Genomic DNA, 70,092 nt, shown 5'->3' on the forward strand with positions numbered 1-70,092 from the left:
ACAAAATCAACATCCAGAAATCGATAGCATTTCATATCCCAATAATGAACACTCAGAAAGAGAAACTAAAACACAATCCCATTTACCATTGCAACAAATAAATTAAGATACCTAGGAATAAACTTACCCAAGGAGCTAAAAGATCTGTTCTCATAAAACTACAGGACATTGAAAAAAGAAATAGAGGAAAATATAAAAAAGTGGAAGCATATACCAAATTCATGAATTGGAAGAATCAACATCATTGAAACGTCCTTACTACTCAAAGCAATCTACAGATTCAATGCAATCCCTATTAAAATACCAATGGCATATTTTACCGTTCTAGAACAAATATCCCAGAAGTTTATATGTAATCAAAAAGACCCCAAATAGTCACAGTAATCTTGAAAAAGAAGAACAAAGTTGTAGGGATAGCAATACCAGATATTAGGTTATACTACAAAGCCATTGTAATCAAAACAGCCTAGTATTGGCACAAGAACAGGCATATAGATCAATGGAACAAAACAGAATTCAGAAATTGATCCAAGACATTATGCTCAATTAATATTTGGCAAAGGAGGCAAAAGCATATAATGAAGTAAAGACAGTCTCTTCAATAAATGGTGTTAGGAAAATTGGACAGGTACATGCAAAAAATGAAACTAGACCACATACAAGAAAAAACCTCAAAATGGATAAGAGACTTACATGTAAGTTGTGAAACCATAAAAATCCTAGAAGAAAATGTAGGCAGCAAAATTTCAGACATTACACGTAGCAGCATTTTCACCAATACATTGCCTTGGGCAAGAGAAACAAAGAAAAAAATTAACAAATGGGATTACATCAAACTAAAAAGCTTCTGCAGAGCAAAAGAAACCAGCATCAAAATGAAAAAGGAACCCATTCTGTGGGAGAACATATTTGGCAATGATACATCAGATAAAGGGGTTAATTTCCAAAATATATAAAGTACTCATACAACTCAACAAAAGGAATACAAACAATCCAATTAAAAAATGGGCAGAGGGCCCTGGCTGGTTTGGTTCAGTGGTTAGAGCATTGGCTCATGGACTGGAGTGTCCCAGGTGTTGTTCTCGCTGAGGGCACGTACCTTGGATGCAGTTTGTCCCTGGCTCGGTTGGGGTTGTGTGAGTGGCAGCCAGTCGATGTGTCTCTCTCGCATCGATGTTTCTCTCTCTCTCTTTCCTCCTCTTTTCCTCCTGTTTTGTCTGAAGATAAATGCAAAAAATGTCCTCAGGTGAGGATTTAAAAAAAAAATGGGCAGAGGACCTAAATAGACACTTCTCCAAACAGGACACACAAATGGCCAAGAGACATGAAAAAATGTTTAATGTCATTAACCATCAGAGATGCAAATTAAAATGACAATGAGGTATCACCTCACACCTGCCAGAATGGCTGCCATCAACAAGTCCTCAAACAAGTGCTGGTGAGGGTGTGGAGAAAAGGGGACTCTAGTACACTGCTGGTGAGAATGCAGACTGGTGCAGCCACATGGAAAACAGTACAGTGTTTCATCAAAAAATTAAAAATAGCCCTGGCCGGTTTGGCTCGGTGGTTAGAGTGTTGGCCTGTGGACCAGAGAGTCTCAGGTTCAGTTCTCGCTAAGGGCACGTACCTCGGATGCAGTTTGTCCCTCGCCCCGGTTGGGGTTGTGTGGGTGGCAACCACTTGATGTGTCTCTCCCACATCGATGTTTCTCTCTCTCTCTCTTCATCCCTCTCTCCCCCATGCTCTGTCTGAAGATAAATGCAAAAACGTCCTCAGGTGAGGGTAAAAAAAAAATATTAAAAATAAAACTACCATTTGACCCAGTGATCCTACTTTTAGGAATATATCTTAAGAAGCCTGAAACACTAATCAGAAAGAATACTCTTATGTTCATAGCAGTGCTATTTACAATAGCTAAGATCTGGAAACAGCCGAGATATCCATCAGTAGATGAGTGGATAGAAAAGCTGTGGTATGTTTACACAATGGAATACTATGCAGCTGTAAGGAAGAAAGATTTCGTACCCTTTGAGATGACATTGAGGGACCTGGAGAGTATTAGGCTAAGCAAAATAAGCCAAGCAGAGAAAGACAAATATCACATGATATTACTTATTTGTGGAATCTAATGAACAAAATAAGCTGATGAACAAAATAGAGCCAGAGACATGCAAGTAGGGAACAGACCAACAAACCTCAGAGGGAAGGGGGTTGAGGGTTCAGGAAGAGATAAACCAAAGAACTTATATACATATATTCATAACCAATGGACATAGACAACATTGTGGTGAAGGTAGGGGTGGGGAGGCGGGTGTCAATGGGGAAAAAAAGAGGGACATTTGTAATACTTTCAACAATAATAATAATAAAAAAAAGAATCTGTTCTTGTATTATCCATCAGGAGTGCATCACTCATTTCCTGTTGGAATCTCTTAAAAAGAAGGGAAGTAAAACCTAGAAAAAACGCTCCCTGTCTACACACCTTTGATCGTGTTGGGGAAACCTAGCCACCATCTCTGGCAACTCTGACTTCTCACGTGGATTACTGTACTTTGCCTTTGAGATGCCTTTCCTTGCTTCTTTGTTTTCTAATTCTACTACTCATTTTGCATAGCTCAGATTGTATATGATTACAAGACTCTCAAAGGGATAAGATTTAAACAATACTACATGGATGTGTTTGTTGAAATTCTCTCTTCTTTCTCATTAAGTTGGGTTCCCCTGAAATTATTTTGCTATTGTTGTTCATTGGAAAAAAGGGGTTGATGCCTACTTCAAGAAGGGGTAGAGTCGGGGGGAGAAAGCCTTTCTAGTACCCGGAGGAGAGAAGAAGAGAAGGTGGAAGTTGGGGAAACAAGTGGTTAAGCATTGAAATCCTGAAATCTAAAAAAGGGACAGAGCAGGGGAGGGAGCCTTTTAAATGGTCTTCAATGATCCTACCTCCTGGTGCTCATGAATTCATGTAATTTCCTCCCTTTGAGTAACTTGCTTCTAATCAACAAAATATGAAAATATTGAGGGGATTTCACTTCCATGATCAGGCTACAAAGCCTCTGACTTTCATCTTGCTAGCAGTCTCTTTCCCTTGCTGGCTTTGATGAAACAAGCTGCCATACTGACTCTCTCGGCCTGCTGGAGGTCTTTGCAACACAATGAACTACAAACAGACGCTGCTTGGAATAAGGGGGAGCATTGCAACGAAGCAAATGATCCAGATCTCTGGATGCAGCCCAATTTATTTTCAAAGTGGTTCCCTAGGTTACATAGTGTTTTAGGTAACTAAGTCCTTGAGATGGCATCTCTGCTGATCATACAGCCAAACCCACTATATTACCTGTCTCTCAGTGGAGATACATTAAAGGAGATACATCATAACAAATTCATTCACACTGGAGCATATTGCCCATTTTCTCTTTCGGAGTGGTGTTCCAACCCTTTGTCATGCAAACCTTATCTATTCACATATATTTGATACATTCAGTTCATTCAGTTCAGACAGGGTGGCGTTCCAACTCTCCAGGCATACCTTATCCATTCACATGCATATTTTGATCCTTGGCTGGCCAGGTCACAAGAGTGCATACCTCAAGGTTACATTTTTTTTCATCCACCAAACCCCCAACCCTACACTACCGTGTGACAATAGCCTCTAGCCAACAGTGAGGAACTGAGGCTCTTAGTCCAACAGCTCTTAAGGAACTGACTCTAGAATAAAACCAAATAAGAGAACTAGGAAAATAATCTTCCCCAGTTGAGCCTTCAGATAAGATCTCAGCCCTGGTCAATATGAGATACTGTACTGTGAAACAGAGATCCAGTTAAGCCATACTCAGATTCCTGACCCACAGAAACTTTTAAATGATAAGAATGTGTGGTTTTAAAAGTCACTAACTTTGGGGTAATCTGTAATGCAGCAATAGGTAACTAATAGTTAACTAACAGATAACTAATAAGTGATGTGTACGTGTGGGAGGAACCAAATTGAAGGCCTTCTTCTCCCTGGTGTGAACTCTGGGAAGAGCCTACCATGCAAGTTGGCTCATTCTCTCTCTTACTTCTTGTTAACAGAACCCTGCTTTAGATTAGGTCTCAAGGAAATCTTGGAAGTTGGGCTTCTTTTAGCCCCAGAGTTGAGAATTTTGATCATTATAAACCAATCATAATAACTACATTCTTTTGTTAGAGAGTGATATAGAAATGGGCACATGCAGACTCAGTTATGGCCAATGTGAGTGGGAAGGAAGGCAGCAGAGGGGAATTCCGTAGTTTCCTTGCATTTAAAAAAGATGTGAGAAGAGACATTTTCTTTTCTTGCCTCTGAGTCTGTGTGAGAAGGTGATGTCTGGAGCTTCTGCAGCCAACTTATGACACAGCATCCAAGAATGGCAGAGTACAAAAGATGAAAAAACTCTGTCCTCTGACATTTCTTGGTGTGTAAAAGGATAAAACTGCCTGTTTTATTTATGGGTATCAATTAAACCCACATGCACTTGTGTTTTTCGACACTTGCAGCCCAAAGCCCACAAACAGTTTTACTTCTCATTCCTTCCCTTGCTACTATCCAGAGGCCAAAGATTGAGGGACAAGAGTTAAAAAGGCATAGGGAGCCCTGGCCGGTTTGGCTCAGCAGTTAGAGCGTCTGGCCTGCGATCCAGAGAGATTCAGGTTAGGTTCTCGCTAAGGGCATGTACCTCGGTTGCAGTTTGTCCCTGGCCCTGGTTGGGTCGTGCGGGTGGCAACCACTCAATGTGTCCCTTTCATGTCGATGTCTCTCTCTTTCTCTTCTTCTCTCTCCCGCCTACTAAAATGTCCTTGGGTGAGGATTAAAAAAAGAAAGAAAAAAAAAAAAGAAAAGGCATAGGGAGTAAATATAGCTCATTTTCTTTTCATATCTAGCTATGTCCTCTAGAAGGTTCCTCACTGTCCTCTTTCCCCATGGTCTCTGCTGAAACTTTCTCAGTTCATTTCCTGCTGGTACAATTTTGGGGGAAGTAGGTGGTTGTTCCAGAAAACAATTAGTCAGAAATAGTACCTGAATATCATGTTGGGGAACATGGATTGTAGTGTTCCTTTAGTGTGACTGGGCTACTTTAACTCCCTTTTTGAGAAAACAGAATTTGACATGTGTGTTTGTGTTAGGATAGGGCTTTCATTCTATCTCTTTTCTAGGGAAAGCATTAGCAAAATTGAAGAAAGAATGACTCTTGGAAAACTGATGACTTAAAAGTTGTGCTATTACTTCTATCAGGGTGGTTAGTGCAAAACCCCCAGAAAATAACAAGTGTTGACAGAGATATGGAGAAGTTGGAACCCTTGTGCACTGTTGGTGAGAGTAGAAAATGGTGCAGCTGCTGTGGAAAACATTATGGTGGTTTGTCAAAAAATTAAAAAATAGGACTACCATATGATGTAACAATTCAACTTCTGGATATACATCCAAAACGATTGAAAGCAGGGTCTGAAAGAGGTGTTGTGCAACCATGTTCAGAGCAGCATTACTCACAATGGCCAAAAGATGGAAGCAACCCAAGTGTTTATCAATGGATGAAGGAATAAGCATTATGTGGTATATCTGTACAATAAAATATTATTCAGCTTTAAAAAGGAAGGAAATTCTGACACATGCTACAGTGTGGGTGATCCTAGAGGACATTATGCTAAATAAAATAAGCAAGACACAAAAGGACAAATATTGTATAATTCTGCTTATATGAGTCATCTATAGTGGTCCGATTTATAGAGATAGGAAGTAGATTGATGGGTGCCAGAAACTGGAGGGAAAGGTGAATGGAGTTTCAGTTTTGCAACATAAAAAAGTTCTGGAGCTGGATGGTGTGATGGCTGCACACAGTGTGAATGTACTTGATGGTACTAAACTGCATGTTTAAAGATGACTAAGATAGTAAATTTCATGTTACATGTATTTTACCACAATTAAAAGCAAAAAATAAGCCCTGGACGATGTGGCTCAGAGGTTGGAGCATCAGCCTGTGCACTGAAGGGTTTCGGGTTTGATTCCCAGTCAAGGGCATGTACCTAGGTTGCAGGTTCGATTCCTGGCCCTGGTCAGGGCGTGTGCAGGAGGCAACCAATTGATGTGTCTTTCAAATGGATGTTTCTCTTTCCCTCCCTCCTTTCCACTCTCTCTAACTATCAATGGAAAACATATGCTAGGGTGAGAATTAACAACAAAAAAAGTAAAAAATAAAATTTAGAAAAGTTATGCTATGAGGGGCAGTCAATATTAGCAAGAGAAGGATTTATTTGTCTTGTGGATACCTTGGCACTGAAAGATGTGAAGGCACTTCCCTAGACAAACAGAACCAAGGACGGGCGCCACTACATTCAAGGTCACACAATATCCATGCATCCCTCCTTCTCATAAATACAGTACCACACTCCAGGGAACATGGCCCACTGAGTCATCTATTCACTGCATCCGGTTTGAAATATAAGATCTGTCCTTCAAGTCCTGGGAAGGACTCTCATAGTCTGGCAAAGCTTGAAAAAAATTTCTGATCACTCTGACCAGGTGGTTCAGTACACCAAAATGTTGTGGGTTTGATTCCCAGTCAGGGCATACATCTAGGTTGCCAGTTCAATCCAGGGTTGGGGTGCATACGGGAGGTAATGGATGTTTTCTCTCTTACATGAACCCCCCCCCCGTCTCTAAAATCAATAAAAAATCATGTCCTCAAGTGAGGATTAAAAAAAATTTCTGATATACATGCAAAATAAATGTTAAAACCATAGTAAAAAAAATTCAGTGGAAACACAGGAGTCACTGAATATTTGCAGTTTATAAATTTTATTAGGCAGGAATTGTGAAGGCTCTTCCCTTTGCTGGGAGGAATTTCCTTGTTTATTGTCCCCCATGGTCCTTGGCTCTGACCTCTGGGAGGCTCCTCACTGTCCTCTGTCCCCCATGGCTACTACTGAAGCCTTCGTATCTCCTTTCCTGTTGGTGCAATTTTGAGGGCCTTGTCAACGTAAGAAACATTCAAACCTGTGAAGAATTTTTATGCGTTTATTTGAGCCAAAACTGTTTACAGTTGCTGGGAAGCAAAATCTTAATGGATTGAGAAAATGTTCTGGAGAATGGAAGTTTTGCACCTTATTTTATACATTATAATCAAAAGAGGAGACTTAAGTGTGTTACACGACATCCATTGGTGATAGATTCGGGAGGTGGAAGAAAGCAAAGGGGGAAACTTCTGGGATTGGATGAAAAGTAAAATGATAGACACATGCTTCTTTTCCATAGTTGGGTACAGGATAGTTAACAGTCAACAATTAACTACATAACAATGAGGAGATTTGCGGTCTCCACAGAGCAGTGCCTGTGCTTTGAGGGGTCTGGAACAAGGAAAATTACTTTGACATTCCAAAGATATATTATCGTAGATGCAACAAGACAATAGACAAGCTCAGCTAAAGTAAAGATTAACCTTTATCAGGCAAGACGCTGGCCTAGGACATGACTGCCTGCCATAAACTGCTTGTAGTTTAAAAGTTTTCATTTCATGCCCTGGTTGGTTTTGCTCAGTGGTTAGAGCATTGGCCTGTGGACCGGAGAGTCCTGGGTTCGGTTCCCACTAAGGTCACGTACCTCGGTTGCAGTTTGTCCCCGGCCCCAGCTGGGGTCGAGTGGGTGGCAACCACTTGATGTGTCTCTCTCACATCAATGTTTCTCTCTCTGTCTTCCTCCCTCTCTCCCTCCCGCTCTATCTGAAGATAAATGCAAAAAATGTCCTCGGGTGAGGATAAAAAAAAAATGTTTATGGTCTGGCCGGTTTGGCTCAGTGGTTGGAGCGTCGGCCTGCAGACCAGAGAGTCCCGGGTTTGGTTCCCGCTAGGGGCATGTACCAAAAATTAAAAAAAAAAAGATTAAAAAAAAAAAACAAGTTTTCATTTCAGACCATCCTTTGTAGTTATTTTAGGCCTTTGAGCTTGCAAGGCCACCATGCAGATCTTCCCTGAGTTTGTCAGGTTACCATGTGGTCCTTTTTGTCCACAGCCTCATGGTTCGACATCTAAACTAAACTACAGAACAACCATCATTCAGAACTGCCTGAAATCAAGCTGAATGGAAGTCTTACAACTATGGAATTAAAGAAGCAGCCATATCGAGACTGGTAGGAAAAGCGGAGGTGTGGAGGGGTTGGTCCCACGTATGGCACATAAAATCCAGGAGGGACACCTCAGCTGGGAAGGTCCTCCCTGAGGAGCAAGGGGTTCCATCCCACATCAGGCACCCAGCTTAGGGTTCCAGTGCCAGGAAGAGAAGTCCCCATAACTTATGGCTGTAAAAACCAACAGGAACTGAGGTTAAGGGAGGCTGAGGATGCTGGAGCCCCAGGCAGTTCCTCCTAAAGGGCCCGCACATAGACTTACTCGGACCTGTTCCCTCTGAGCTCCAGTGTGGAAGAGAAGCAACTTGAAAAATGCCAGAGACATATGGGGAAGAACTGAGAGCTGGAGAGAAAGCTTTCTCCTGGACAGATATGCTGGCAGAGGCCTTTGTTCCTTTGGTGAGCCCTTCCCCAACAGGACCTGCAGACGGGTGTCATATCTGGGAATCCAGCAACCTGGCTTAAATTGTTTGCCCTGCCCTGGTGATTCCGAGGCCCTGCCTCACACAACTTTTGGGCCCACCCAAGCTGTTTCCAGTGGCTTTATCATAGGATTGGCCTGTCCTGGATCCTGGTTCAGATTTTCCTAGATTCTCTCAAACAAGGAGCATCTGGCCACAGCAAGCCCCATAACTCTCACTAAGTGGCCCCAGGCCTGGCACTAGAAGCAGCCAACCTTGGTTCACGGCTTTGCCTGGGCACCTCCAAGCTCAGCACAAGAAGCAGCCATCTGCAGATCACTTTATAGCTTATGCCAGGTGGCCCCAGGTAGAACATAGGCAGTGGCTGACGTTGCCCCAGAACCAGCACACCCAGTGGACAGCTTCAGACCATATTGAAGCACCACCACCCAATCACCTCCACAAGTAACACACTCAAAGAATGGACTCAGTGGGTACCAGAGCCTTGCTGAAGTAAGTCTTGCTCTGTGTTATGGGCCCCTGCACAGCTGATCCTCCAAGGTAGTCAGAGATTGGTGGATAGTGGGCACAGCCAGTCCTTGCAGCTGATCAGCCTGAGTAAAACCCTCCCACTGATGGGCTGACAGCAATCAAGACTCAATTACAACAGAAGGGTATATAGTCCACATGAGGAGTGCACCTCGAGGGCCCAGCTGGGTGACCAGGGAGGCTGTGCCACTGGACCCTACTGGACACCTACTACAACAGGCCACCATAGGAAGCCTAGGAGACATAGCAGCTCTACCTAATACATACAAACAAACACAGGGAGGCAGCCAAATGAGGAGACAAAGAAACACGTCTCAAATGAAAGGACAGAACAAAACTCCAGGAAAATAACTAACCAAAATGGAGATAAGCTATCTAACAGATGCAGAGTTCAAAACACTGCTTATAAGGATGCTCAATGAACTTAGTGAGAATTTCAAGGAAATCCGTGAGAATGTCAAGGAACTTAGTGAAGACCCCAAGAGCATAAAAAAGGACGTCAGAAATGAAGGATTCACTAACTGAAATAATAATTTACAGGGAATCAATAGTAGACCAAGTGAAGCAAAGAAGCAAACCATTGATTTGGAATCTAAGGAAGCAAAACACATCCAATTAGAACAGCAAAAAGAAAAAAAAAATTCAAAAAAATGAAGATAGTATTAGGAGCCTGTGGGACAACTTCAGGTGTACCAACATTCGCATCATGGGAGTGCCAGAAGGAGAAGAGAGAGCAAGAAATTGAAAACCTATTTGAAAAAATAATGACAGAAAACTTTCCTAATTTGGTGAAGAAAACAGACATGCAAGTCCAGGAAGCAAGAGAGTCCTAAACAAGATGAACCCAAAGAGGTCCACACTAAGACACATCATCATCAAAATGCAAAAGGTTCAAGACAAAGAGAGAATCTTAAAAGCAGCAAGAGAAAAACAGTTAGTTACCTACAATGGAGCTCCCATAAGACTGTCAGCCAATTTCTCAAAAGAAACTTTGCAGGCCAGAAAGGAGTGGCAAGAAATATTTAAAGTGATGAAAAATAAGGACCTACAACCAAGATTAATCTATCCTGCAAAGATATCATTTACAATAGACATATAAAGAGTTTTCCAGACAAGGAAAAGCTAAAGGAGTTCATCACCACCAAACCGTTATTATATGAAATGTTGATGGGTCTTCTTGAAGAAGATAAAAAAATATAAACAATAAAATCACAATAAATACTTATCTATCAACGATTGAATCTACAAACAAAATGAACAAGCAGAACAGAAACAGACTCATAGATACAAATAACTTTTTGTTGCTTGCCAAATGAGAGGAGGCTGGGGCGATCGGTGCAAAAGGTGAAGGAATTAAGAAGTACAAATTGGTTGTTAGACTGACGAACCTCAAAGGGAAGTGGGGAGGTGGGGCTAGAAGAGAGAAACCAAAGAACTTATATGCATATATGCATAACCAATAGACACAGACAACAGTGTGGGAAAGGCAGGAGTGGGGTGGGAGTGGGGAGGAGAGGGTGAATGGGGGAAAAAAGGAGGGACAGCTGTAATACATTCAACAATAAAGATAAGTTAAAAAAAAATCTTCACCAGAGAATATTTTTTTTCATTGATTTTTAGAGAGAATGGAAAGGAGGGAGGGGAAGGGGGAGAGAGACATAGCGGGAGAGAGAGAAACATCGATGTGGGAGAGATACATGGATTGATTGCTTCCTGCACATGCCCCAAGTGGGGCCAGGGATCAAAGCTGCAACTCAGGTACATGCTCTTGACAGGGAATTGGTGTGCGGGCCGATGCTCTAATCATACTCTAACCACTGAGGAACACTGGCAAGGGCGGGACATTGTTTTCTAAGCCAAGTAGTCAGTGTTTTCCAGTCCAGGCATAGTTTCTCTCAAAAATTTAGTAGGCACCCCATCTTTTTGTTTTCAGGCAGCTCCATGTACAAGCAACCACGCCAAATATTTCCTCTGGTACAGTTATTTTCTTTTTCAATTTTTTATTGTGGTAAAATATACATAACATTTGACCACATACACAAAATACACATAAAATTGACCATTCTAACCATTTAAATATACAGTTCAGTGCCATTAAATACATTCACATCATTAAACAGATATCAGCACCCCATCTTCAGTTCTTATTAACCTTGTACAACTGAAACTGTCCTTATTAAACCCTAACTCCCACTCCCCCTCTTCCTGTCACTGGCAATCATTAGTCTACTGTCTGTCTTTATGGTTTTGAATGTTTTAAGTACCTCATATAAGTGGCAATATTCAGCATGTGTCTTGTGACCACCTTATTTCACTTACAGCATGTCCTCAAGGTTCATCCATCAGACATAGTCCTTAAATCTGAATGCTGTTCTCATTGATTTCCTGGCCTTTGTGCTTGTACCTTGGTATTCTCTTGAGGGTGCTGAGAAAGGCACAATCTCTTGCTATAATTTGCTCCTCAGGGTCACCTTTGAATCACTGCTTCCCTGTGAACCCCACATCACCAGACTCAGCTAATTTAAATTGTAGCCTGCATGGAAGCAGACCATCTTTTTTTTTTTTAAGAGGAGTATTTCTTTTAAAATTTTATTTATTGATTGATTTTTAGAGAGAGAGGAAGGAGAGAGAGAGAGAGAGAGAGAAACATTGATGAGAGAGAACATCGAGTGGCTGCCTCCTGCATCCCCCACACTGGGGATCGGGCCCACAACCTGGGCATGTGCCCTGACTGTGAATCGAACCAGCAGCCTCTTGGTGCGTGGGTCAATGCTCAATCAGTGAGCCACGCTGGCCGGGCAGGGAAACCATCTTAATATGATTATGGTTCCTTCTGTCTTTGCTTGCCCAGGACACCTCTCTCTCTCTCTCTTTTAAGAGTGGCAAGAAGTAGCAAACACACAAATAGTGTGGCTTCTCCCAACCACTTGCTGGAGGGCTATAGACTCAACAGGCAATAATATGTCATGGAAGATATCACGGTTTTACCTACTGGTTGGCTATGACATAATGTAGATCACCGGCTTTCCACCTTGTATCCGTGTCTTCATGACCTGATTATTAAGTCAAAGCCTCATAGTTTCGGTTTTTATTATCACAGAATACCATATCTGGCACTTAGTACTGCAGAACCAACTTCTGCTATTAACTTTTATATAGTTATTGTACCATATGAGCTGCTATAACAAAGACCTGAAATGCAGTAGCTGCAACTGGATAAACGTTATGTTTTCCTCAAGTAAGAGTCCAGAGGTGGGTGGTTCAGGGCTAGTAAAGTGGCTCTACTTTAATTAAATCATAGCTTCCATCTCTGGGTTCAAAGTAACTCCTTTAGCTCCAGTCATCACATTTAAAGGAAAGGGTGTAAGGCTCAAAGGGGCACATATCCCTTCCTTTTAAGGGCTGTGGATGTAGTGGTTATCACATCCATTCATATTCCATACTTCCGGCAAACACTGTTCTGTTCTCCCTCACTGTGTGGTTCTGTTACTTGGAGAATATCATATCAGTGGAATCATATAGTATGTAACTTTTGGAGACTAGGTCCTTTCATTCAGCATAATCTTTTTGAGCTTGTGGATAGAGAATACTTCCTCCCCCCCACCCCCCCCCGTTTTATTGAGATATAATTGACATATCACACTGTATAAGTATAATGTTTTGATAAATGTATATATTGTAAAATAATTACCTTAAGTTTAGTTAACATCCATCTTTTCACATAGTTACAAAATTATTTTGTAACTTAGTTCTCTTGTGATGAGAGATCCTGCATCTTAGAAGGATCTTAGCGACTTTCCGATATACAAATAGTATTATTAACTATATTCTCCATACTGTACATTACATCCACAGGATTTATTTATCTTACAATGGTAAGTTTGTACCTTTTGATCACCTTCACCCCATCCCCTTCTCCCTCTTCCTCTGGCAACCACAAATCTATTCTCTGAGCATAATTATTTTACAATTCTTCCAAGTTGTGTGTTTTAATAGTTTGTTCTTTGTGGGGAGGAAGAAATGTCCTCTACTCTCAGTGTTCTTTTGGCAGGTCTAATAATCAATTAGACAGGAGACAGATTAGCAAGAAAAAATGACCAAATTAATTACATACATATTTATGGGAACCCTGCATACATGAGAGTCAGAGACCCCCACATAAATGAGTTCAAAGGCATAAAGGGAAAATGAAGCATGTATGACATTCTGAGGTAAGGATGAGGTAAGACACTGTGGCTTCAGAGGGGAAGGTCATTGCAGGATGTTAAGGAGCAAATTACTGAACAGTAATTAGAAGTTTGTCCTGCTCTATAGATAGGCCAAAAAAGTTATTTCTGATAATTTCTTATTATGGGTAAGGCCCTTAATTCAAATTCTTCTAGGTAGTTAAAGAGGATTAGGGGCAGAAATTTCTCTTGAGCCTGCAGGGTCTTGGTTGCTGTTAGCTCAAAACAATCCTCACACCACAGAGGCACATCTTGTGGTGACTTGTTCTGAACCTACACATTTTATTGCTGAGTAGTGTTCCACGGGGAGGATGAACCACCATGTGTATAGTCATTCACATTTGAAAGGACATTTGATTGTTCTAGTTTTTGGCTATTACAAATAAGGCCCCTATAAACAATCGTGTGCATGTTTTGTGTGACTCAGTTTGTTCAAAATCCTGTAGGTATGGGGAAGCCATATAGTTGAAACACAGTGCCGATTCTTGAGGTGCTCCCACTATGGGAGCCCAGGCAGCACTGTCTGAGTTCACATTCTGCCTCTTTCACTTACAAGTTGTATGACCTTGGACGAGTTCCTTAACCTCTTCTGTGTTTCAGTTTCCTCACCTGTAAAATAGGATAATGATAATACTTCCCTTACAGGGCTGTTGTAAGGATTAAATTAATTAATATGTCAAAAGTGCATGGAACAGCCTCTTGCACATAAGTGCTGGACAAAAAATAATGATCACTATTTCATTATTGGCTCTAGAAGTTTTATTGGGCCTAGAAGCCCCTTCTAGGGAGTTTGCATTTTATCCTGTTAATTATAGGCAGGGAGAGTGGGGTTGAGCTGATGGGCGAGAGACAGGAAGGAGAGGGGATCTGTTTGGAGATCTGTTGGAATAAACCAGAACAGCTCTCAGAGTGGTGGAGAAGAGTCTGTCTAGAGTGGGTTCAAGAAGGTGAGTAGGAGGGCTCAGGGGGACAGTAAATGCAGATAACTCATTGGAGGAATTTTGCTAAAAAGAGGAGCAAAGGGATAGCAACAGGTGGAGAATGTGGGACCAATGGAGTTAAAGTATATATTTTTTCTTTTTCTTTGTTTTGTTTCTAGTTTTTTTAAGTTGGGTTAAATTAAGACCTAGGAATGATTCGGTAGAAGATAAAATTAATGACTTCCGGTCAAGAAGGTGGCATAGGTAAATGCTGTATCGCGTCCTCCCACAACCACACCTAAGTTACAACTAAACTACAGAACAACCATCATTCAGAACCGCCTGAAATGGAGCTGAGTGGAAGTCCTACGACTATGAAATTAAAGAAGCAGCCACATTGAGACTGGTAGGAAGGGGTGGCAGTGTGGACGGGCTGGTCTCACACACATGTGTGAAGGATAAAAATCAGGAGGGTTGCCCTGACCGGTTTGGCCGGTTTGGCTCAGCAGTTGGAGCATTGGCCTGCGGACCAGAGAGTCCTGGGTTCAGTTCCCACTAGGGGCACGTACCAAAATAAAAAACATAAAAAATCAGGAGGGTACATCGGCTGTGAAGGTCCTCACTGAGGAGTGAAGGGTCCCCATCCCACACCAGGCCACCAGCTCAGGGTTCAAGTGCCAGGAAAAGAAGCCTCCATAACTTCTGGCTGTAAAACCATCGGGAACTGAGGCTCAGGGAGGCTGTGGCTGCCCCAGGCAGTTCCTCTTAAAGGGCGTGCATGTGGACTTACTCAGACTCATACCCTCCAGGTGCTAGTGTTGGGGAGGCAGGCCGAAAGGTACCAGAAACATATGGGGAAGAACTGAATTGTTTGGCATTGGGATGAGGGCTGGAGAGGAAGCTTTCTCCTGGACAGACTTGCTGTCAGAGGCCTTTGTTCATTTGGTGAGCCCTTCCCCCACAGGGCAGGCAGACTGCCGCCCTATCTGGAATTCCAGCAACCTGGTTTACACCATTTGCCCCGCCCTGGTGATTCCCTGAGGCCCTGCCCCACCCAACTTTCAGGCCCACCCAAGCTATTGCCAGTTGCTTTACCATAGGATTGGCCTGTCTTGGATCCTGCTTCAGGTTTTCCTAAATTCTTTCAAACAAGCAGCATCTGGTCTAAGCAAACCCCATACCTCTCATTAAGTGGCCCCAGGCCTGACACTAGAAGCAGCCAGCTTTGGTTCACAACTTGGTTTTTCCGAGGCACCTCCAAACCCAGCTCAAGAAGCAACCATCTGCAGACTGCATTGTAGCTTATGCCTGGTGGCCCCGGGTAGAACACAGGCAGTGGCTGACGTTGCCCCAGAGCCAGCACACCCAGTGGACAGCTTCAGAACACTGTGAAAAACCACCACCCAATCACCTCCACAAGTGACACACTCAAGGAATGGACTCAGTGGGTACCCGAGCCTTGCTGAAGTAAGTCTTGCTCTGTGTTGTGGGCCCCTGCACAGCTGATCCTCCAAGGTAGTCAGAGGTTGGTGGATAGTGGGCACAGCCAGTCCTTGCAGCTGATCAGCCTGAGTAAAACCCTATCAATGATGTACCAAGAGCAATCAAGACTCAGTTACAGCAAAAGGGTGTAAAGTCCACACGAGGGGTGCACCTCAAGGGACCAGCTGGGAGATCAGGGAGGCTGTGCCACTGGACCTACAGGACACCTACTACAATAGGCCACCCTAGGAAACCCAGGAGACACAGTAACTCTACCTAATACATAGAAACAAACACAAGGAGGCAACCAAAATGAGGAGACAAAGAAACAGGTCCCAAATGAAAGAACAAAACAAAAACTCCAGGAAAAGAACTAAGCGAAATAAGCAATCTAATAGATACAGAGTTCAAAACACTGCTTATAAGGATGCTCAATGAACTTAGTGAGAACTTCAATGAACTTAGTGAGGGCCTCAAGAGCATAACAAAGGACCAGTCAGAAATGAAGGAGGCACTAACTGAAATAAAGAATAATGTACAGAGATTCAATAGTAGAGTAGGTAAAGCCAAGAAGCAAACCATCGATTTGGAATATAAGGAAGCAAAAAACACTCAGTCAGAACAGCAAAAAGAAAACAACAAAAAAAATGAGGATAGTGTAAGGAGCCTTTGGGACAACTTCAAGCATACCAACATTCACATCTTGGGGGTGACAGAAGGAGAAGAGAGAGAACAAGAAATGGAAAACCTATTTGAAACAATAATGGCAGAAAACTTCCCTAACTTGGTGAAGGAAATAGACATACAAGTCCAGGAAACACAGAGTCCCAAACAAAATGAACCCAAAGAGGCCCACACTAAGACACATCATCATCAAAATGCAAAAGGTTCAAGACAAAGAGAGAATCTTAAAAGCAGCAAGAGAAAAGCAGTTAGTTACCTACAAGGGAGTTCCCATAAGACTGTCAACTGATTTCTCAAAAGAAACTTTGCAGGCCAGAAGGGAGTGGCAAGAAATATTCAGTGATGAAAAGAAAGAACCTACAACCAAGATTATTCTATTCTGAAAAGCTGTCATTTAGAATCGATGGCCAGCCCTGGCCAGTTTGGCTTAGCGGGTAGAGCGTTGGCCCGCAGACCAGAGAGTACCAGGTTCAGTTCCCTCTAAGGGCATGTACCTCAGTTGCAGTTTGTCCTGGTCTCGGTTGTGTGGGTGGCAACCAGTCGATGTGTCTCTCCCATCGATGTTTCTCTTTCTCTCTCTTCCTCCCTCCTCTCCACTCTCTGAAGATAAATGCAAAAATGTCTTCGGGTGAGGATAAAAAAAAAAAACTGTTTAGCATCGATGGTCATATGAAGAGTTTCCCAGACAAGAAAAAGCTAAAGGAGTTCATCACCACCAAACCATTATTATATAAAATGTTGAAGGGTCTTCTTGAAGAAAAAGACGATAAAAAATATGAACAAACAGCCCTGGCCGGTTTGGCTCAGCGGTTAGAGTGTCAGCCTGCGGTTCCGAGAAACCCACGTTTGGTTCCCGCTAAGGGCATATACCTCGGTTGCAGTTTGTCCCCGGCCCTGGTTGGGTCAGGCGGGTGGCAGCCACTCGATGTGTCCCTTTCACATCGATGTTTCTCTCTCTCTTCCTTTCTTTCCCTTCCACTCTATCTGAACAAAACAATGGAAAAATGTCCTCGGGTGAGGATTAAAAAAAAAAATGAACTAACAAAATGGCAATAAATACATATCTATTGACAACTGAATCTACAAACAAAATAAACAAGCATAACAGAAACATTCTCACAGATACAGAGAACATTTTAATGAACAAGCATAACAGAAACATTCTCACAGATACAGAGAACATTTTGTTGGTTGCCAGATGGGAGGGAGGTTGGGAGAATGGGTGAAAAAGGTGAAGGGATTAAGAAGTACAAATTGGTTGTTAGACTGACAGACCTTAAAGGGGTTGGGGTGGGGGAAGAAATAAGCCAAAGAATTTATATGCATAGATGCAAAACCAATGGACACAGACAACAGTGTGGGAAAAGGCAGGAGGGGGGTGGGGGTGGGAGTGGGGAAGAGGGTATCAGTAGGGAAAAAAGGAGGAACATCTGTAATATATTCAACAATAAAGATAAGTTAAAAAAAAAAAAGAAGATAAAATTAACGATGGAGTGTAATCCTCAGAGAAAAATCCCCTAAATTGGCAAGGGATGGGAGCCAGTGTAAAAATGGGAGGATTTGTGTTGGCCAGAAGCAGGGAGCTCAGTACCAGAATTATTCCCCCTTTACTGATGTGGAGGTCATTTCCCCGAGGCCAGACGGCTGGAATACGGTGGAACACGAGTTGAAACCAGGGACCACCAGGCTTTGGAACATCCACTCTCCAGCGCTTGGAGCGGAGAAACCCCAAGAGGTGGGGTGGGGCCAACAGCGGAGGCGGGCCTACCGGCGAGGGGACGGGGCCTCTGCTTTGCTGGTTACCAAAGGCCAGGAGGCGGGACCTGGTTTTAGAGTGAGGGGCGGGACTTGTTGGAGGTGAGGCCCCAGGTGGTGGACTCCAGGCATTCGGCGCGTGACCTTCCTTGGCTGGCCAACCGGACGCGTATACCGCAAGGCTGGCGTAAAGAGCGGGCTGAACTCGTGAGGCCCTAAGCAAGGGCCTGCAATGTGGGGCCAATGGAAGGCCGCGGAAAGTGGGCCCGAGAGGATCTTGGCAAATGGGAGAGACCGATGGGTATGGTCTCCTGTACGGAAGGCCACGTGAGGCTTGCAGTGCAAGCCAATGAAAGTCGAGGAAAGGCGGGGCCTGTGCACACGGAGGCCAGTCGAGACAGGGGTGTTGCAGGAGTTGCCGGTGTCCCGGAGCCTAGCCTCGGCTCTGCGCACGCGCTAGGAGCTGGACTGCAGGGCGCTGCTGATCCGTGTGAAGACAGGAGCGCGGCCGTTCGCCGGCGTCACGTGACAAGAAAGTGCTCCGAATTCCTCTGGAGTCAGCGCCATTTCTTCTACGTGAAGGTTGAAGTGTCCCGGGGGTCAGGTAAACAACCTGGGGCGACCTAACCTCGGGGTCGGGGTCACGCTTGGGTTCTGGCGCTCGCGCGGGGGCGGGGCCTGGCTGGAGGAGAGGGTCGCGCGCTCCAACCTGGGGGCTTGGTCTCCTCTCTTAGTGACGTAGACCCGGGGACTCCACTGGGGCTGAGATTCAACACCTTGACGTAGAAGAGAGGCGATCCACTGAGAAGTAGGTAAGCGGGAAAATGACCATTTTGAAGTTGTAGTCTCACTGACCTGTGGTCGCCTAGTTTGGGTGGTGGCGGCGGCGACCTAAGGGTGGGAGCCTAGCGTTGCAAAGGGCTGGGTTCAGATCCCGAGAGGCGTGGTCTGGTCCCTGCGGGGCGCAGCTTCGGCCCGAGCTTTGCACGGAAGGGGCGTGGCCATGCAGAAACGCCCGGGATTCGTGTGGGAGAGGGGCCTCGTCGTTTTTCGGATAATTTATCTTCGTGTCCAGGCATTGGAACTGCCCTTTCTCCTTTAGGTGTCACTTTATGGAGACCTCCGCGGCTGCCGCCCCTGCGGGGAGCTTCTTCCCCTCTTTCCTACTCCTGGTCTGCGGCACGCTAGTGGCCGCCGTGCTGGGCGCCGCGCACCGCCTGGGGCTCTTATATCGGTTGATGCACAAGGTGCGGGGGCATCGATGGGAGGCGAGCTGGGAGTAGCCAAAGGGAGACCGAGCTCCAGGCGCGAGGGCCTGTTGGGAGAGTCTTTCCAGGGTCCTACCCCTATTGCCAAGCATCCGAGCTCTGGAATTTGCCTTGTAAGAGATCATCGGGAAGCTACAGCTGCCAGGGCACTCAACAATACCCCGTCCACCTCCTTCCCCGGGGCCTCGAGCCCTTTTCACAGAACAGTGCTTCCTGAACACCCGAACGTAGTGAAGTCAGCGCTACTGCTACGAAGGCAAGCACCAGAGGACGTGGTGGTGACAGTTGCTGTTGCTGAGCTCATTATTTCAGAGGAATTATCTCATGTACCCAACATATCCCTGAATAGATGCCCTTGTTTTGGTCTGCATTTTCCTCAGAAAACTGAGGCTCAGAGAGATTGTGTGGTAGCTTGCTTCAGATGACCTCTTTGGGGAAAAACTGACCCCACAGACCTGGCTCTGAACTACTTGGCTCCTGTCTAGAAATTTACCTCTTCCGCAGATCCTTTCCTCAATCTTTCCTCTCCTAGCTTGGAGGAACCTTGACCTCTTCCCAGTCCTTCCTCTTCTAGATGAAAGCAGTGTCACTGACTTGGAGGGCTTCTGAAGCTTTAAGGCAAAGGCGTCTGGTATTCGGGGCTGTGTGGAAGCTGGGGCTGGGAGGCCGCTTCCACTGCCAGGCCTTTGTTGGCTGACAACCATGTCAACTGGGCCTGGCCAAGTGAGTGGGAGGGAACCTGGTAGGCTGCAGTCAACAGTCAGGCTAGCAGGCCCTGATACTGGAGGGCAGGCAGTTCTGGAGTCATAGCTGATAACCCCTTCCTTGTGCTGTTGGCCACACTTCCCTGGGTATTGTAGATCCACCTAGCCCCTCTCTCCCTCATCGCCCCACCATCCCCAGGTAGACAGTGCAACTGAGCAGAGTGCTTAACAGTATGGATTTTATGGGACTTTGAATCTTGCTTGGGCAAGTCTTGGTCCCCTTAGCTGTAAAAAGGTATACAGACCCTTGACCAACATGGTTCCATTTATGTGCATATATATTTTTTTGTTAATCCTCACCCCATTGATTTTTAGAGAGAGTGGAAGGGATGGGGGGAGGTGGGGGAGAGAGAGAAACATTGATATGAGAGAGACACATCGATTGGTTGCCTCCTGCACGCACTCTGACTGGGCCAAGGATCAAACCTGCAACCCAGGTATGTGCCCTTGAATGGGAATTGAACCCATGACCCTTTGGTGCATGGGCCAGCACTCCAACCACTGAGTCACACCGGCCAGGGGTATGTGCAGAATTTTTTCAATAAATACAAAATGCAGTAAATGTATTTTTTCTTTCTTATAATTTTCTTAATAGTGTCATTTTCCTCCTAGCTTACTTTATTGTAAGAATATAGTACATTCTACATATAACCTACAAAATGTGTTAATCAACTGTTTATATTATTGATAAGACTTTTGCTTAACAGGCTATTAGTAGTTAAGTTTTGGGGGAGTCAAAAGTTATCTGTGAATTTTTGACTGTGTGGGGGTTGGCACCTCTAACCCCTGTGTTGTTCAGGGTTCAGCTGTAATGACATGAGGATCTGGTAAGATGATGGGCCTTCCCCAGCCCTCTTACCCTGTGCCCTCCTCCCTGGGTGTGAGTGATCACCCCTCTTCCCACCTGCCCTGGTGCTCTTGCCCGGATTCTTGACATCTTGCTCTTTCTCTTCATGGGCTCAGGTTGACAAGGTAAGCGTCCGGCATGGTGGGGAGAGTGTGGCGGCCGTACTGAGGGCTCATGGTGTGCAGTTCCTTTTCACACTGGTTGGTGGGCACATTTCCCCACTGCTGGTAGCCTGTGAGAAGCTGGGTATCCGCGTGGTGGACACGCGCCATGAAGTCACGGCCGTGTTTGCTGCTGATGCTGTGGCACGCCTGTCTGGTGAGTGTAGAGTGGAGAGGGCTGGGGGCTGGGATGGGGGATCTTTGAGGGGAAGGTGTTTTTGAGGGTGGTCAGGAGGATGGGCATGGTGTAGATGGTGAAAAGGTCTGTGTTCCAGGGACGGTAGGCGTGGTAGCAGTGACGGCAGGCCCTGGCCTCACCAACACAGTGACAGCGGTGAAGAATGCCCAGTTAGCCCAGTCCCCAGTACTACTGCTGGGTGGGGCTGCCAGTACTCTGCTACAGGTGCCCTGTCCTCAGAAAATGGTGGGGGCTACAGGGAGGCTTGAAGGGCTCACATGGTAACTCCCCTGAATCCGTCTCTACCAGAACCGGGGTGCACTCCAGGCCATTGATCAGATGTCCTTGTTCCGACCACTCTGCAAGTTTTGTGCTTCTGTGCACAGGGTGCGGGACATCATACCCACTCTGAGAACTGCAATGGCTATTGCCCAGTCGGGCACCCCGGGTAGGTAGTAGAGGGCTGGTAGTGGTCAGGTCCTAGGGCCTGGGGGCTAGGAGGGCCTAGCAGGCTCAGTGTCCTCCCTACCCTCACAGGCCCAGTGTTTGTGGAGCTGCCCATTGATGTGCTGTACCCCTACTTCATGGTCCAGAAGGAGATGGTGCCACCTATTCGGCCCAAGGGCCTCATGGGTCGAGGGGTTTCTTGGTACGTAGCCCCACTCCCACCATGCCCTCCTCCCTTTTGCAACCACTTGCCAGCACTTATCCCACCTTTGACCCATTCATTAATTTGCACATCAACTGAGAGGAACCAATCATGGGAAGAGCATTCCAGGTGGAGGGTATAGCATATGCAAAGGTCCTGAGGCAGGAATGAACTTAGGTTGGGAAAGCAAGTTGGCCTGTGTGGCAGCAGCAGGTGAGCAAAGCTGAGAGGGGGCAGGGGCTGAGTTTAGAGCAGCCAGGGTGGTTCACTGGGAGTACCTGTAGTTTTATTTTTAATCTGAGATTCATTGAGAAGTTTTGTAGGGCCTTAATCAGAGGTGTGGGATACCCTGATTTAGGTTTTTATTATGTTCCCTTGGCTGCTGTTTGGAGAATGGACTGTGGTTGGGTGAAAGCCGAGAAGCCAGGTAGGAGGTAGGGTTGTCCTGGGGATGAGAGGTGATGGTGGCCTGGAACTGGGTAGTGGCTATGGATGGGATGCAGAGAAATGGATGGATCACATATGAGTGCCTGGAGAAAGGGACAGTGTAGTGTGTCCCTGCAGGCCTGTGATATGGTCACAGCTCACTCTGGGACTTGGAGTGGCAAGTGGCCAGGATCTTGGAGATAGCAGAATTGTAGGGCTGGCCTGGGACAAGCCTGAAGATTTTCTGAGAAGAGATAAGGAGTTTGAGGGGTACCTCCTTCAGTCAAGCAGATAGAAAGGGGTCCAGGTAGGGGCATAGCTTGAGTGGAGGTATGTGAAAGGGTCTCTTTTTGGTCACCACTGAGGTGGTCCTGGCTGAAATGGCACAGGAGAAGGAAGAATCAGTTCTCCTCCTCCTATACCCCACCTTTGCCCTTTGCCTGTCCTTGCCCCTGCTCCTTCCAGTTCTCTTTCATGTATTTAGCAAGTGCCTCTGTGTGCCAGGTACCAGGTACCAGGATGGGCACAAGTGACAGTGAATAAGCCAAACAAATCTCTGAACCCTGGGCAGGGAGATGCACCTTGAGGGGCAGCTCAAGGAATAGCGGTTTTACTCAATGTCTTATTTATTAATTTTTTAAACTGTTTGGCATCAACTATTTTTTTTCTTTATTGATTTTTAGAGAGAGGAAGGGAGAGAGAGAGAGAGAGAGAGAGAGAGAGAGAAACATCAATGAGAGAGAACATCGATTGGCTACCTCCTGCATGCCCTCCACTGGGGATCGGGCCCACAACCTGGGCATGTGCCCTGACCGGGAATTGAACCGGCGACCTCTTGGTGCATGGGTCAACACTCAACCACTGAGCCACACCGGCTGTGCACTCAGTGTCTTTTATAACAACCCTTTGAATTAAGGTATTTTACTGAATGACTTGCATGAAGTCATCCAGCTTAATGGCACATTAGGATTCAGCCTGGAGGAGCCTTCAGTGCTTTACCCACAGAGCTATGTGCCATCTCTAATGAATGAAATGAAAGTCCAGAGACATAGGTTCAAATTCAAGGACTGCCACTAACTAGCTGTGTTAACTTGAGTAAATGATTAAACCTTTTCCCCCATTTTTATTGAGATATAATTGAAAGACAGCACTGTATGAGTTAAAGGTACAGCATAATGGTTTGACTTACAAATTATGTGATTAAACCTCTCTTGACTTCAACTTCCTCATCTGTAAAATGAATGAATGTTGCCTGCTTTTCTCTCTAGACTAAGACTGTGAATAATAAAATGAGATAGTTTTGATAGTGCAAATGTTGAAGTATAAAATAATTAACCATTATCATCTTAAATAAGGGCTGAGTTCATTGTCATGTCAGGTATAAGGCAAGGTATTTCCTATTCTTCCTTCAACATGGCTAGGGAACCAGAAATAGAGAGAAGGGTGTTCAGGGAGCCTAACACACAGGAATTGGTCAGTAACCGTATCTGGGAAGCAGAATTTTTAAGTGGTTCTGTTCTGTGACCATGACAGCCTCTTTGCTCCCTGGCCTCCCAGCCTCCTCCCAGCCTCCTCTCTCTCAGGCTTCCCTCTTCAGCCCCCTGCAAGGCTCGCTCTTCCCTTTTCTTTCTATGTTGAGGTCTCCACGTTTCCTTCCTTGGCCTCTTTTCATTCTCTACAGTCTTGACTCCAAAGAGAAACAGAAGCTTCTGGTTCTGAGAGCTTCCTGCCAACACCCATGTGTCTATTTTTGGCTGGATTGGGTGTTCTTGAGGGCAGGACTGAGCAGGATTTATCTGTGTGTCTCCAGAGCCCTGCATGGGGCTTCATGGAAAGTCAGAGCCCTGTGATCCATTGGGTAAGGAAGCAGAGAAGGGGATGCATGAAGCCAGAGAAAGAGACAAGTGTACTGATGATGTTAATAGCTTCCACTGATGGAGGGTTTTGCAAAGTGCTTTATATCCTGAATGGATAGATCATCGTTGAACCTTGGGAGGGAGGTTTTGTTTTATAGAGCAGGATGCTCAGAAAGATTAATTCATTTGCCCAAAGTCACACAGGAAGTGGCAGAGCCACCTCTGCCGGACCCTGTAGCTGTGGCCCTGATCCTGGCACTCCATGCCTCTGTCACTTGTTTCTGAGGGTCTGTCTCAGGGTGGGTGGTCATCAGAAGCTTCCAAGGGGAAACTGGCTGCTAGAGACTTGGCCACTGGGGTTTGTCTGTCCTGGGCCATTGCTCGACCTCCCCTGTGCCTATCTCACTTCCCTCCTGGCCCCTCTCTTCCTTCAGCTCCTGGAACCTCAGTAATGAATCCTGGTAACCATCCTTTCCTTTCCTCTTCGCAGGTACTTAGAGAATCACCTGGCCAATCTCTTTGCAGGAGCCTGGGAGCCTCGGCCTGAAGGGCCCCTGCCTCTGGATATTCCCCAGGCATCCCCCCAGCAGGTAAATTGCCTCTCTTCCCTGGCCGAAGAACCCACCTGGCAGAACAGCCTGTCCCTGAGGCAGTATTGGGGCCTTGATCTTGGGGGCTTTTGGTGACTCAGGGTCCGCTCTTTGAGCCCCACCTCTTGCCCTAGGTTCAGCGCTGTGTGGAGATCTTGAGCCGAGCCAAAAGGCCCCTTATGGTGCTGGGGAGCCAGGCCCTACTGCCCTTGACACCTGCCCACAAGCTTCGGTGAGAAGCATCAGCCCTGCTTTTACTATCACATTCCTGGTCCTTGGTCCCCTGGTGCCCTGTGGGGACGGGCAGGCCCTTGGCCACACTTAACTCTGTTTACTTGGAACTGCAGGGCTGCCGTGGAGACCCTGGGTGTTCCCTGCTTCCTTGCTGGGATGGCACGAGGGCTGCTGGGCCGAAACCACCCCCTCCACATCCGGCAGAACCGCAGTGCCGCCCTGAAGAAGGCAGATGTTGTCCTCCTTGCAGGTGGGCCTCGTCCTCCTCTTCACCCTTCCCTTTCCCTCACTCCAGAACTTCCCCCTTACCCTGTGATCTTGCCCCTCCTCGGCTGGTATTCGCTGGCCCTACCCCTTCTCCTTTTAAGGGTTTTGAACAACCCTGAATTTGAAATTCAGGTGAACTTTTGCCAGGTTGCAGTTGTGACCCAGCTTTGCACAATGGAGGACACACAGATCGTGGACCCATGGAACTTTTCTGCACAGCATTTACATTTGTATGCATTATACAGCATTTATATTTTATACAGTGCATACACATACGGCATATCCATTTTCACATAAAGTGCTTTGAATCCTGCCAGACACATAATCGTGTATCAGTTTTATTGCTGTGTGGGTATTAGCCCAAACTCAGTGGCTTAAAATGTAGTTATTTCTCAAGACCCACCTACAGGTAAGGTGGTAGTTTTTCTGGTTTTGGCAGGGCTCATTCAGGAGTCGGCAGTTGGGGAGGCAGAAGGGCAGCTGTGCTGGTCCTGGCTGGGCTAGTTCAGATACATGGGGGTTGGCTGGAGCTATAGCTGGTCTAGCATGGCCTCAGCTAGGATTCTGAGTTCTAACTTTTCCCTACCATCTCCTCCTCCATGTTGCTCATCATTCAGCAGGTTGGCCTGGGCGGGTTCACTTGGTGGAGGATGAAAAACATGTAGGGTTGGGGGAGCAAGGTTATTTAAAGAGAGAGTGGAAATTTGTAAGGCACATCCTGAAGTTGTAAAGCACTCCTGACACATCCTGCTGGCCAATTCACATTCTGAGGCCTGCCCAGGTTCAAGGGCTGGGGAGGGGAGCTATCAAGTCTGCCACAGGGTGGCATGGGTTCAGGGAGAGGTGAAGAATGGGCATGCTTTTGTATTCAGTCTGCTATGGTGGATTAAGTTAGGTAGTAGGCACCCCCTAGGACACTGGCCCTCCATCTACCGTTCCCCTATCCCCTACCCCAGGAATTGTGTGTGACTTCCGCCTGTCCTATGGCCGTGTCCTCAGCCGAAGCAGCAAGATCATCATTGTCAACCGTAACCGGAAGGAGATGTTGATCAACTCAGACATATTCTGGAAGCCCCAGGAGGCCATTCAGGGTGAGCCCCTAATGCCCCACACATGTGCTCCTTCTGGGCCCTCTCCGCCTGGCTTCTGCTGCAGCTGGCTTGAGCTGGGTTCTGGACCTTGCCCTATGGGGTACCCAGTCAGCTAGAGACATATATTTGGCTCTCAGACTAATAGGTGCTTCTGGATGAACAAATGGTGGGTGTGCACCAGAGGAAAGGCCTGGGAATGTGCATGTGACTATGTCCCCTGGCTGCAAACCCTCTCATGCTGCCTGTTGCTGTTAGGACAGAGAGCTCACTCCTTGGCCCCTGAGGCCTCTCTTGTCCTGTCATAACCTCCACCCTTGTTCAGTCCTCTTCCATGGTCTTTCTGTGCCCTGCTTTGCCCATTATTCCAAGGATATTGACTTCCTTGCTGTATTGGTCAATGAAGAAGTGGTACTGCTTCATTCATATTTGAGAAGGTCCATTGTAGCAGCTGGGTGGGTAGCGAGTTAGAGGGGCCAGGCGGTGTCAAGGGGTCTGTCAAACAGGGTCAGGACAGAAATGACGGCCTGAACTGGGGATGGGCAGGGAGAAGAAACTCAACTTCTTTGAGCCTCCAGTTGATTATTTCTGAGTGCAGATGATGAGAAGTACATCATCACCAGCTCATATATTTTTTCACAAGCACTCTGCGTGTCTGGGTTATAGAGATCTGCTTGGCAGATGGAGGTGTTTTTAATGATCTTTCAGAGGAAGAATTGATAGGACTACATGATCTGAGGTGTGATGGGGAGGCAGGTGAGGTTGGCTTGGGTTTCTAATCCACTTTGTGCTCCCTAAATCTTGTTTCTCCAGCCTTGTCCTCCCTCTCACCCCAGCTGCCCTAACCTGGTTCCAGCAGGCTCTAGGGTGTGTTTTTCCCTTTTTGCCCAAGTAGTGCCTCTGGCCTGCCTCCTTGCTCCTGCTCCAATACTACTATTGGCTTTATGCTGTCTTTGAGCCTCTTGTGCTGGAAGGGCAGGAGGCCACCTCTCTGCAGCTGTGCTCTCTTCCTTCTCCAGGAGACGTGGGCTCCTTTGTATTGAAGCTGGTGGAGGGCCTTCAGGGCCAGACATGGGCCTCAGACTGGGCAGAGGAGCTTCGGCAAGCTGACCGAGAGAAGGATCAGTCCTTTCGGTGGGGGCTGGTGGACATGGAGGGTGGTGGGTTCCCAGCAGGGTCTGCTGCTGGTCCTGCTGACTTGCACTACTTCATTGCAGGGAGAAGGCGATGATGCCTGTAGCCCAGCACCTTAACCCGGTGCGGGTGCTGCAGCTGGTAGAGGAGACTTTGCCTGACAACTCAATTCTGGTGGTGGATGGTGGGGATTTTGTGGGTACTGCTGCCCACCTGGTGCAGCCCCGTGGCCCCCTGTGCTGGCTTGACCCTGGTAAGGAAGGGCCTATGCCTGGGGCAGCTTGTACCATCCATTTCCCTTCACACCCATATGCTCTTGGTTCTATTAGGGGCCTTCGGAACTCTGGGGGTTGGCGCAGGATTTGCACTTGGGGCCAAACTATGCCGGCCAGATGCTGAGGTGAGTCAGGGCACTGGAGGCAGGAGGCTTGCTACTCTGGGCAATAAACTACCCTAAACATTTCCTGTTCCACGTTAGGTCTGGTGCCTGTTTGGGGATGGAGCTTTTGGGTACAGCCTCATCGAATTTGACACCTTTGTCAGACATAAGGTAACTGGCTGCCCCAGGTGAAGTCTGGGGTTCTGGGAGGTGTCATCAGGGCTGGGCTGGGCTGGGCTGGGCAGGGAGTTGCTTCTGTCTAGCGGAGGTCTTGTCTCTGTGTCCTTTGGCTAACCAAGCCTGGTGGCTGAATGTCATGGCCTGGCCTCATCCTCTCCTTGCAGATCCCAGTGATGGCCTTGATAGGGAATGATGCTGGCTGGACCCAGATTTCTCGGGAGCAGGTGCCCTGTTTGGGCAGCAATGTGGCCTGTGGCCTGGCCTATAGTGGTGAGGGGGCCTGGCATGGGGGAGGCTATTCCTGGCTTGGCTGGGTGTGTGTTCTTCTCATGGTCAGGGCTTATGGTGGGCTAGGGACCAGCCACCATCTGACTTGCCCTCCCCTTTTAGATTACCACAAAGCAGCCATCGGTCTGGGGGCCCAGGGTTTGCTGCTCTCACGGGATAATGAGGATCAGGTGGTCAAGGTGCTTTGTGATGCCCAGCAGCAGTGCCGAGATGGTCATCCGGTTGTGGTCAATATCCTCATTGGGAGGACGGACTTCCGTGATGGCTCCATTGCTGTGTAGGGCCTTATGGGTGCTTTCTAATCCCTGGACTGCTTAGCTGGTCTGGAGTCTTATTCTTGCCTGCTCTGGGCCTCCAGTGACCCTACAATCCTCCCTGAGGTCAGGGAGGAGCTGGAGGGGTCAGGGCTCAGAGGGGCTTCCTGGAAGTGTTAGAGAGCTCTGAGGTCTTTTTCTTTGTGGTCCCAATTGTGCCCTTCCTTTTTTTTTTTTTTTCCTACACTAAATAAACCACCTCTGGTCCATGTGGGCCCAAGTACTCATCCCAGAACCTGTGCATATTGATTTATTGTTCACAAAGATGGAAGTGAGGGGAAGGGGTAGAAAGGAGGGGACCTTACTCTCCCACTGAGGCACCAGTACTGGGGATTTCAGGGTGCTCAGCATTGTGAACCCCCCACCCATGGTCCCTGAAAGAGCCCCACACGCCTGCTCCAGACGTGCCCATGCACACTCATCCTCACACACAGACACACGCACGGAGGCAATAAATATGTTCCGTACCAAAGTGCCCCCAGCCTGACACTTCAGGCGGGGCCCCTCCAAAAGGGAGGTCTTCTAAGTGCTCAGTTTCTTCAGGGATGCTGAGGAAGAATTGGGGAGCAGAAGGGCCAACCTCTACTATCTCCATTTGTTGGTTTGAGGCAATTGGGGTTTCCCTGGAAGAGAGTGGAGAAACCAGTTGTTTTTCTGCAAGCCCCAGGCTGCCCCTATCTAGCTGGAGCCCTGGTAGGGGCTGCTCTTGACCCCACTCCAAACAGCACCTCTTCATAGTCCTTGGGCCCTCTGAGGGAGGGAGAAGCAGAGTGCAGTGCTCAAAGCTAATACTGATGTGGTTGGCAGCAGCAAGAGGATTGACAGGTGGGGGGTGTCTCACCATCCCAGGGTGATGCTCACATTAACTGGTGTTTCCCTTGCCAAGGGGAGGCATGAGAGACCAGCCCAGTAAGCGGGAGAAGCCCCCATTGTACTCAGAAAAGATGGCCACAACAGCTAGTTCCCAAAATTCCCAGTCTCTGGCCTTTGTAACCAGTACCCAAATAATTTAGCACTGGAAACGAGAAATCTCAACATCTGGCTGGCTGGTGGTTAGGCAACTCCCCAGCAATCAGGAGCTAGGCCTGAAAGACAGGTCTGGTCCGCTTCTGTACTTAGGACACTGCCTTGGCAACCAGGAGCCCGGCCCTTAGTAACTGGGGTCCCGCCCCGCTTGGCTCAGAGGCACACGTTGATCTGCTTGGAAAGTTCTCTTTCTAGGTCCAGGATGAGGGCGTCAAAGTCTTTGAGGTTCAGGTGCGGGTTGAAGGGCGCCTCGAAGTCATCCTCGAAGTCGGCGGCACCCGCAGGCTCGCCTGCCTCCTCATCCTCGTCTTCGCTGTCGCTGCCTGTCACGTGGTCGTAGTCCGGCCCGGACAGGAAGTCCCGCCCACAGGGCAAAAAGTCCCTCCCGCAAACGCTCCAGTCGCCGGCGTAGCGGTTGCTCGGGGGGCTCTCGGGACCGCCCCGGCCACGGGGTCGAGTCACTACTTCGGCAGCCGCCAGCGGCAAATGCAGCGGCGGTTGTCGTTTGGGCCGCAGGTACGGGGCGAGGTCCGGAGCTTCTGGGGACCTACGAGGATCTGCAGAGGGAAGAGAGAGGGCTTGTGATGACATTATGTACCGGGCGGCAGTCGGGCCTCTGATTGGTTATTTAGTTAACCAGGCCGATCACGATCCCATTGGCTGGGCTGGTTGCTTAGGCAACCGGCCCTCTGATTGGCGTGTTAAGCAGTATCAAGCATGGATTGGCTGGATCTGAACTGGTTGCTGAGGCAACCAGGTAATGATTTACTCTAATGAGGGGGCACGGCTTGCTTGAAATACGAGACTCTGATTGGCTGCCAGAAAAAGCATCGCCGTGGCAGCCTGGCTTGGATTGGCAGCATGAGCCGGGGCGGACTCACCTGGCCAAGACTGCAGCAGGTAGTGGAGAACTTCGATGTGGCGCTTGAAGTCCACAGTGTTGGCAAGGCCCGGCCCAGAGCTGCGGATACGGGGCTTGCTGGGGTCCTGGCGCGCCGGCAGCAGTACGGGACCGAAGCACACGGCCAGGTTCTGAGCGGTCATGCGATTGTGGGCGTGGAAGGAGGAGACGAGGCGCAGGTGGTCTAGGAGAAGCGTCAGCGTGGCCTGCGGAGAGGGGGTTGGGAGAGCATAAGGAAGACTAAGGCTTCTCAGAATGGGAAAACTGAGGTTCAAGGTCCCACAGCTGGGAGATGATCGAGCTTAGACTCAACTATTAGGTAATAGCTTTGGAATGGCAAAGCTTGGACTTGAACCCATTCCTCTGTGGGTTAGGCAGGGTTGGTATTAATCCCATTTTAAAGATGAGGGTTTGGAAGCATAGAGAGGGTCTAGACTTCTCCAGGATCCTATAGCCAGGAACCTCCCTTGTGAGAGGTTGACAGACCTGTGTTCAGAGTGCATTTTTTATATATCCTAGCGGTGCAACCTTGGGTTATTCACTCAGCTGCTTTGGGCCTCAGTTTCCACATTTAGGAAGTGGGGATACTAATAGCAACTACTTTCTCATGCCACAAGCTCACGGCCATCACCGGCCCAGGCATAGGAATAATGTTCTACTAATGTCAGCCCACTCCCTGTCCTACCCATTCCCCCCCCCCCCCCGGGGCCCAACTCACCCTCTCCACATCTGGCAGGCAGCTGAGGAGCCCACGGGTACCCTCGGCGCTGGGAGGAGCCCTGCTTGGGGGCCCTTGAGCCATGGCTTCCAGCACCACTTGATAGAGGGGCTGGGTGATGAGTGGTGTGGGCAACTCCCGCAGATAATCCTTGAGGATGCCTGTGGACACAGGGCCCACTCTGGTCAGGACAACCCTGGCTTCTGATGCTGGAGGGGTCAGCTGGGGCTGAGAGGGGGGAAGAGGAGGAGGACAGGTGCAGGAAGGTGTAAACAAGGCTAGACAGAAGAGGTGAGGTTCCAGGGGGCCACAGGGACTGCCGTGAGGTAAGGGTTGAATGAGGAGCAGGTGGGGGAGGGAAGAGACATGCTGACCAGTGATGACATTGATATCGGGGTACAGGTCCTCAGAGAGGCAGACAGCTGCACTGTCCCGCTCAAAGGCATCCCGAAGCTCTTTCTTCACAGCTGCTGAACCACATAGACGGTATAGCCCCACTACCTAGGTGTGGGAGCAGAGAGGGAAAGTCTTTTTGCTGGGGCCACAGTTTGATCTGGTCCCATTGGGGTGTGGGCTGGAGTTCCAGATCAGGGTGGCAGTGGGCTGAGAAGTTGGGGGCTAGCTGTAGCCTTACTGGCTGCCTGGACAACCTGGATCTGTAAACCTTCTGCTTGGATCTCTTGTCCTGATACCCACATCCTTTGACTCAGGAACCTGACTTCTCAGCTCACTTGTCACCTCCTCTAGGATGTCTTCCCTAATTACCCCAACCAGCATGTGAGGTCCTGCTTTAAGCTCTCCCAGTTTCTTCAGTCTTATCCCAACCACAGTTTTACATTTGTTATTACGGGAGTCGTGTCTTTTCTGCCATGAGACTTTGAGCTCCAGAGGGCTGGGATCCTGTATCACTAATTGGTTGGATGACCCCTAGGTTTTGGGCTGAGTGCTATGGCCTAAGGGGCCCTCCTGCCCTTGTCTAGGCTGGGATTGGAACTAGGAATATCACAGGTGGGGTGGGGTGGGGAGAGAGAAGGCCTGGCTTCTGTATATTGGGCATCCTGGGGAGTGGATCTCAGGTCTGGGGCTAGCTGGGGTGTGGGTGAGGGGCTCACCCGCAGCCCTCGGCGCTCGATCTGCCCAACACACTTCTGAATGATGAGGGGCACCTGGCCCGGGGGCTGCTCCCGCTCCACCAGCAGCCGCAGGGGCAGCCCAAAGACACGAGGCTCAGCTGTTTCAGGTGCTTCCTGCTGCTCTGACAGGGTCAGCTTGGCATATAGCAGCCCCTGGGGCTCCAAGCGCACAGCCAGCTGCTGGGCCTGACAACCTGAGGACACAAGGGGACTTGAGTGGGGTCTGCCCCCACAGGCTCCTGTTCCCTGGCCTCCTACTCCAAGCCACACCCCCACCCTGGGCTTAGTGCTCTGGGCACTCTGGAGGAAGGGCTGAACCTTGTAGCCTACTGACCCTCCCCCACAGCCATACATCCTACCTCGGAAAACCATGGGCAGCAGCACAGTGCCCTGGGCGCAGGGCCGGTGCCTCCGCACACAAGGGTCCCACACCAGCACCAAGGCTCGCAGCAGCCGGGCAGCCTCAAGTTCCAGGTGGAAGGTGTGGTCCAGACGCAGAAAGTCTGGCCCTCCACGCAGAGGACCAGTTCGGGCCCTGGCCACCCCATCCACCTGTAGCAGGCAGCAAAGGTCTCTAGGGGTGGCCCCAGGCGCAGGCCGCAGCCCTCCCAGCCCATACAGGTGGAGGCTGAGGCGGCCCCAGAGTGCGGCAGGGGGTGCCCGGGCTGATGGGCCCACCTCATAGGGCTGGAAGGCAGTGGGTGACAGGGTCCCTGCTGGGCGCTCTGGTGAGTCACCATCACTGAGGTACCCGGCCCGCAGGCCCCGAGCACCCCCGACCACTGCCTCCCGCCCAGGGGTCCCTACGCTGCTGTCCAGGTGGTAACGGCTAATGACGGAGCCAGTGGGGGCGGCCCGTTCTCGCTCTCTGCCAGCCCTGGTGCCCCGCAGGCTGAGGCGGCGCCGTAGCTCTGGCAGCTTCTTCATTTTCATGGAGAGGCGTCTGGCAGCGCCTGGGGACTTGGTTCGAGAGGCTTTGGTTGGGGAGTTGGCAGGGGCCACACCTGTGGGAACAGCAAACCTCAGGGTTCAGCAACCTGGACTTGGAATGGGGCTGAGGCCTGTGGTCATCTTGGGGAGCCAGAGTGGGGGTTGGGGAGTGGGTGAGGCTTGTGCTCACCTGGTGGGGAAATGTCCTCTGGTTCAGCCAAGCCTGGCTGTGGCCCTGGGGTCTCAGGTACCAGGGGTCTGGGGTCCTCCTCAGGGATGGGGTTGTACCAGATCTCGCCTGCAGGCTCCCCACTTCCAGGTGCCCCAGGCCCCAAACAGGCTTCCTCAGGTGGCTTGGCCCCGCCCAGCACCCATCTGCGACTGCTGGGCTCCAGACTCTGCAGATAGGCCCCCCGTGAAGGACTTCGAGATGCCTCAGGGCTGGGGGGCCCCTCTGCTCCAGCCTGAGATGCTTCAAGGGCCTGGGGCTCTGGCTCTGGAGAACTGGGCTCCGGGTGCTGGGCTGGGTGGCCTGGCAGAGAGCAAGGGAGTAAGACCCAGGCCCCCAGGCCCTCAGGCCCTCAGGCTGCCAAAAGAGCAGCCCCAGCCTAGGCTCTTCCCCCAGCAGGAGCCCAGACGTTTGTTTGGAATGAAATTGATCTCCAGGTTAGAGTCCACCCCATTTTAGTCCCTGAAGTCCCTAACGTCCCTCTGCTTCCAACGTCAGGAGTGCTTAGGTGGGATCCTGTGTTCCTGGCTCTGATTCTTCACCCCTCCCATTAACCATGGCATGGAGCTCTGTCCCTGTCCCTTCTCACTGGGTGGCTTGGGGCAAGTCACTTCTCATCTCTGAGCCTCAGTGTTGTCCTGTAACATGGGGGGATTTGATGCTCTTGCCAAGGGGGTTTTAGGGAGCTAGACATAGGGAGCACTTCCTAGGCCCCCATGTCGTGATTAAGCACATAGCACACAGTGGACATTGGCTGGCTTGCTTGGAAGACAGGAGCAGGCATGACACTGAGCACAGGGTTCTCCTTTCCTGTAGCATGTCACCCCCTCCCCGCAATTCTGCCCCTCCCTGGGAGTGGGCCATCCCTCAGCGCAGACCAGAACCCATGGTCAGTGAGTGCCTTGGCGCCTCCCCTTTGCTTGGTCCTCCCCTCTCTGACATCTCAGGCTGTTTCCTGTGTGTGTTTGTGCGTGGGCACCCAACCCCATCTCTCTACTCTGGGAATCTTTGGGAAGGGCAGGAGGGGAGGTCAGATCCAGGAGTCATCTGGCCTCCCCTCTTTAACTCCTTCCTTCCCCAGACTTCCTGCCCTAGGCAGCTCCCATTTCTTTTAAGGTCTCATCTTGCTTGCCTGCGGACTCTCTCCTCCCATCACCCCTGACTTCTATCCACAGGACTCTCTCCAGCGTCTCTATTGGGAGCATAGTCCAAAGAGGTGTTTAAGACACTTCATTAACCCTGGGCAAATTACCCAACTGCTCTGTGTCTCAGTTTCCCCATCTGTATCAAGGGGACAGTTTCCTGGGGCTGCTTAAATTGAATGCAGCTGCAGTAATTGGTTAATAGGTGGGAGGGGGATGAGGGGTGCCTACTGTGATTGATGTGCCAGGTCTCTCCCTCCTGCAGAAGTGTACCCCCACCTCCTTTCCCGGGTCTCCAGGGCTCAGGGTGCCCCTTGCCCTGACTGGGCTCCAGTGTTCCGGCCTCCCAGTTCCTCCTCCCTCCACTCTCCAGGCGCTCCGTATGGGCCCAATTTCCTGTCAGGGGCGAGGCCCCTCCGGGGCCTCCCAAAGAGCCCGCAGCTCTGGCATCCTGGGCTACACATAACGGTCCGCACCCCCTCCACCCCCAGCCCCTTCTTCCCAGGACCCCTGCCCGTCCCGATCCTTCATCCCAACCTGAAGAGGGCTCCACAGGGATCCCCTATCCTCTCAGAAGACTCTCCTTGGGCCCCTGGACCCCCTCCAGGCCAGTCGGGTTCGGCGCCCCCTCCTTCACCCCCTGTCCTGCTCACCGCGCTCCTTTGCGTCAGACTTTTTCCGGGGAAGTTTCTCCCGGCCCCGCAGGCGGGAGAAGGTTTTCCTGAGCAGTGGCTCGGCCATGCTGGGGCCCCGGCCGGGCCGAGTGCGAGCCGCCCCCAGCCCGCCCTGCCCGGCCGCCCCGCCCGCCCTGCGTCCAGCTCCAGCAGGAAGCGCATTCCGGGAATGCTTGGCCCAAACCTTTCTTTCCCCTTCCCGCGGCCTGAGCAAGCGATGCTGGGACTTGTAGTCGCCCAGGCCAGGAGGGGAGGGAAAGGGGGCTCCAGGATGCCTTAATGGGCTCCAACTTCGATATCATGGCGCAGCCCCGGGCCCTCATCCTTCCACTTTCCCCGTCTCCCTTGGTGATCGCTAGTTTTCTTGGCGTTACTTCCAAAACACGTCCTGCATGTATTCATTCTCCCCTCCCCATCTACTGTTCTAACCTGTTGCAAGCCCTGGTATCACGCCTTTCGATGACACCCCTCTTTCTTAGTCCCCTGTATGCCACCCCAGTGCCTCCCTCCTCCACCGAATTCTGTCTGCCTTCCCAATTCCAGTTACTACTGCTGTTTAACAAACCACCCCCAAACTCAGTGGTGTAAAATAGCTGTTGTATGATGCTCATAGATGCTGTGGGTCAGGAGTTGGGGCAGGGCAGAGCTGATACTGTCTCTGCCCCTCAGTTGGAAAGACTCTGAGACAAATCATCTGGAGGCATGTTCACTCACAGGTCCTGCAGTTGATGCCAGCTGTGGGCTGGGGCACCTACATGGGCCTCTCCTTCCAGGAGGCAGGCAGGATTCTTACACAGCCACCCCCGTCTCCAAAAATGAACAAGGCAGAAACCCACCCTTGGGTGTCACACTGTTACTTCTGGCCCCAGAAGGGGAGATGACATTGATCCTATCTCTCTCAGTGGGTGATGTGTCAAGGTGACCTTGTGTAAGAGGATGTGGGATGAGAGATATTATTGTGGTGGTCTTGGAAAATTTAACCCTCCTCACCCCTGCATTTCTATCTGAACATTCAGCAGTGAACAAGACAGACAAGCATCTGGTGGAGCCTCAATTTAGACAAGGACACAGATAAACTAGAACAAACTATTGGTGCTATTAAGTTCAAGCTGAAGAAAGTATTTGAAGAAGTTAAATATAGTGGTGTAATCATGACTGGATGGTGGTAGGGTATTGGGGAAGGTCTCCCAAGGCGGTACCACTGAAACTAAAGGATGAGAAAGAGGCAGCTTCCGAAGAATCAAGTCTTCTAAGGCAGAGGAAACTGTGTGCCAGGTGATGGAGTTTTGGACAAGATGGGTGGCCTTTCTCTGGATAGAGAAAGTGTGTTTGCTTATTATGTCTCAATGTAAATCTTTGTATTTAGCCTACTTGGAGTTCTTTGAGCTTCTTGGGTGTGTAAATTTACATCTTTCATTAATGTTGGGAAGTTTTTGGCTATTATTTCTTCAGCTATTCTTTCTGTCCCTTTTTTTTTTCTCATTTTCTGGGAGTCCCATTATGTATATATTGGTATGTTTGGTAGTGTCCCACAAGTTTTTTAGGCTCTGTTTATTTTCCTTGGATGTGTGCATTTGGGAGGAGTCAGGTAGGAGAGGGATGGGGTGCACCTCATCAGATCCCTGCCCAGATGTCTTTGAGGTAACTGCTGATAGTGGGGAGAGAGGTTGGAGGTCACGATAATACCTCTTCACAAGTACAAGGCAGGGGATGCAGGACTAGGGTCCCATTGGGGTACCCTTGGACCTCAGAGGAGCTAGAGGCCAATGTGGGGGTGAGAATAGCCCTGGCCCGGCCCATATCACATCAGATAATTAAAATAACAGCTACATGCCATATCAATATTTATTATTTTTCTTGGTAAACCTTTTGGGAGGGTTTCTGTGCTTTTTTTTTTTAATCCTCACCAGAGGATATGTTTCTATTTATCTTTAATAGAATGGGAGGGAGGGAGGGGGGAGAGAGAGAGAGAGAGACATTGATGTGAGAGAGACACGTCAATTGGTTGCTTCTCACAAGACCCCAACCAGGGTCAGGTACTGAACCACAACCAAGGCACATGCCCTTGACTGGAATTGAACCCGTGACTCTGGTCTGCAGGCCGGCACTCTAACTGCTGAGCCAAACCAGCTAGGGCATGTACTTTTTATGTTGCATTTATTTGACTACATGTAGCTCATATAATTCACAGATGGCTATGTGTTTTTTTTTTGGTATGTGCCCCTAGTGGGAACCGAACCCAGGACTCTCTGATCCACAGGCCGATGCTGCAACCGCTGAGCCAAACCGGCCAGAGCTGGCTCTGATTCTTTATCAGCAATCAGAAATTCTTTTTTTTTTTTTTTGGTACAGATAGAGTGGGAGGGAGAGAGAGTGAGAAACATCGATGTGAAGGGACACATCGAGTGGCCGCCACCCGCATGACCAACCAGGGCCGGGGACAAACTGCAACCGAAGTACGTGCCCTTAGCGGGAACCGAACCCGGGTCTCTCCGGACCGCAGGCCGACGCTCTAACCACTGAGCCAAACCGGCCAGGGCCAGAAATTCTTGATAAGTGAGAACAAATGATCTACAAATTGTACATAATGAAATGGTTATGAGTGCTAAACTTAACACTTCATGACACTTGTGCTATTATTCATCTGGATTTTGGAGCATATGTGTGTGTGTGTTTTCTTTCTCCCAAATGTTCTCACTGGCTGCAGGCCTAATGTGCTGTTCTTATGGTGCTGAAGGATAAATCAGCCTCCAGCATATACAACGATTTGTTGAAAGAAGAAACACAGGTAGCCCGGCTGGTGTGGCTCAGTGGATTGAGTGTCGCCCCCAGGACTGAGAGGTCTGGGTTCGATTCCCAATCAGGGCACATACCTGATCCCCAGTAGGGAGCATGCAGGAGGCAGCCAGTTGATGTTTCTTTCTCACATCAATGTTTCTGTCTCTCTCTAAAAAAAAAAAAATCAATAAAATATGTTTTAAAAAATGCAGATAGAGGAGGCTGGCCAGGTTTGAGCAGAGCTCTGCAGCTCTGTGGCAGACAACGGGATTTGGTGGGTAAGTACCCCAACTCCTCACCCTCATATGGAGCGACTGAGGTGTATGTTCCACACTGAGTCCCAGAAGTCCCTATGGGATTGAGCTCTAGCTACCCACAGTGGAAACTTGCATATCAATACATTCTTTACCAATTTAATTCCTTTCTCAGCCTCACTTCTTCACCCCTCTTCCAGACATTCTCTCTAGGGCTCAATTTTCTTATCAGGCCCAAAAGAAGACTGATTCCTTCTGTGGGGTAGGGCCTGAGTCTGTGGGCTAAGTTCCCTGTCCACTACCTCCCAGGATCCTTAGTTCCTGGGGAATGGAAGGTGGAGAAGGTTTTGGGGAGTAGGCCCCAGCTTCCACCTTCTGTTGTCCCTGCACCTGAGGTTCACTTGCATCTGGCATATTCCGGGTGAGGAGGTGAGTGTTGCAGAGGAGCCAGAGAAGAGGCAGCCGCCCAGAGATGTCCACTGGGGCACCGTTGAGGAGCTGGAAAGAGAGAGGGTGGTCCAGGTACCATGAGGTAGCCTCCTGAGGTGGGGTGTGGTTTCACTTGGGAGGCAGTAAGTGGGGTAGCATACCTTAGCCAGAGCCTCTCAGTGGCCTTAGAAAAACCTGGCCAGGCAGCTGTGGAGCTGAAGCTGAGCTGCAGGAGGTTACCAGTCACCTTTGAAGTGCCTTCCTTTTATCAGCTCTACAGCTGGGCTCTCCTGCTGGCCAGGCGCCTGCACACGCCCCAGGATACATTCTGCAGCTGGCTACCTGCAGCATGCCAAGAGCTGCCCTGGTGCCTCCCTTGCAGGGACTAGGGGTGCTGTGTGGCCATCACAGCCTCATAGATGCTGGTTTTTCCAGAGGAAGGGGAGGCAGCTTGAAGAAGGATGGTCAGTCAGGTAGAAAGAGGTAGTCTAGAGTGGGCAGGGAGGCAGGGACCTCATGTCATTTCTCAGCCTCTCCCTCCTCCCTCCTGGGTCTCTGGGCTCTCCTGCACATTCCAAAGAAAGGTTTGGCCCCTGACTGGCTCTTGGGAGGTAGCCTCTAAGCCCTCTTTGTATACCTGTGGGCCATGCCAGAGAATTATGTTGATAGCATAAGTTTTAGTGGGTGCCATGGGCCACACTGTATCAGTTTGACCTCTAGAGGGGCCAGAGACTGAGTAATTAAGGTGAGCCACATGTGGTCAGCCATGTCTATGTGACTATTATGGGCTGAATTGTGCACCTACCTCCCCAACCAATTCATATATTAAAGTCCTAACCCCCTGGACCTCAGAATGTAAATGTATTTGGAGAGAGGGTCTTTAATTAGGTGATAATTAAAATGAGGTCTTTAAAGTGGGCCCTAATCCAATACAACTGGTGTCCTTATAAAAGGAGGAGATTAGGACACAGACATGTGCTCACACGAGAGGGAAGATGATGTGGAGACGGGAGAAGATGGACGTCTGCAAGTCAAGGAGAGAGGAATCAACCTGCCGATGCCTTGAAATATGGAGACTTTCAGCTTCCCAAATTGTGAGTAAATAAATTTCTGTTGTTTAGCCACCCAGTCTGTGGTGGTTTGTTATGGCAGCCCTAGCAAACTGATACAGTGGCCAACCCCCACTGAGAACCAGGGACACTAAGACTTAAGTAAACTTCCCTGGTTGGCAGTACATCACATGTATTGTTACATATCATTGCTGGGAGAATTAAGCACTATCCACACAACTCTACAGGGAATAAAACAGGAAGCTTATGCCTGGTCTCTGTGAGATCCCATCCCTTGTGCTTTTTATCTTTGCTGATTTTAATCTAATTCTTTCCCTGTGATAAACCATGAGTATAACAACTTTGTTGAATTCTGTGAGTCCTTCTAGTGAATCATTGAACCTGAGGGTGGGCTTGGGGACCTCCCACTATGCAGGTTCACGGAGATGGTATTGACTCTCCAAATCCCTGGCAAATGTATACGTGGGCGTAGGAGCTCCCCTCCAGGACCTTACGTATAACTTACTGAGTTCTGCCTCATGCTTTGCTAGCAGTGGCTTTGCAGCCACTTCCACCAGCTGATCTAATTTTTGCCCCCTCCCCACCTCCTGAGCCCTACATGGGGCAGGACATGAACTGTTCCAAGCTGCAGTGTGACTTTGAGCAAGTCACCTACTTGGGAGGCCATCCAGTGTCATGATGGAGAGAGTTAAGGTTTTGGGGTCTCACTAAGCTGGATTGGAATCCCCCACCTAAGTCCAGCATGTGGCCTTGTGGTAGTCAGTTTTCCCCTCTGAGCTGCAGTGCCCAAATCTCCAAAATTGCTTTGAATCACCCAATAAAATCCCATATGTAGAAGAAGTATTGTACTGTAACACTGGCTAGGGTCACTCTGCTCCTTCAGATCTAGATAAAATTGGCTCAAATCCCTTCCAACACTCTCACTGAGATTTTGTAGAATCCCTAGGTCATTATTTTCTCACAGTCTCCTGTTACTGCTGAATTAAATAGTTCTACTATGAGCTCACTGTTCTTGCTTCTCTCCTTGATTTCACCAAGGCTTTTGGGTGTGCAACAGGCTTTACTGAAGGTTGTGGCATGGAAGAAGAATTTATATCTCATACTGCAGCAAGTTAACCTTGACATCTCTGTTCCAACCCAGCCTACCTTAGTCACCTCATCTGGCATCCTACAGTCTTTCCATTATGCTGTCTCCATTTATTCATTCATCTGTTCATTCATTCACTCAACAAATATATTTTGAGTGGCTGTTGTACTTAGCGTGAGGGTATGGAGCTGGGCAAGATAAACAAAAGAACATGGTCTCAGCCCCCAGTTCTGTCAAGTGGGTAAAACAGACATTCATCGAAGAATCACACAAATGAATATAAAATCACTGATGTGATGAGAATGCAGGATAGTGAGTGTATTATGGCACATAATGTAGCTGGGGCAGGGAGAGGGTGAGGAAAGTCTTCCATGGGGAAATGGGGTTTATGTTGAAATCTCAAAGCTAAGATGGCATTAACTCTGGGAAGAAGTAAGTGGAGCAGTATATGCAAAGGTCCTGTGGTACCGCCTTCAGATCTATTTTTTACTTTCTTAAGAAAGGAAGTTACATGTCATATTTTATTACTACATTTTGGGAGAGAAGAGCACATAGAAGGTAGATATTAGTTGCAAATCTTTCTGAATCCTTTTGACAATTTCAACATTTTTCTTTTTTTATTTTAATCCTTACCCGAGGATATTTTTTCTGTTTATCTTCAGATAGAGTGGGAGGGAGGGAGAGTGAGAGAGTGAGAGAGTGAGAGAGAGAGAAACATCGACTAGTAGCCTCCGCAGGATCCTGGCCAGGGATGGGGATGAACTGCAACCCATGTATGTGCCCTTGACCAGAATTGAACCTGCGACTCATTTGTCTGTGGGCTGATGCTCTAACTGCTGAGCCAAACTGGCCAGGGCTTAACACATTTTTTTCAATGGAACAGTAAGAAAAACATGGACAATATTTTATTGCATGTAAAATGATATGAAATTCAAGATTTAATGTCTATAAAGTTTCATGGGTGCTCATACATGCTCATTCTTTGATGTATTGTCTATTGTGGCTTCCATTCTATAACAGCAGAGCTGAGTCATTGTGACAAAAACTGTATGACCCATAAAGCTGATGATATTTATTCTCTGGCCCTTTACAGAAAAAGTTTTTGGACTTCTAATCCAAGGCTCACTAGTGGGTTGGTTCTGTAGCACAAACCCTCTGCATATCCCTGCTTAATAACCCGTATTATGGTCACCTCTACCCTGTGGATCAATCCGGGTGGTGAGGACTGATCCCTGCTACCCTCCACAGACCCCTGCACACCCCACTGCACTTTCACTGTTGGTTGTTTCTCTGAACAACTGAGACTTCGTTCCACCATGGGAACTTTGCACATGATGTTCCCTTTCAAGGGCGAATTCCACCTGAAGTGTGTGGAACTGGGCCCGTTCACAGCTAGGGTGTCTCTGAGAAGAGCTTTTGATCCATTTTGTAAAATGACACTATCGCCACCTGGTGGCCACATCCTCAAACTGTAGCTACAATTCTTTTTTTTTTTTTTTAATTTATTTTTGTTACAGATGTTTCTCCTTTTTTCTGCATTGACACCCTCCTCTCCATTCCCCCCTCATCCAGTCCCCAGCTTTGTTGCCCATGTCCATCTGTTATGCGTACATCCATATAAGTTCTGTGGTTTATCTCTTCCCTCCTCCCCCACCCCCTTTTCTGAGGATTGTCAGTCTGTACCCTACTTCCACATCTCTGGGTCTACCCTGTTCCTCAGACTGTTATGTTCATTATATTCCACAAATAAGTGAGACCATGTGATATTTGTCTTTCTCTGCTTGGTGTTTCAGGCTTTAGAGTATATTCCTAGAAGTGGGATCACTGGGTCAAATGGCAGTTCAATTTTTAATAATTTGTAGTAACACCATAGTGTTTTACATAATGGCTACACCAGTCTGCATTCCCACCAGCAGTGTACTCAAGTCCCCTTTTATTCACACTCTCGCCAGCACTTGTTGTGTGATGATTTGTTGATGGCAGTCATTCTGGCAGATGTGAGGTGATACCTTATCGTTGTTTTAATTTGCATCTTTCTGATGATTAGTGATGCTGAGCATTTCTTCATATGTCTCTTGGCCATTCGTATGTCCTGTTTGGAGAGGTATCTGTTTAGTTCCTCTGCCCATTTTTAAATTGGGTTCTTTGTCTTTCTTTTATTGAACTGTATGAGCACTTTATATATTTTGGAAATTAACCCCTTATCTGATGCATCATTGGCAATTATGCTCTCCCATACGGTGGGTTACCTTTCCATTTTGATGGTTGTTTCTTTTGCTGTGCAGAAGCTTTTGAGTTTGATGTAGTCCCATGTGTTCATTTTCTCCTTTGTTTCTGTTGCCTTACGTGATGTATCAGTGAAAATTCTGCTGCGTATGATGTCTGAAATTTAGTTGCCTACATTCTCTTCTAGGGTTTTTATGGATTCATGAGTCACATTTAATTTTTTTATCCATTTTGAGTTTATTCTTGTGTATGGTGTAAGTTGATGGTTTAGTTTCATTTTTTGCATGTAGCTGTCCAATTTTCCCAACACTGTTTATTTATTTATTTTTTATTCTCACCTGAGGACGTTTTTGCATTTATATTCAGATAGAGCAGGAGGGAGAGTGGGAGGAAGAGAGAGAGAGAAACATTGATGCAGAGAGACACATCGAGTGGTTGCCACCCACACAACCCCACCGGGGCTGGGGACAACCTGCAACCGAGGTATGTGCCCTTAGCGGGAACCAAACCTGGGTCTCTCTGGTTCACGGGCCAATCATTTAACTGCTGAGCCAAACTGGCTAGGGCCCAACACCATTTATTAAAGAGGCTGTCTTTACTCCATTGTATGCTCTTGCCACCTTTGCCAAATATTAATTGAGCATAATGTCTTTGGTCAATTTTCGGGTTTTTGTTCTGTTCCACTGATCTATATGCCTGTTCTTGTGCCAGTACCAGGTTGTTTTGATTACAGTCGCTTTGTAGTATAACCTGATATTCAGTATTGTGATCCCACCTACCCTGTCCTTCTTTTTCAAGATTGCTATGGCTATTCGGGGTCCTTTTTGGTTTCATATGAACTTTTGAAGTATTTGTTCTAGTTCTGTGAAATATGTTGTTGGTATTTTGACGGGGATTGCATTGAGTCTATAGATTGCTTAGGGTAGTATGGACATTTTATATTTATTTATTTATTTATCCATTTTTTTGCTCAGATAGAGTGGGAAGCTAGAGAGAGGAAGAGAGAGAGAGAGAAACATCTATGTGAAAGGGACACATCGAGTGACTGCCACCCACAGCCAACCAGGGCCGGGGATAAACTGCAACCTGGGTATGCGCTCCTAGTGGGAACTGACTCCGGGTCTCTGGACTGCAGGCTGATGCTCTAACCGCTGAGCCAAACTGGCCCAGGCAGTATGGACATTTTAATGATGTTAATTCTTTCAATTCATGAACAAGGTATATGCTTCTACTTTTTATATCTTCCTCTATTTCTTTTTCCAATGTCCTATAGTTTTCTGCAAATAGGTTTTTTACTTCTTTGGTGAAGTTTATTCCTAGGTATCTAAATTTTTTTGCCATGATGGTAAATGGGATTGTTTTTTTAGTTTCTCTTTCTGTGAGTTCATTATTGGTATAAAACAATGCCATCAATTTCTTTTTTAATTTAATTAATTATTATTATTATTTTTTTGCCTCACCCGAGGACATTTTTCCATTTTTGGTTCAGAGAGAGTGGGAGGGAGGGAGAGGAAGAGAGACAGAGAGAGAGAAACATCGACATGCAAGGGACACATCGAGTGGCTGCCACTTGCACGACCAACCAGGGCCGGGGGCAAACTGCAACTGAGGTACGTGCCCCTAGCGGGAACCGAACCTGGGTCTCTCTGGACCACAGGCTGACGCTCTAACTGCTGAGCCAAACCGGCCAGGGCTAATTAATTTATTTTTGTTACAGATAATTCTTTTTTCTTCGACTGATTACCCCCTCCCCATCCCTCTCCACCCTTTCCCCAACCTTGTTGTCCAAGTCCATTTTTCATGTGCAAATGCATATACGTTCTGTGGTTTATCTCTCCACACCCACCCCCACCACCCCCTTTTCTGGGGATTGTCAGTCTGTACCCTACTTCCACGTCTCTGGGACTACTCCACTCCTCAGACTGTTATGTTCATTATATTCCAAAAATAAGTGAGATCATATGATACTTATCTTTTTCTTTTTGGCTTGTTTCGCTTAGGATAATACTTTCCAGGTCCCTCCATGTCATCTCAAAGGATAAGAGATCTTTCTTTCTTACAGATGCATAGTACTCCATTGTGTATATATACCACAGCTTTTTTATTTATTCGTCTACTGATGGACATTTGGGCTGTTTCCAGATCTTAGCTATTGTAAATAGTGCTGCTATGAACATGGGGGTACATATATTCTTTTTGATTGGTGTTTCAGGCTTCTAAGGGTATATTCCTAGAAATGGGATCACTGGGTCAAATGGAAGTTCAATTTTTAATTTTTTGAGGTAACACCATATTGTTCTCCATAGTGGCCGCACCAGTCTGCATTCCCACCAGCAGTGTATTAGAGTCCCCTTTTCTCCACATCCTTGCCAACACTTGTTGTTTGATGATTTGTTAATGGCGGCCGTTCTGACAGGTGTGAGGTGATACCTCATTGTTTTTTTTTAAATTTGTGGAATGTATTACAGATGTTTCTCATTTTGCCCCCAATGACCCCCTCCTCCCCACTCCCACCCCACTCCCACCTTTTTCCACACTATTGTCTGTGTCCATTGGCTATGCATATAAGTTCTTTGGTTTATTTCTTCCCACCCCCCAACCCCTTTCCCCTTGAGGTTTGTCAGTCTAGCAGTGAATTTGTACTACTTAATCCCTTCACCTTTTTTACCCATTCCCCCAACCCCCCTCCCATCTGGCAACCAACAAAATGTTCTCTGTATCTATGAGAATGTTTCCGTTCTGCCTGTTCATTTTGTTTGTAGATTCAATTGTCGATAGATATGTATTCATTGACATTTTGTTTGTTCATATATTTTATCTTTTTCTTCAAAAAGACCCTTCAACATTTCATATAATAACGGTTTGGTGGTGATGAAGTCCTTTAACTTTTTCTTGTCTGGGGAAGTCTTTATATGGCCATGGATTCTAAATGACAGCTTTGCAGGATAGAGTAATCATGGTTGTAGGTTCTTGCTTTTCATCACTCTGAATATTTCTTGCCACTCCCTTCTGGCCTGCAAAGTTACTTTTGAGAAATCAGCTGACAGACTTATGGGAACTCCCTTGTAGGTAACTAACTGCTTTTCTCTTGCTACTTTTAAGATTCTCTCTTTGTCTTGAAACTTTTGCATTTTGATGATGATGTGTCTTGGTGTAGGCCTCTTTAGGTTCATCTTGTTTGGGACTCTCTGTGCTTCCTGGACTTGTATGTCTGTTTCCTTCACCAAGTTAGGAAAATTTTCTTTATTGTTTCAAACAGGTTTTCAATTTCTTGTTCTCTCTCTTCTCTTTCTGGCACCCCCAAGATATGAATGTTGGCACGATTGAAGTTGTCTCTGAGGCTCCTTACACTATCCTCATTTTTTAGATTCTTTTTGCTGTTCTGATTGGGTGTTTATTGCTTCATTATACTCCAAATCGATGGTTTGCTTCTTGGATTTATGTACTCTACTATTGAATCTGTGTAAATTATTCTTTATTTCAGTTAGTGCCTCCTTCATTTCTGACTGTGCATCCATCATTTCTGACTGGTCCTTTTTTATGTTCTTGAGGCCGTCAATAAGTTCATTGAGGTTCTCACTAAGTTCATTGAGCATCCTTATAAGCAGTATTTTGAACTCAGCATCTCTTAGGTTGCTTATCTCCATTTCACTTAGTTCTTTTCCTGGGGTATTGTTCTGTTCTTTCATTTGGGGCCCGTTTCTTTGTCTCCTCATTTTGGCCGCCTCCCTGCGTTTGTTTCTATGTATAACTTAATGAGAGGTATAGGGCTAGCTGAGACCAGATGCTGCTTATTTGAAAGAATTTAGGAAAACCTGAAGCAGGATCCAAGGCAGGCCAATCCTATGGAAAAGCAACTGGCAACAGCTTGGGTGGGCCTGAAAGTTGGGTGGGGCAGGGCCTCAGGGAATCACCAGGGCGGGGCTACCAGTGTTAGGTTGCTGGAGTCCCAGATATGGTGGCTTTCTGCCGCCCCAGGGAAGGGCTCACCAAAGGAACAAAGGCCTCTGACAGCAAGTTTGTTCTGTAGAAAGCCCCCTCTCCAGCCCTCACTCCAGTGCCAAACAGCTCAGTTCTTCCCTGTATGTCTCTGGCGACCCTCGAGCTGCCTCCCTCCAAGCTTAGAGGGAGTGAGTCCAATACTTCTGTGCATGGACCCTTTAAAAAGCTGCCTGGGACTCCAGCCGCGTTAGCTTCCCTAAGCCTCAGTTTCTGCTGGTTTTTCCAGCCAGAAGTTATGGAGACTTCTCTTCCTGGCACTGGAACCCTGAGCGAGGCGTCTGGTGTGGGACGGGGACCCCTCAGTCCTCAGGGAGGACCTTCCCAGCCAAGGTATCCTCCTGATTTTTTCCGCCACACATGGGTGTAGGACCAGCCCATCTGCCTCTGCCCCTCCTACTGGTCTCCATGTGGCTGCTTCTTTAATTTTGTAGTTGGAGGACTTCCATTCAGCTTGATTTCAGGTGGTTTTGAATGATGGTTGTTCTGGAGTTTAGTTGTAACTTTGATGTAGTTGTGGGAGGACGCAATACCGCGTTTACCTACGCCGCCATTTTGACTGGAAGTTCCCCCCTCATTTTTTTTTTTTAAATTTGCATCTCTCTGATGATTAGTGATGTTGAGCATTTCTTCATATGTCTTTTAGCCATTTGTTTGGAGAGGTGTCTGTTTAGTTCCTCTGCCCATTTTTAAATTGGGTTCTTTGTCTTCCTTTTGTTGAGTTGTATGAGTACTCTATATATATTGGAAATTAACCCCTTATCTGATACATCATTGGCAATTATGCTCTCCCATACAGTGGGTTGCCTTTCCATTTTGATGATTGTATCTTTTGCTGTGCAGAAGTTTTTGAGTTTGATGTTGTCCCATGTGTTCATTTTCTCCTTTGTTTCTGTTGCCTTAGGTGATGTATCAGTGAAAATTCTGCTCCGTATGATGTCTGAAATTTTGTTGCCTACAGTTTCTTCTAGGATTTTTATGGATTCATGAGTCACATTTAAGTCTTTTATATATTTTGAGTTTATTCTTGTGTATGGTGTAAGTTGATGGTCTAGTTTCATTTTTTGCATGTAGCTGTCCAGTTTTCCCAACACCATTTATTAAAGAGGCTGTCTTTCCTCCACTGTATGCTCTTGCCACCTTTGTCAAATATTAATTGAGCATATTACCTTGGGTCCATTTCTGGGTTCTCTGTTCTGTTCCACTGGTCTATATGACTATTCTTGTGCCAGTACCAGGCTGTTTTGATTACAGTGGCTTTGTAGTATAAACTGAAATCTGGTAATGTGATCCCTCCTACTTTGTTCTTCTTTTCCAAGATTGCTGTGGCTATTCGAGGTCTTTGTTGGTTCCTTATGAACTTTTGAAGTATTTGTTCTAGTTCTGTGAAGTATGTTGGTGGTATTTTGATGGGGATTGCATTGAATCTATAGATTGCTTTGGGCAGTATGGACATTATAACGATGTTAATTCTTCCAATCTATGAACAAGGTATGTGCTTCCACTTTTTATATCTCTCTCTATTTCATTTTTCAATGGCCTGTAGTTTTCTGCAAATAGGTCCTTTATTTCTTTGGTTAAGTTTATTCCTAGGTATCTTACTTTTTTTGCTACAGTGGTAAATGGGATTTTTTTTTTTTTTTTAGTTTCTCTTTCTGTGAGTTCATCATTGGTGTATAAGAATGCTGTCGATTTCTTGATGTTAATTTTGTATCCTTCTACTTTGCCAAATTCATTTATTAAGTCTAGTAAATTTTTGATGGAGTCTTTGGAGTTTTCTACATACAGTATCATGTGATCTGTGAATAATGACAGTTTCACTTCCTCCTTTCCAATTTGGATCCCTTTTATTTTTTCTTCCTGTCTGATTGCTGTGGCTAAGACTTCCAGTATTATGTTAAATAAGAGTGGCAAGAGTGGGCATCCTTGTCTTGGTCCTGTTCTTAAGGGAAATGCTTTCAGTTTTTGCCCATTGAGTATGATGTTGGCTGTAGGTCTTTCATATATGGCCGTTATTATGTCGAGATATGATCCCTCTATTCCCACATTGCTTAGCCTTTTTATCAGAAATGGGTGCTGGATTTTGTCAAATGCTTTTTCAGCATCTAGTGATATGATCATGTGGGTTGAATCCCTGGTCGGGGCATGTGGAGAGGCAACTGACCCATATGGTGTTTCTCTCTCTCCCCTTCTCTCTGAAATCAATACAAAAAAAATTTGATTCAGTGAGTTGTCTGCTACAGCATCTGAGCCTTCATTTCTAGCAAGCTTCCATGATGCTGATGCTTCTGATTCCTGACCTACATGAGTATCAGGCTTTGCTTTTTCTATAGAAAATGGTCAACCAACTCAGTAAAAGGCCAGATAGTAAATATTTTAGACTTTGCATGTCATAGGGTCTCTGTCAAGAGCTCTCAATTCTGCCTTGTGGCTTGAAAGAGCCATAGATAATATATAAACACATGAGCTTGGCTTTGTTCCCAGAAAACTTTATTTATGGGTGTGAAAATTAGAATTTTACATAATTTTAATGTCCCAGGATAGTCTTCTTCTTTTAATTTTTCCAACTATTTAAAAATGTAAAAAATATTCTCAGCTTGCAGTCTGTACCAAAACAGGCTGCAAACTGGGTTTGGCTCACGGAGCCTGAGTTTACAGCCCCTGGTCTAGGCATTGAATTCTAGACAATATCGTGTGTTATTAAGACCTAGGACTCTGAGGTGGGCCCTCTGTTATGAACCTTAGGTACCACTTATTAGCAGCTTCCCTTTTTAAGCTTCAGTTTTGTCATCTGTAAAACAAGGAGTTTTATTACCTACCTTGTAAGCATTGTTGTTGAAAAAAATTTTTTTTTATCCTCATCCAAGGATATTTTTCCATTTATTTTCGGGGGGGGGGGGGAGAGAGAGAGAAGAGAAGAGAAGAGAAGAGAAGAGAAGAGAAGAGAAGAGAAGAGAAGAGAAGAGAAGAGAAGAGATTGCTGTGAGAGAGACACATTGATTGGTTGCTTCCTGCATGTCCCTGACCAGGGCCAGGGATGAACCGCAACTGAGGTACATGCCCTTGACCAGAATTGAACCCAGGATTCATTGGTCCATGGGCCGAGGCTCTACTGCTGAGCCAAACCAGCCAGAGTTGTTGTTGAAAGTTTAATGAGATAATGCATATTAAAGGCTTAGCCCCATGCCAGTTACTAATAAATCTCAGCTGTTGGTGTTATTTTTGTCATCACATTGAGACCCAGAAAATGAATTTATGCACTTAAATCTTTTATCATTTTGTCCATTTGCAGCCCAGACCCCCATAACCAGAACACTCCTTAGGTCATGAAGTTGAGAAGATATATCTGGGAATGGTTTTTGTCCAATGCCAGTTTTTCCTAACTAACTATATGCATTTGCTGGGACTGAGTAACAAAGTACCACAAACTGGGAGACTTATACAGAGAAATTTTTTTGGTCACAGTTCTGGAAGCCAGAAATCTGAGATCAAAGTTGTTGGCAGGGTTGGATCCTTCTGGGGGCTTTGAAGGAGAATCTGTTCTATGCCTCTCCCCTGGCTTCTGGTGGTCTGCTGGCAATTGGTGTCATTCCTTGGCTTGTAAAAGCATCACCCTGATCTCTTCCTTCATCTTCACATGGTGTTCTCCCTGGGTGTGTGTGTCTGTGTCCAAATTCTTTCTTCTTTTATTTTTAATTTTTTTTCCAGATAAGGTGGGAGGGAGGGGGGAAGAGAGAGAGAGAGAAAGAGAAAGAAACATCGATGTGAGAGAGATACATTGATTCATCGACTGATTGTCTCCCGCATGACCCCAACCATGGCCAGGGACCAAACCGCAACCCAGGTATGTACCCTTGACTGGAATCGAACCGCGACTCTTTGGTCTGGCCAACGCTCTGCTGAGCAAAACCAGCAGGGGCAAATTCTTCCTTCTTATAAGGTAGTCATAAAGTAGTCATATTGGATCAGAACCCTTGATAACATTCTGAGGTCCTGGGGGATAGACTTCAACATATCTTTTTGGGAGGACATTCTCTGTGAATTTCCTGCTACCCTATCTGCTTGTTGCTGATCATGCCTGTAGAATTATATTGGGGTTGGAGTCAGGTAATGGGCATCACAGGAAACACATGGACATCACAGGAAACACATGGACACTGGAGCTTGTCCAGGACCTGTGTCCTCAAACTGTGGCCCATGAACTCCCCACATTAGCCACCTGAAGAGCATGAAGAAGGCAGATTCTCAGGTCCAGTGACCGCCCAATCCCCTGAGACAGTGTCATGGTCTCCTATGACCAGTGTGAGGGTGGGTGGCATGCATGGAAGTCCTGTTGATGACGATGATCCCCACCTAAAGTCATGGCCACAAGGTCCCCAGTGACACCTGGTGGATGCTGAAGCCAATCACAAGAGAGCTAATCTAATTAGATACTATCAAAGTCCTTCCCCAAGTCACAAGGGTAGCTGGCTTTATCAACATTAAAATGGGAGTAGCCAATCTTTTGTTTGACTAGTATTATACACATAGCAATCCTACAAGGTTGATACTGCAGAGAGCTAATTGAAAGTTCTCCCTGATACTTTGATCTTCACAGGGAAGATAAATCAAGGAGAAATGGGTGCCTCTCCCTTTGGGTTTCTGTAGCTCTTCATTCATCCTTTTGTGACACATTTGTCATATTGTAACAATTTGTTTACATGTCTCTATCCCCCACTAGACTCTGAACACCTTGAGGTCAGAGATGGCATGCATCTCATTCTCCCTGGTACCCTACTGTGATCCTGGAACACAGTAGATGCTCAATACCTGTCCCACCCTAGGACTGAGAGGTGGTTCTGCTGAGGAGCTTCCTCAGGGCTGCTTTTATGTCCTTGTTCCTTAGACTGTAGATAAAGGGGTTCAGCATGGGGATGACCACACCGCACATCAGGGCAGCCGCCTTGTCCTTCTGGGAGGAAGACGGAGATGCGGGCTGCAAGTACACGGCGAAGATGGTGCCATAGAACAGTGACACCACAGTGAGGTGGGAGCCACAAGTGGAGAAGGCTTTCCATTTGCCCTGAGAAGAAGGGATCTTGAAGACCACCCAGAAGATGCAGGTGTAAGAGATGAGGATGCATGCGAGTGGGCTGATGCCCATGAGGATGCCAAAAGCAAAGATCACCAACTCGTTGGTGTGTGTGTCGGAGCAGGAGAGCTTCAGCAGGGGCATGAGGTCACAGAAGAAGTGGGGAATTTCAGAGCCTGCGCAGAAGGTCAGTTGAGCCATGAGGCAGGTGTGCACGAGTGACTGGAGGTTGGAGATCAGCCATGGCCCACCGACCAGCAGCCCACAGACACGGGGGCTCATGATGACCAAGTAGCGCAGAGGGTAGACAATGGCCACAAACCGGTCAATGGCCATCATGGCCAAGAGGAAGCTGTCCATGTTCCCGAACAGGTGGAAGGCATACATCTGAACAAGGCAGCCGGCAAAAGGGATGGCTCGGCTCTGGGACCAGAGGTTTGCCAGCATCTTGGGGACAGTGGTAGATGAGAAGAAGGCATCAATGAGGGAGAGGTTGGCGAGGAAGAAGTACATGGGTGTGTGGAGGTGGGAGTCTGAGATGATGGTCAGCATGATGAGCAGGTTCCCAAAGACAGTGATCAGGTACATGGACAAGAACAGACCAAAGAGGAAGGCATGATGCTCTGGCTTTTCTGAGAGTCTCAGGAGGAGGAATTCTAAGACTGCTGTTTGATTTTCTGGTTCCATGAGTAGCCTGCGTCTACTGTGAGAAAAAAAAAAAAAGGTGGTGGGGAGGTGGGTAAAGGAAGCAACATAAAACTGGGAGTCAGAGATGCAGATTTATTCCTGGGGCTCCACTGAAATCTGCAGGATTCTGGGAAAATCCATGGAATCCTTACAGTAAATCTCGTTGTTTCCCCAAATAAAACAATTCATGCCGGCGGCAGTCTGTATCTCAAAGACCTATCTGAGTTGTTTAGAGACAACTTGCATATTGTTCATAAACATCTTTGTGACTCTTCAGTGGAGCAAAGATTTGTAAAAACAAAATAAAGTGGAACCAAACCTAAACCAGCACAGTTTTAAAAGGAAACCCTGACCATCTTCTTTACTTTCTTTGCTTCCTTTCCCTTATCTTTCTTTCTTTCATCCTTCCATAAACAAGATGTAATTTTAGCATCAATTTTGAGTTAATTACTAGGCATATAAAGACAAATAGCACTCCTCCTCTGATTCTGATGAATCCTGAATTTATGAGGGGACCTTTATGATTATGATAGTAGATCCCCTTGCATTTGTGGTAATGAGGACCAGTGTTGAAATATCCTGTAATAGTGGGAAGATAAATATGTGCAAACATACAGTCTTGCAGCTTATTTTATACATTAGAATAAAAGAAGAAATGTAGGTTTATATGAAACCCATTGGTGGTAGATTAGAGGGATGGGAGAGAGCAAAGCGGGGAAACCTTTGGGACTTGACAAAGAGTACAATGAGGAGGTACCCTTTTTTACATCGGAGGGTACAGCATAGCTGATAATTAACATTTACAGCACATAGAGATGGTACTGGGGAACAAGATAACAATGAGGGTTCTGTGGTCTTCTGCTCTGGTGTGAAGTTGTGCTCTGTGGGGTTGTAAAAGATTACTCTGACAATTAGGCATGTTATCTTAGATGCAAAAAGACAATAGATAGGCTCACATAAGTAAAGATTGACCTTTGTCAAGGAAGCTACAGGTCTAGGATGTGACTATCCGCTATGACCTGCTTTTTTTTTTTATCCTCACCCGAGGACATTTTTCCATTTTTTGTTCAGATAGAGCGAGAGGGAGAGAGAGGAAGAGAGAGAGAGAAACATCGATGTGAAGGGACACATCGAGTGGCTGCCACCCGCATGACCAACCAGGGCCGGGGACAAACCGCAACCGAGGTACGTGCCCTTAGCGGGAACCGAACCCGGGTCTCTCTGTACCGCAGGCCGATGCTCCAACCGCTGAGCCAAACTGGCCAGGGCATGACCTGCTTTTAGTTAGGAATTTTTATGTTCAGACCATCCTATGTGGTTACCTTCAGCCTCTGAGCTTGTTAGGTTTAGTATATGACCCCTTTTTTCATTCACACTATGAATGAGCTGATGGTGGATCCGTATCAACTTTCTTGACTAAGTCACTCACATAGATTTCTGTTTATGCTCTAGTTTGTTTCATTCACATGGAACAAGAAATTAGGGGTCCTTGCAAAACAATCTGTGTGCAGAATTCTTTCAGATTTTTACAATTTTACACCCAAATTGTTTTTTTAAAAAAATTTTCCCCTTTATTGATTTTAGAGAGAGAGGAAGTGAGAGGGAGAGAGAGAGAAACATCGATGAGCGAGAACATCGATTGGCCGTCTCCTGCATGCCCCCCACTGGGGATCGGGCCCACAACCTGGGCACGTGCCCTGACCGGGAATCGAACTGGCAACCTCTTGGTGCATGGGTCGACGTTCAACCATTGAGCCACAGCGGCAGGACCACCCAAATTGTTTTCAATGATCTTACATCTAATTTGACAGCAATTTTTTTTAAGTGATGCCTTTTTTATCAAGTCTTTCCAAAGCATTCAACTTGGGTTTCATAAAACCACATTTCTCTTCCTCCCTCTCTTTCTTCTTCTTCTTATAGTTCTTTCATTTAAATAACATCTAATTAAATGATGCAATTGCAACAGCAACTACAGCATAATCAGGTTGGAGATGACCTAAAACGATTCAACTCAATTAATGAGAGCAGAAATGCTTCAGTGAGCTAGCAAGTAGTTTTCTGGCCACAAGCATTCTGCATGCTGAGACAACAGTCAGTGTGTTTTCAGGAGAAACAGAAACCACGGATAAACCCAGAAAGCTAGTTAAATGGAGGTTTTAAAGTGAACTTTTAGTTCCAGTAAGTTTGGCTCAGGAGTAGAACGTTGGCCCATGGACCAATGAGTCGTAGGTTCAATTCCAGCGAAAAGCACATACCTCAGTTGCTGTTCGTGCCCGGCCCTGGTGGGGTCGTGTAAGAGGCAACCAGTCAGTGTGTCCCTCTCATGTCAATGATTTTATCTCTCTCTCCCACTCCATCTGAAAAGTAGAAAAATCTCCTCAGGTAAGGATTAAAAAAAAAAAAAAAAATTACAGAGAACTTTTACAGTAAAAAAATAATATATGGAGCTTTAAAGCTAATGGTGTTTTGGACACATATTTGCCATCAGCAGTAGCTTTGCCAGGACTAGAAATTTTATATTTTCTCATGTTCTAGACAGAATGTAACTATCAACTGAAACAATTTTGCATTCTCAGTAAAATATACATTATTATGTCATGTGAAACAACTGTTTAAAAAGTTTGTTCAAGCCCTGGCCGGTTTGGCTCAGCAGTTAGAGCATCGGCCTGTGGTCCAGAGAGACCCGGGTTCGGTTTCCGCTAAGGGCATGTACTTCGGTTGCAGTTTGTCCCTGGCCCTGGTTGGGTCGTGCTGGTGGCAGCCACTCGATGTGTCCCTTTCACATTGATGTTTTTCTCTCTCTCTGTTCCTCTCTCTCACTCCCGCTCTGTCTGAATAAAAAATGGAAAAATGTCCTTTAAAAAAAAAAAATTCAAAATGAAAACTGAGAGAGTTCTGGTCAAGATGGCTGCGTAGGTATACGTGGCATCATGTCCTCCCACAACCACATCAAAGTTACAACTAAACTATAGAACAGCCATCATTCAAATCCGCCTGAAATCAAGCTGAATGGAAGTCCTACAAATACGAAATTAAAGAAGCAGCCACATCGAGACTGGTAGGAAGGGCGGAGATGTGACGGGCTTGTCCCACACCCACGTGTGGTGGATGAAAATCAGGACACCTTGGCGGGGAAGGTCCTCCCTGAGGACTGAGGGGTCCTTGTCCCACACCAGGCACCCCGTTCAGGGTTCCAATGCCAGGAAGAGAAGTCCCCATAACTTCTGGCTTGAAAAACTAGCAGGAACTGAGGCTCAGGGAGGACGAGGTGGCTGGAGCCCAGGCTGCTCCTCTTAAAGGGCTTGCACATGGACTTACTCAGACTCATACACTCCAGGCTCCAGCGTGGGAGAGGCAGCTTGAAAGGTACCAGAGACATACAGGGGCGAACTGAGTTGTTAGGCATTGGAGCGAGGGCTGGAGGGGCAGTTTCCTCCTGGACAGACATGCTGTCAGAGGCCTTTGTTCCTTTGGTGAGTCCTTCCCTGGGGTGGCAGACAGCCGCCATATCTGGGACTCCAGCAACTTGGCTCACACTGGTAGCCCCGCCCTGGTGATTCCCTGAGGCCCCGCCCCACCCAACTTTCAGGCCCACCCAAGCTGTTGCCAGTTGCTTTACCATAGGATTGGCCTGTCTTGGATCCTGCTTCAGGTTTTCCTAAATTCTTTCAAATAAGCAGCATCTGGTCTCAGCTAGCCCCATACCTCTCATTAAGTTATACATAGAAACAAACACAGGGAGGCGGCCAAAATGAGGAGACAAAGAAACAGGTCCCAAATGAAAGAACAGAACTCCAAGAAAAGAACTAAGTAAAATGGAGATAAGCAACCTAACAGATGCAGAGTTCAAAACACTGCTTATAGGGATGCTCAATGAACTTAGTGAGAACTTCAATGAACTTAGTGAGGGCCTCAAGAGCATGAAAAAGGACCAGTCAGAAATAATGAGTGCACAGTCGGAAATGAAGGAGGCACTAACTGAAATAAAGAATAATTTACACAGATTCAATAGCGTAGGTGAAGCCAAGAAGCAAATCATGAATTTGGAATATCAGGGAGCAAAAAACACCCAACCAGAATAGTAAAAAGAAAAAAATCCAAAAAAATGAGGATAGTGTAAGGAGCCTCTGAGACAACTTCAAGCGTGCCAACATTTGCATCTTGGGGTGCCAGAAGGAGAGAGAACAAGAAATAAAAAAATCAAAAACCGATTTGAAACAATAATGGCAGAAAACTTCCCTAACTTGGTGAAGGAAACAGACATACAAGTCCAGGAAGCACAGAGAGTCCCAAACAAGACGAACACCAAGAGGCCCACACCAAAACATATCATCATCAAAATGCAAAAGGTTCAAGACAAAGAGAGAGTCTTAAAAGCAGCAAGAAAAAAGCAGTTAGTTACCTACAAGGGAGTTGCCATAAGACTGTCAGCTGATTTCTCAAAAGAAACTTTGCAGGCCAGAAGGGAGTGGCAAGAAACATTCAGAGTGATGAAAAGCAAGAACCTACAACCAAGATTACTGTATCCTGCAGAGCTGTCATTTAGTTTCCCAGACAAGAAAATGTTAAAGGACTTCATCACCACCAAACCCTTATTATACGAAATGTTGAAGGGTCTTGAAGAAAAAGATAAAAATTATGAACAAACAAAATGGCAATACATAGCTATCAACAATTGAATCTACAAATAAATGAACAAGCAGAACAGAAACATTCTCATAGATACAGAGAACATTTTGTTGGTTACCAGATGGGAGGGGGGATGGGGGAATGGGTGAAAAAGGTGAAGGGGTGGGAAGAAATAAACCAAAGAACTTATATGCATATATGCATAACCAACGGACACAGACAACAGTGTGGAAAAAGGCAGGAGGGGGGCGGGAGTGGGGAGGAGGAGGTCAATGGGGGAAAAATGAGGAACATCTGTAATACATTCAACAATAAAAATAAGTAAAAAAAAAAATCATAAAGTGCTATGCAAAAAAAAACCAAAAAAACACACCAAAACTCTGAGACACAGCCCGACTATTTAGAGGGTAAGCTGTTTTCATAAAAAGTGACAGAGGTGTGATCCAGTGCCTGGTTGGTAGAGAGAAAATTGTGCTACATGCTTATCCCTGTAGTTAATACAATAAAAGGGAGAGATAGCTTACAAAATAACTGATATAAACTAATTTGAAAATAGCAACTAAAGTGATGAATATGGGAGAGCAAGATTAACAAAATGCAAACACATTAGGCACGTTCTTAGAATATTCTATTTACCCATTTTAAATTGCTATGACCCTGGTTGTATTTTTCCATCCATTTAGAAAGGAATTTGGAGTTTATCCTAGGCCATTTAATAAAAGAGGTGACTTTTGAACTCTGCTTTGGCTTCAGCAGTTTGAGGCTTAGAAGTAGCTTTGTGTCAAACTCCCAAAGAAAGTCGACCTTTATCGCATCCATACAAGACCAGCAAAGTCTGGTTGCATTTGAATGGCCAAGTCCCTGTTTTCCAGTGGGTGTATTTATCCTTCCTCTCACTTAAATAAACATTTATTTAGGGAGAATGTGTTAGGTGCCAGGCACTATCCATGTCTCTCATGATAACTGATGACACAGAAAAACAACCCAGCATGGCGTAACTCACCCAGTCCTTATAAAACTTCAATATTGTCTCTTTCCAGCAAGGAGAGTCTTTTCCTTTGCTTAACTTATTTCTTACCTGGTTAGGTTCCCATGTCTTAAAACCAGTTGCTGACAAGAACACATCAGAGGGGTTTTATGACAATGTCTGTGGTATGTTGAGCCTTTTTAAGAGCCACAGGTTTTTTTTTTCTCACCTCAGGATGTGTTTTTATTGATTTTTAGAGAGGAAGGGGGTGGGGAAGGAGAGAGAGAGAGAGAGAAATATTGATGTAAGAGGGAAACACACTGGCTGCTCCCATACGCACCCCGACCGGGGATGAAACCTGCAACCTAGGTATGTGCTCTGACCAGGAATCAACCTGCACACTTTTGGTGTGTGGGACGATGCTCCATCCAACCGAGCCACTGGGCCAGGCAAGAGCCACAGGATCTTTTTTTTTTTTTTTTTTTTTTTTTTAATCCTCACCCGAGGACATTTTTCCATTTTTTTTACAGATAGAGTGGGAGGGAGAGAGAGGAACAGAGAGAGAGAGAGAAACATCAACGTGAAAGGGACACATCGAGTGGCCGCCACCCGCACGACCAACCAGGGCCGGGGACAAACTGCAACCGAGGTACATGCCCTTAGTGGGAACCGAACCCGGGTCTCTCCAGACCGCAGGTCGATGATCTAACCGCTGAGCCAAACCGGCCAGGGCGAGCCACAGGATCTTTATTGTAGGTCTCACAACCACTCCAGGAGGAGATGGTGTTGCCACCACTGATGGCGAGAGGATGGGGGCTGAGTTGGGGTGGTAGGGGCACTTAACTTGCAAGTGCTTCATCTCTCATTGGAAATGAGATTTGTTTTCACTCTCTCACACTCTGTTGCTCTTTGAGTGCGGCCAGTCACAGCCCTTTACAAGCAGAAACATTTCATAGCTAAACTCAGTGCTAGCTCATCATGTGCCTGGGAAAACGGCAATGACAAGTGCTTAACATTCTTATTTCTGTGCCTTCTTAGGAACATTCGTCTCTAGAGAGATTTAAGTTTTGCTGAAGTAGAATTAGAATGTAAATAGAACATAAGTGTATAGATAGGTCTGTATAAAAAGGTTATCTGGGTGACTCTGAGGTGTTGCAAGAATAGGGGAGAGAAGCAAATATCTGAATAAGGACACTTGGAGGTGAAAAAAATGTCAAAATGGGGGCTTTCAGGAAGATTAGCAGCAAAATCTTCTCTTTGGTAACCTCAAGAGATCTCCAGCAAAGCGTTATGCTATATTTCAAGAATGTTTAGGGTTGGGTTTGAGGTTTTTGTTGGGTGATGCTAAGGTTTCTCTGGGCTGCCTATACTAGGGTCAAGGTCCTCAGTTGTTGGCATGACATCTGGGGCTACACTAGAGCAGTGGCTCCCATTTGAGTGTGCGTCTGTGTCATCTGGAGGGCTGGCTGCTTGAGAATCAGCACTGCTGGGAAGTTCCCAGGGGTAGCTGATGCTGGCCTGGAGACCACACTTAGAGAACCCCGCACTGGAGAAAGCTGGTTTTCAGTGTCTCCCATCTGTGCAGGTGTCTCCCAATTACAGAAACTAAATGCTCGTCCTCCACAAGACCTCCACAAGAAGTCTGCCCTCTGTGCCTTTGTCCACTCAGCAGGTGTAGTATTGACCTCAGTCACTTCTCTCTTCCTCTCTGGCCATCCAGGAAGGGAAAGGAGTCCTCTTCCCCAGTCCTATCCAGTTCACTTCCCTTCTCCTTCCTTCACTGACTTACCAGGATGTTGTAACTAAGAGGATGGTCTCGGCAAGCCTCCTTCTCCACGGCTGCCAGAGGATCCCGAGGGCAGCGCTAAAGTCTGCAAAAAAGACATGGGGGGATCACTCAGCTGTGATGATTGGAGTGAATCTGATGTCTACGAGGTTAAGTCACATGTCTCTCCTCCCCCAGATGAGTAGGGGCAGATGAGTAGGGGGGTCAGGGAAACCACGGTATTTACTGTTTGGGGTCTCTTGAGGTCTCCAATCCCATGGCTCCTTGTTAAGAAGTAAGATGCTAATTATTTTGTTTCTACTCACATCATTAGGGGGTCACGACCACTGGGACACTCTCTTCGTGTTCCCTCCTGGCTCAGATCGAGGCCATGGCAGTTCCCGGAAGGGTGGTCTGGAGGTCCAACAGCATTCAGATGCCTGAATTTGAGATGTTCTTTCATTTGTTCCATCATAATGGAAAATCCACAAGCAAAGGGAATTTATACTGTTGGGTTCACCAATGAAATCTCCTGGAAAGTGAAAAACAGTCAATAAATGTGTGTTCAATGAATGGATTTATCTAGTACTTCTTGGTCACCTGCCGTAGGTCAGGTGCTGTGCTTGGCACTGGGGTTCTGAACCATGTCCTTGTTAAAACTGCTTCCTTTCAGTTCCACAAAAGGGCTCAGTCTTTATTAACCTATGGTGGTCTCGACCAAACCCACTTTGGGTGGGAATGAGGGAATCTCTCTTCTACTTTTGCCCACTAATTTTGATGGGCTTTGCTCTTTGCTGCGGGGGTGCCCATGTTGTGACTCTCGTTTCTGTTTCTCCAGGAAGCCTCAGTATCTTCTGGAGTCTTTCTATTCTATTTTTACCTTCTCTCCATGTTTTTTTCTCCCCCATGTTTTTTTTATTTATTTTATTTTTTTATCCTCACCTGAGGACATTTTTTCCATTTTTTGTTCAGGTAGCGTGGGAGGGAGAGAGAGGAACAGAGAGAGAGAAACATCGACGCGAAAAGAACACATCTAGTGGCTGCCACCCGCACAACCAACCAGGGCCGGGGACAAACTGCAACCAAGGTACGCGCCCTTAGCGGGAACCGAACCCGGGTCTCTCAGGACCGCCGGCCGACGCTCTAACCGCTGAGCCAAACTGGCCAGTGCTAATGGTTTTTTATGTAACCTTCTAGAGTCTCTCTCTACACACACACACACACACACACACACACACACACTCCACCCATTTTTGTAATAACATACTATAATACTATTCTAAATCTTGCGTTTTTTACTGAATTTAGCTTGGTGATATTTTCATATTCTTAATAATTCTAAAGCTCCTTAGTTTTCATTGAACATATGGTACCATAATCTATGTAATTAATTTTCTTTCTTAAAAATTTATCTTTTTTGTTGAAAGTATTACATATGTTCCTCCTTTGTTCCCCCTGTTGGCATCCTCCTCCCCACTCCCATCCCCCCAGCCTTCACCACACTGTTGTCTTAAGCCATTTACATTTAAAATCATTATTGATAGGTACTTATTTGTTGCCATTTTAATTCTTTCTACTCGTGTTCCTCTCTCTCTCTCTTTCTTTCCTTCCTCTCCTCCTTCTCCTTCCTCTCCTCTGTCTCCTCCTCCTTTTTCTTCTAACAGTCCCTTTAGTATTTCTTGCAATGCTGGTTTGGCGGTGATTAACTCCTTCAGCCATTTGTTTGCAAAGCCTTCAATTTTGAATTATAGCCTTGCTGGGTGGAGTAGTCTTGGATTCAGTCTCTTGCTTTTCATTACTTTGTATACTTCATGCCACTCCCTTCTGGCCTGCAGTGTTTCTGTTTAGAAATCAGCTGACAGCCCTGGCTGGTTTGGCTCAGCGGAGAAATCAGCTGACAGTCTAATGGGGGAGCTCCCTTGCAGGTGAATTTCTGTTGATCACTTGCTGCCTTTAAGATTCTTCTTTTTTTTTTTAGAGAGAGAAGGGAGAAAGAAACATTGAAGATTCTTTCTTTGTCTTTAACATTTGCCATTTTAATTATGATGTATCTAAGTGTGGGTCTTTTTGGGGTCATTTTGATTGGGACTCTGCTTTTCCTGGACATGTGTGTCTTTTTTCTTCATTGTGTTAGGGAAGGTTTCTGTCATTATTTCTTCAAACAGGTTCTCTATTCCTCTGTCTGATTCTTCTCCTTCTGGTACTTCCATAATGTGAATGGTGTTATGTTTTATACTGACCCAAAGCTCCCTTAAACTATCCTCTTATTTTTTATTTTTTCCCCCATTTTCTGCTCCAATTGGGTGTTTTTTTTTTTCTACAGTGTCTTCTTCTTATTTTTTTTAAATTAATTAATTTATTTTTGTTACAGATGTTTCTCCTTCTTCCCCCAATGATTCCCCCTCTCCCTCCTTCCACGCCCTGTCCCCAGCTTTGTTGCCCATGTCCACTGTTCATGCATACATGCATATAAGTTCTGCAGTTTATCCCTCCCCCACCACCCCCTCTTCTGGGGATTGTCAGTCTGTACCCCACTTCCACATCTCTGGGACAACCCCATTCCTCAGACTGTTATGTTCATTATATTCCACAAATAAGTGAGATCATATGATTCTTGTCTTTTTCTGTTTGGCTTGTTTCGCTTAGGATAATACTTTCCAGGTCCCTCCATGTTGTCTCAAAGGATAAGAGATCTTTCTTTCTGACAGCTGCATAGTACTCCATTGTGTATATGTACCACAGCTTTTTTATCCATTGGTCTACTGATGGACATTTGGGCTGCTTCCAGATCTTAGCTATTGTAAATAGTGCTGCTATGAACATGGGGGTACATATATTCTTTCTGATTGGTGTTTCAGGCTTCTTTATATTCCTAGAAGTGGGATCACTGGGTCAAATGGCAGTTCAATTTTTAATTTTTTGAGGTAACACCATATTGTTTTCCATAGTGGCTGCACCAGTCTGCATTCCCACCAGCAGTGTACTAGAGTCCCCTTGTTGTTTGATGATTTGTTGATGACGGCCATTCTGACAGTGTGAGGTGATACCTCATTGTTTGAACTTGCGTCTCTCTGCTGATTAGTGATGTTGAGCATTTCTTCATATGTCTCTTAGCCACTTGTATCTCCTGTTTGGAGAGATGTCTATTTAGTTCCTTTGCCCATTTTTTAATTGGGTTCTTTGTTTTCCTTTTGTTGAGTTATATGAGCACTCTCTATCTATATTGGAAATTAACCCCTTATCTGATATATCATTGGCAATGATGCTCTCCCATACAGTGGGTTGCCTTTTCATTTTGATGATTGTATCTTTGGCTGTGCAGAAGCTTTTGAGTTTGATGTAGTCCCATGTGTTCATCTGTTCCTTTGTTTCTGTTGCCTTAGGTGATGTATCAGTGAAAATTCTGCTGCGTATGATGTCTGAAATTTAGTTGCCTACAGTTTCTTCTAGGATTTTTATGGATTCGTAAGTCACATTTGAGTTTTTTTATCCATTTTGAGTTTATTCTTGTGTATGGTGTAAGTTGATGGTCTAGTTTCATTTTTTTGCATGTAGCTGTCCAATGTTCCCAACACCATTTATTAAAGAGGCCATCTTTACTCCACTGTATGCTCTTGCCACCTTTGTCAAATATTAACTGAGCATATTGTCTTGATTCATTTCTGGGTTCTCTATTCTGTTCCATTTTTGATCTATATGCCTGTTCTTGTGCTAGTACTGGGCTGTTTTGATTACAGTGGCTTTGTAGTATGACCTAAAATCTGGTAATGTGATCCCTCCTACTTTGTTCTTCTTTTTCAAGATTTCTGTGGCTATTCGAGGTCTTTGTTGGTTCCATATGAACTTTTGAAGTAGAAGTATTTATTCTAATTCTGTGAAATATATCATTGGTATTTTGATGGGAATTGCATTGAATCTATAGATTGCTTTGGGCAGTATGGACATTTTAATGATGTTAATTCTTCCAATCCATTAAAAAGGTATGTGCCTCCACTTTTTTATATCTTTTTCTATTTCTTTTTTCAATGACCTGTAGTTTTCTGTGAATAGGTCTTTTATTTTTTTGGTTAACTTTATTCCTAGGTATCTTAATTGTTTTGCCACGATGGTAAATGGGATTTTTTTTTTTTTTTTTTTTTTTTTTTTAGTTTCTCTTTCTGTGAGTTCATCATTGGTCTATAAAAATGCCATTGATTTCTTGACGTTAATTTTGTATTTTGCCACTTTGCCGAATTCATTTATTAAGTCTAGTAAATTTTTGATGGAGTCTTTGGGGTTTTCTACATATAGTATCATGTCACCTGTGAATAATGACAGTTTCACTTCCTCCTTTCCAATTTGGATCCCTTTTATATTTTCTTCCTGTCTGATTGCTGTGGCTAAGACTTCCAGTACTATGTTAAATAAGAGTGGCGAAAGTGGGCATCCTTGTCTTGTTCCTGTTCTTAAGGGAAATGCTTTTAGTTTTTGTCCTTTGAGTTATGATGTTGGCTGTAGGTCTTTGATATACGGCCTTTATTTTGTCAAGATATGATCCCTCTATTTCCATATTGCTGAGCATTTTTATCAGAAATGGGTGCTGGATTTTGTCGAATGCTTTTTCAGCATCTATTGATATGATTGTATGATTTTTATCTTTCATTTTGTTTATGTGGTGTATCACATTTATTGATTTGCGAATATTTTACCAGCCTTGCATCCCTGGGATGAATCCCACTTGGTCATGGTGAATAATTTTTTTGATGTATTGCTGGATTTGATTTACTAGTATTTTGCTCAGGATTTTGGCATCTATTTTCATCAGGGGTATTGGCCTGTAGGTTTCTTTGTAGTGTCTTTTTCTGCTTTTGGAATTAGAATTATGCTGACCTCATTAAACGAGTTTGGAAGTCTTCCTTATTCTTGAATGTTTTGAAATAGTTTGAGGAGAATGGGTGTTAGTTCATCTTTGAATGTTTGGTAGAACTCCCCGGTGAAACTGTCCAGGCCTGGGCTTTTGTTTGCTGGGAGAGTCTTTTTTTTTTTTTTTTTTTTAAATTAATTAATTAATTTTTGTTACAGATGTTTCTCCTTTTCTTTTTCTTTGTTTCCCCCACTGGAGAGTCTTGATTACATCTTCAATTTCCTTAGTTGTTATTGGTCTGTTCAAGTTTTCTAACTTTTCCAAGTTCTGTTTTGGGAGACTATGTCTTTCTAGAAATTGGTCCATTTCACTTAGATTGTCGAACTTGTTGCCATATAATTGTTCATAATATTTCTTAACAATCCTTTGTATTTCTGTGGTGTCAGTTATTATTTCTCCTCCTTCATTTCTGATTTTGTGTATTTGGGTTCTCTCTCTTTCTTTCCTGGTGAGTCTAGCTAAGGGTCCATCAATCTTGTTTATCTTTTCAAAGAACCAGCTCTTTGTTTCATTGATCTTTTGAATTGTTTTATTTTTTGGTCTCCATGTCATTTATTTCTGCTCTGATCTTTACTATTTCCTTCCTTCTACTTGCGGTGGGGTTTTCTTTTTGTTTGTTTCTAGTTCTTTCAGTTGTGAGGTTAGATAGTCAATTAGAAATTTTTCTTGTTTCTTGAGGTGGGCTTGTAGTGCTATGAATTTCCCTCTCAGAACTGCTTTTGCTACATCTCATAGATTTTGTGTTGTGTGTTCATTTTCATTGGTTTCCAGGAAGTTTTTAATTTTTTCCTTGACCTCCATGGTAACCCATTCATTGTTCAATAGCATGCTATTTAGCCTCCATGTTTTAAAATGTCTTTGCATGTTCTTGTTGCAATCGGTTTCTAGTTTCATGCCATTGTGTTCTGAAAAGATGCTTTATATGATTTCAATCTTCTTGAACTTGTAGAGACTTAGTTTGTGCCCTAATATGTGGTCTATCTTTGAGAATGTCCCATGTGTATTTGAGAAGAATGTGAATTTTTAGTTTTGGGGTGTAATTCTTTGTAGATATCTATTAAATCCATTTGATCTAGCGCTTCATTTAGAGTCTGCGTTTCCTTGTTAATTTTTTGTCTAGATGATCTATCCAGTGATGTCAGCAGGGTGTTGAAGTCCCCTGCTGTGATTATATTGCTGTTGATTTCTCCTTTGAAGTCCTCCAAAAGATTTTTAATATATTTTGGTGCTTCTATATTAGGTGTATATATATTTACTAAGGTTACATCTTCCTGTTGGATAGATCCTTTCAATATTATGTAGTGGCCTTCTTTGTCTCTAGTTAAGGCCTTCATTTTGAAATCTAATTTATCAGATATGAGTATTGCTACCCCAGCTTTTTTTCCTTTCCGTTTGCTTGAAAGATTTTTATCCCATCACTTTACTTTTATCCTGTGTATCTTTTGTTGTGAGGTGGGTCTCCTGTAAAGAACATATATGTGAGTCATGCTTTTTTTTTATCCTCACCCGAGAACATTTTTTCCATTTTTTGTTCATATAGAGTGGGAGGAAGGGAGGGAGGGAGGGAGGGAGGAAGAGAGAGAGAGAGAGAGAGGGAGAGAGAGAGAGAGAGAGAGAGAGAGAGAGAGAGAGAAACATTGACGTGAAAGGGATGCATCGAGTGGCTGCCACCCGTACGACCAACCAGGGCAGAGGACAAACTGCAACTGAGGTACATGCCCTTAGTGATAACCAAACCTGGGTCTTCTTGTACCGCAGGCTGATGCACTAACCACTGAGCAAAATCAGCCAGGGCAGTGTCATGCTGTCTTATCCAGTCAGCTACTCTGTGTGTTTTTATTGGAGCATTCAAACCATTTACATTTAAGGTGGTTATTGATAAGTACTTATTTATTGCCATTTTTGTTTAGTGTGATTATATTTTTCCTTCTATTTCTTCTACTAATTACAGCAGTCCTTTTAACATATCTTGTTTTTTTTTTTTTTTTCCTCACCCGAGGACATTTTTCCATTTATTTTTGTTCAGATGGAGCGGGAGGGAGAGAGAGGAACAGAGAGAGAGAGAAACATCGATGTGAAGGGACACATCGAGTGGCTGCCACCCGCACGACCAACCAGGGCCGGGGACAAACTGCAACCGAGGTACGTGCCCTTAGCGGGAACCGAACCCGGGTCTCTTGGGACCACAGGCCAACGCTCTAACCACTGAGCCAAACCGGCCAGGGCCTTTTAACATATCTTGCAGTGCTGGTTTGGTGCTAATATATTCCCTTAGCCTTTTTTTTTTGTCTGGGAAGCTCTTTATTTGACCTTCTATTTTGAATGATAGCCTTGTTGGATAGAGTAGTTTTGGATTCAGATTCTTGTTTTTCATGACTTTGATTACTTCATGCCATTCCCTTCTGAACTTTAGTGTTTCTGTTGAGAAGTCAGATGATAACTTTCTGGGGGTTCCTTTGTAGGTAACCTGTTGCTTCTCTGTTGCTGCCTTTAGGATTCTCTCTTTGTCTCTAATTTTTGGCATTTTAATTATTATCTTTCTTGGTGTGGGCCTGTTTAGGTTTTTCTCACTTGGGGTTCTCTGTGGTTTTTGAACTTGAATCCTTTCTTCCTTCAGCAAGTTAGGAAAGTTTTCTGTCATTATTTCTTCAAATATATTCTCTAACCCTTGCTCATTTTCTTCCTCTTCGGGGACTCCTATGATGCAAATGTTATTATGTTTCCAGTTATCACACTGTTCTCTTAACCTGTCTTCCTGTTTTTTAATTGTTTTTTTTTTTTTTCCTTTTGGTTTTCTGATTGGTTGATTTTTTTCTACCCTGTCTTCTAATTCACTGATCCTGTCCTCAGCTTCCTCTCCTCTGTGGGTTGGTTCTTACAATGTGTTCTTTATTTTTGCTATGTCATTCTTCATTTACACTTGGTTGGTTTTCAATATCTTTACTCATGGTGTTGATGTCCTTACTCATGCTGTTGAGCTTCCTCAAGATCATGGCTCTGAACTCTACCTCTGATAATTTGCCTAACTGCCATTTCATTTATGGCATCTTTGATAGAGTTGTCATGTTCTTTCATTTGAGATTTGTTTCTTTGTTTCACCATTTTGGCTATCTCAGTGGATTTTGGAGCCTGCCAAATTTTCCCTGTGGATGTTTTTCTGGTGTTTGTGGCTCCCTATACTGGGTTTGGATGAGCCTGTGTGGGCCCACATTAAACACCACTGTCAAGTCTTTCTTTCCTGGGTAGAGTTGCAAGCCCAGGAAAGGTTCAGTTATCCTCTAGCTTTTTGCCTGGAGGCTATTAGTCTCAGTTACTCAGGGCCTTGAATGTAGCCCTGGTGTTCTGCGTAAGAGGATTTTCAGAAGGTGGGACAGATGCTGGTTGTTAATGAGCCTCAATTTGTATTTCTTTGCCTCACCTGGAAGGGGCTGAATCTCTGAGGGAGGGGCTGCTGCTTTTCCCCACAACTCTGGGAAGGAGCAATCTGGCCACCGTCCTTTGTGGCCGGAACTCAGCAAAAACTCTTAGTGCCCTCCAAATCCCAGGTGTCCCCAGAAAGTTCCAGTCCAGTCTGCCTTCCCTCTGTCGGAGACCCAGGTGAGTGACTGTAGCCAATCCAGTGCTCTGTTCTGGCCCTCTGTGCTGTGGAGCAAGCTTATTATTTTATACCTGAGGGCACTGCTCACAGCTAAGACTGCTGCTGTCCGTGTGCTCCCAGCCTGCCACCCTCTTGCGCCTCTGCAGTTTCTACTGGTGTCCCTGGTTATATGGTTCTGTCCCGCTGCTTTTCTGTTGCTTTTTCCAAACTATTTGTCTTTATTTTAGTTGTAATTCCCGTTTGGTCCTGGGAGATCATCTGTGTAGCTTCCATTCACTCCGCTGCCATTTTCACATCTACCTTGTCTTCTAACTCGCTGATTTGGTCCTCAGCTGCTTCTTATCTACTATTGAAACCTTTCAGGGTAATCTTTATTTCAGCTATGTCATTTTTCATTTCTACTTGGTTTTTATTCATAGCTCTACCTCTTTTTCATGCTGATGTAGTTTCCACTGAATTGAATATATATATAAATTTGTTATAAATTTCATTAAGTTGCTTGTAATTATCACTAAGTTGTTTGAGCATCCTTAAAACCATTATTTAGCATTCTTTTCCTGACAAACTACTTGCCTTCATTTTATTTAGTTCCTTTTCTGGTGATTCCTACTTTTCCTTTATTTGGTGGTGGTTTCTTTGTTTCATCCTTTTAGCAGTCTTGGAATTCCCGGGCAAGTGAGGTGCACCCTCTTAGGTAGGCAGGTGGGTGTGTTGAGGGGTGTCATGTCATGGCAAGGCCTGATCTTGGATCCAGTGCAGTTGTCCAAGAGTGCTGGTGGCTCTCGGTGATGGTGGTGGCTTTTGGCTGGTGGCAGCGGGTCTGTTAGCTCTTGGCTGGGGCCGTGTCTGTGGGGTCAGCAGCTCTGGGCTGGTATGGGGCCATGGGGGCTGCACCTCTTGTCTGCTGCAGGTCTGGAGGACTAGTGACGTGTGTCAGTGTGCCATTGGAGGACTGCTGGGTTGAGCAGGACTGGTGAGGGTGTGGCTGGGGTGCACAGATCTTGTGGAGGTGGGGCTGGGTGTCCGGGTCCCAGAGGCATGGGGCTGGCATGCGTGGGTTTTCCAAGGTTGTTGCTGCTGTGTGTGAGGCTACTGTGGGGCTTG

General features: G+C 46.0%; 3 protein-coding genes across 8 annotated transcripts; 1 reads left to right on the plus strand and 2 right to left on the minus strand.

The window, feature by feature from the left end:
- Nucleotides 1-18,330: 18,330 nt before the first annotated feature.
- ILVBL (ilvB acetolactate synthase like) lies at nucleotides 18,331-28,948 on the plus strand. Of its 6 annotated transcripts, none has more exons than XM_036240278.1 (17): nucleotides 18,331-18,753; nucleotides 18,884-18,961; nucleotides 19,252-19,396; nucleotides 21,145-21,346; nucleotides 21,465-21,592; nucleotides 21,677-21,815; nucleotides 21,905-22,016; nucleotides 24,789-24,888; nucleotides 25,023-25,120; nucleotides 25,236-25,372; nucleotides 26,346-26,480; nucleotides 27,497-27,611; nucleotides 27,695-27,864; nucleotides 27,941-28,011; nucleotides 28,090-28,161; nucleotides 28,335-28,440; nucleotides 28,561-28,948. In XM_036240278.1, the coding sequence occupies exons 3-17, from the start codon at nucleotides 19,262-19,264 to the stop codon at nucleotides 28,737-28,739; spliced, it is 1,899 nt and encodes a 632-aa protein (XP_036096171.1). In that variant the 5' UTR covers nucleotides 18,331-18,753; nucleotides 18,884-18,961; nucleotides 19,252-19,261; the 3' UTR covers nucleotides 28,740-28,948. The 6 variants fall into 6 exon arrangements, 5 of the variants coding, with proteins under 5 accessions (XP_036096171.1, XP_036096168.1, XP_036096172.1 ...); XM_036240275.1 differs by having other exon boundaries at nucleotides 18,892-18,961; XM_036240279.1 differs by having other exon boundaries at nucleotides 18,892-18,961; nucleotides 21,474-21,592.
- Nucleotides 28,949-29,814: 866 nt separating this feature from the next.
- On the minus strand, nucleotides 29,815-35,615 carry SYDE1 (synapse defective Rho GTPase homolog 1). The gene is made up of 8 exons (XM_036240274.1): nucleotides 35,505-35,615; nucleotides 33,671-34,012; nucleotides 32,910-33,554; nucleotides 32,530-32,744; nucleotides 31,792-31,918; nucleotides 31,418-31,578; nucleotides 30,680-30,905; nucleotides 29,815-30,355 (listed from the first exon to the last, which is right to left on the minus strand). Exons 1-8 carry the CDS (start codon nucleotides 35,590-35,592, stop codon nucleotides 29,952-29,954), a joined length of 2,208 nt encoding a protein of 735 aa, XP_036096167.1. The 5' UTR covers nucleotides 35,593-35,615; the 3' UTR covers nucleotides 29,815-29,951.
- A 16,572-nt stretch (nucleotides 35,616-52,187) lies between these two features.
- LOC118616258 (olfactory receptor 1I1) lies at nucleotides 52,188-53,126 on the minus strand. The gene has a single exon (XM_036241770.1). It carries the CDS (start codon nucleotides 53,124-53,126, stop codon nucleotides 52,188-52,190), a length of 939 nt encoding a protein of 312 aa, XP_036097663.1.
- Between the last annotated feature and the right edge of the window lie 16,966 nt (nucleotides 53,127-70,092).

The sequence above is a fragment of the Molossus molossus genome, unplaced genomic scaffold, assembly GCF_014108415.1.
Source record: "Molossus molossus isolate mMolMol1 unplaced genomic scaffold, mMolMol1.p scaffold_m16_p_4, whole genome shotgun sequence".
NCBI classification, from domain to species: Eukaryota; Metazoa; Chordata; class Mammalia; order Chiroptera; family Molossidae; genus Molossus; species Molossus molossus.

Excerpts from the sequence above, each read along its gene's own strand:
- ILVBL (XM_036240278.1), top strand. The coding sequence starts at position 19,262 with ATGGAGACCTCCGCGGCTGCCGCCCCTGCGGGGAGCTTCTTCCCCTCT. Across the intron at positions 25,121-25,235 it reads ACACCTGCCCACAAGCTTCG|GGCTGCCGTGGAGACCCTGG; the intron begins GTGAGAAGCATC and ends TTGGAACTGCAG. Across the intron at positions 28,441-28,560 it reads CTGTGGCCTGGCCTATAGTG|ATTACCACAAAGCAGCCATC; the intron begins GTGAGGGGGCCT and ends CTCCCCTTTTAG.
- SYDE1 (XM_036240274.1), bottom strand. The coding sequence starts at position 35,592 with ATGGCCGAGCCACTGCTCAGGAAAACCTTCTCCCGCCTGCGGGGCCGG. Across the intron at positions 34,013-35,504 it reads GTCTGACGCAAAGGAGCGCG|GCCACCCAGCCCAGCACCCG; the intron begins GTGAGCAGGACA and ends GCTCTCTGCCAG. Across the intron at positions 31,919-32,529 it reads TCGAGCGCCGAGGGCTGCGG|GTAGTGGGGCTATACCGTCT; the intron begins GTGAGCCCCTCA and ends TCCCACACCTAG.
- LOC118616258 (XM_036241770.1), bottom strand. The coding sequence starts at position 53,126 with ATGGAACCAGAAAATCAAACAGCAGTCTTAGAATTCCTCCTCCTGAGA.